The sequence below is a fragment of the Patella vulgata genome, chromosome 6, assembly GCF_932274485.2.
Source record: "Patella vulgata chromosome 6, xgPatVulg1.2, whole genome shotgun sequence".
Classification (NCBI taxonomy): Eukaryota; Metazoa; Mollusca; class Gastropoda; family Patellidae; genus Patella; species Patella vulgata.
Window position 1 is genome coordinate 64855929 of NC_065884.2, and position 72089 is coordinate 64928017.

The 72089-nt window shown below is 37.3% G+C and overlaps 2 protein-coding genes across 2 annotated transcripts in view; one reads left to right on the top strand and one right to left on the bottom strand.

Annotated features, from left to right (window-relative positions):
* Window positions 1-25988: 25988 nt before the first annotated feature.
* Window positions 25989-56302, top strand: LOC126823345 (lysophospholipase D GDPD1). The gene is made up of 9 exons (XM_050552137.2): window positions 25989-26199; window positions 37954-37996; window positions 46623-46758; window positions 47633-47678; window positions 49022-49143; window positions 49832-49921; window positions 51720-51853; window positions 52763-52877; window positions 55827-56302. The coding sequence occupies exons 1-9, from the start codon at window positions 26049-26051 to the stop codon at window positions 55959-55961; spliced, it is 972 nt and encodes a 323-aa protein (XP_050408094.1). The 5' UTR covers window positions 25989-26048; the 3' UTR covers window positions 55962-56302.
* A 9905-nt stretch (window positions 56303-66207) lies between these two features.
* Window positions 66208-72089, bottom strand: part of LOC126823333 (pre-mRNA-processing factor 19) — a 19179-nt gene continuing 13297 nt past the window's right edge. Inside the window, exons 13-16 of the mRNA XM_050552108.1 lie at window positions 71509-71670; window positions 70188-70288; window positions 69697-69758; window positions 66208-68910 (exon numbers count right to left, since the gene is read on the bottom strand). Coding sequence (XP_050408065.1) covers window positions 68766-68910; window positions 69697-69758; window positions 70188-70288; window positions 71509-71670 — 470 coding nt within the window. The 3' untranslated portion in view covers window positions 66208-68765. The remainder of the gene's footprint in view (window positions 68911-69696; window positions 69759-70187; window positions 70289-71508; window positions 71671-72089) is intronic.

The window sequence follows — 72089 nt, forward strand, 5'->3', positions numbered from 1 at the left end:
ATTTTTCACTGTAATTTTACATTTATTTTTAACAGTGATACGAAAACTCTAGCTGTAGACCAAGACTTTTGTTCTGTCAAAAATTCATAGTCATTCAGGTGGTATAAAAAAATCTAGGTGTGGAACCGAAAACTGCTGACTAAGTGGGTAAGACGCGGGCTCGCTAGCCTGCAGGTCGCGTGTTCGATCATTGGCCGAGAAATTTCATCGGGATTTTCGGGCGTGGTTTCCCCTTGTCAGTGGTACAGGATGGAGGGCTGACAATGACATATGTCTAGTCATTCGGATGGGACGAAAAACCAAGGACCCGTGTATACATTGGCGTGCATGTAAAAGATCCCTTGGCAGTTGAAATTCGATATAAGTGTAGACCATAGTGCCGCTGCCCGCGCAAAATTTCCCTCATAGCACACTGCTTGGCGCATGCCTGTCTTCATTAGCCCACTCGGAGCAAAACAGTAGGACGTTAAACCCCATTCATTTCATTTTATTTCATTTGTTTCCCTCGCAATCTAATGAGATGTACTGTATATTTTAACCATACCCTTTTTCATTTTTAATGAATAGTTTATTTCCACGTCACAGATCCTGTGTGATCCTTGCACGTGAAAAGGAATCTTGTGTGTTGTGTTCTTTATTTACATTTCCCAGTTATGAACAGCCGGACGTAAAAATTAAAAGAATTAAACAGATAGCTAATGTTGATCGAAATTGTCTCCCCTTTCTTTCACCACAGTCAACGAAGTCTTCCGATGTAGAAATACACCCAACTGTAATAACCGTGCGAACCGAATCACATCTAATTTCCACTTCGGATCCCGAGCACAGACACACCATTTACCAACACAGAGGTATGCTTTTTAACGATAGGGGTATGACATTCAATAATAACAATGATTATATTTACCAACAGAGGAAGGGGGGGATCACGTGGCTAAGTGGGTAAGACGCTAGCTCGCTAGCCTGCAGGTCGGGTGTTCGATCCCTGCATTGGCCGAGAAAGTTCATCAAGATTTTCCGGCGTGGTTTCCCCTTGTTACTGATGCAGGACGGAGGGCCTGGCAAGACAGCTGTCTAGTCCTTCGGATGAGACGAAAAACCGAGGTCCCGTGTATATATCGGAATGCACGTAAAGGATCCCTTGGCAGTTGGAATTCTATATAAGAGTAGGCGATAGTGCCGCTGCCCGGGCAAAGTTTCCCTCATAGCACACTGTATGGCGTATGCCCGTCTTCATTAGCCCAGCATAGGAGCAGAACAATAGGAGGTTAAACCCCATGTCATTACCAACAGAGGGGTATGACATTCAATAATAACAGTGATTATATATACCAACAGAGGGGTATGACATTCAATAATAACAATGATTTTATTTACCAAACGTATATTTACCAATAGAGAGGTATTCTGTTCAATAATAACAATACTTATATTAACCAACAAAGCGATATAATTTTCAATAGTAATACTACGCATATTTATCAAAAGAGAGGTGTGATTTTCAACAACAACAATCATAGATGGGTGAGATTTCCATTAAAAACAATTACTATGTTTACCAACAATCACAGATGAGCGTGGTCTACCATATTTACAATATTTCTGTTTACAATCATTGGGGGGGGGGGGGGGGTAAGATTTACAATATTAACAATACTTCTATTTACGATCATAGGGCTAGCCTGGAGACCGGGTGTTCGATCCTTGCATTGGCCGAGAAAGTTCATCCAGATTTTCCGGCGTGGTTTCCCCTTGTCAGTGATGCAGGATGGAGGGCCTGACAAGGACAGCTGTCTAGTCGTTCGGATGGGACGAAAAACTGAGGTCCCGTGTACATATTGGCGTGCACATAAAAGATCCCTTGGCAGTTGGAATTCGATATAAGAGTATGCCGTAGCTCCGCTGCCCGGGCAAAATTTCCCTCATAGCACACTGTATGGCATATGCCCGTCTTCATTAGCCCAGTTTAGGAGCAGAACAGTAGGACGTTAAACCCCATTTCATTTCATTTCATTACGATCATAGGGGGGTCGGGTAAGATTGACATTAATAACAAAACTGAAATCCATTAAATGCATTTGGTCAGGTTAACTCTAGATTTAATATCTTAGTAGACGGCAATGTTGTTCTTAGTACGTCAGCTTCCACCGAAGGTGATATCGCAGACAAGTCTTATTTTTTTATATTATCTTAGCGCACGCGCAGGGGTCTTTCCTGTGGGAGGAAGCTGTAGACGGCAAGTAGGTTGTTTTGGTATTATAGTAAATCAGCATGTATCAAGGGAGAGAACCCTTGTGAAACCCGACGTGTGGCCATTAAACATGCTTTATGCAAGAACTAAATCTTCCTATTGAAGGTTTTTCTTTGGTTCTGAAATGTTATCTAAATTTTTAATTAGACATTAATTAACTTATCCAGACTATTATCAACTCTCGATGCCATCGTTAGCCTGTGATGTTTTATGGATTTGAATATATTTTGTGATGGATAATTTAACGTAAGAATGGATAATCGAGACTTTGTTTATTATTGTTGGAACGGTATAAATGAAGATCGAGGCTAGGCTAAAATTGAATCCCTAATATCTCGGTTTAGAGTGAAGCAATTTGAAAATTTCAGCATATACTGTTTTCCTTATCTATGTTTTAACTATTATAGCGAGAACTGTCAGCTCTTTGTCTAATCTTGCATTATGCCCCTTTAAATTATACGTCTATTGATATGTTATCTATGCAGGCGACTGGATCATGGTGACTATCAACAAGATTTCCATATTTGGAAATTGGAATGGACTCCTGAACAAATGATGTAAGTATACCTGTTTTACTCCTGTATAAATAACTTTCACAGAAACAGGAAATCACTTCAGGGCAAAACATCAACAATATGTTCTTCAATCTCTAACATCCAGAAGCAGTTCCGGCGATTTCTGTAAGAGTAGGCCGTAGTGCCGCTGTCCGGGCAAAATTTCCCTCATAGCACACTGTATGGCGTATGCCCGTCTTCATTAGCCTAGTTCGGAGCAGAACAGTAAGACGTTAAACCCCATTTCATTTGATTCCCCGCTGGTAGGTGGCAAGGAGTAGGGTCACCTGTCAAACACCTTCAAATGAAACCAAATGGGGGATGTTTGCGAACAATAGTCGGATGGTGTAGATTGCCTTTATAGGGTTTCCACCAAAAGATATCATTTCTTGAAATGCAAGCTTTAAAAAGGGAGCACCTGGTAACCAAGATTATTTGGTTAACAGACAACATAAAGCAAAGCGTAAACAATAGCAGTCATAGTTTGTTATAAGTAGAATTGTCAGTCAAGTTGTTTATGTTCACACCATACAACAGGTATTGACGATTTTATAATATTTTTCAGCCAAACATCAAAACAGAGATCTTGAGGCGTTTTTCTATTGTTTGAGAATACTTATAAATTACGTATACTAATGATAAATAAACATCTACAATACAATATTTTAGAAATAAATCTAAGATTATTTTGATAATTAACATGAGTAGCAAGGGGTAGCAAGATGAAAAGCTAAAATCGAGAAACTAAAGTGTTTACCACTGTTTGTCGTGTATTTTGTACACGGTGAACAGTCCATATGCTGATAACACTATTTTGCCTTATTACACTATTTTGCCTATACCGCTTTTTGGATTGTTCGTACTTTGTTTTATTTTATGTCTTTAAAATTGACTTGACATATCAGATTTGTAAAATGTATTTTTGAATAAAGAGCTAGCTGTTTGGTCTTCCATAGATACTCGCAGACTATCACAATGAGTTCACCCCTCAGATGTTCTGGTGACCAATGACATCAACATATTATATTTTTGTATACGGGTACTTTGTTCGTTTGACCAAAGTGCCCTAGGCTGCTGATTTAGGTCAATGAACTGGAAATACAGAGTGCATACCAATAAAGTTCCATAGAATTGTTTACAAACAGCAATTGTATTCCATATAATTTTTCCCCGTGTCATCTTTTGACAAATTATCAATATTTTTGTTTTAAAACACTAAGAGGAAGAACTTCTGCATTTGTCCATGTTATGAAAGGGACAACAATGAAGGGTTTTTTAGGCATACTATTGAAGATTCCCATTCATTCCTCTGACCTGTTTGATTGCCTCCCCACAGATGCTACGCCCATAGTTTAGAGTTAGTAGTCAAGGGTGGTTTAAAAGAAGCTAATAATCAACTGAAATCAATATTAGCCAAAGATTCAGCAACTCAGCAATAGTGAAGTTCATGCTACAGATATCTTTGAAGGTGAAAATGGTTACATGCTGCTAATGCAACCAGGTGGAATTCGTATTTATGGTCCGTTCCTTACTTGAAATTCCCGAATCTAAACTGAATATACTAGAAACACCACAACTTCGAATGTATATTGTACCAAGAAATGCCAACGATCTTAAGCCATTTGGGCATGCCGCCAACCTGATTCGACAAATTAATAATGTTTCTGGAAGCCTTACCATCCTTGTAACACAAGATCTACGTCACCATCTTCACACCCTTTCCATGATGTATTCCAATAAGATGATGGGTCATTTAAAGAATCCTTAGAAAGAAGATTAGGCCACTATGAGAAGTTTTAGTCGCAGTTCTTGATCCAAGACTCCAACTGAGATGGTGTGTGACGGAAGCACCAATGTGGAAAAGACATTAATCAGTCATTTGAAACAAAATTACTATGGACGCCCAAAAGAATGCAACACACCATCTAAGAAGGCTGTAAAATTGGATTTCGTTCGTTTTATGGAAGTAACTACAGATCTGATTTACAAACCAACAACATCATGTGAATTACATGTGAAAGATTACTTGCTGCGGCCATGCATTTCACTGGATACAAACCTAATAACATTTTAGAAACAAAAAAAACATGCAGATACCTCCAGTTCTCCCGTGGAATGCTTGTGTAGTATGACTGGAAAACTGTTCAGACACGATAGATGCTCCTTGAGTGATATATTGAGAATTTAATGATGTTAAAATGCAACAGTGATTTGTAAACATGAAACTGAAGTGCTTATGATGATAAGGATTATTTTATTTCGACTTAAGGTAGTGATGTTGTTCTCTTGATGTTTTTGTGATAAAGACAATTTATTTTGACTAAGTCAGTGCTTGTGTTTTTTTCTAGATAAAAATATCAGGGGTTTTTTTTTGCAAAACGAACCCACCGAGAGGTTGTTTATTTGTAGTTCAGGTAATGATTAGTCCAGCCAGGAGCCAGCTTATTCATTTAAGCGTGCTGTCAGTGCATTAAATGGGTGGACGAATTCCTGGAGCGATGCAGGGAAGAATGGGTTTCGGTCAAACCGGTTGTACAGGATAGAAGCAATCCACCGAAAGAAATCCATAAAGAATAAAAGGAAACAGCCCGAAACGCGTCCTGTAGTAAAACTTTTAAATTTTATACAGCCTTCTTATGGTTGCTATAATATATAGTTCAAAAATGGATACTGAATATACTGAACATTTAACTGAAAGTTTGCAGTTTTGACAAGTTAGACTTGATATAAGGTGCAATTTTATGGATACATAATTACTGATTTTAATACTAAGCGACCTTATGTTAACATGTTCAATTATGCTATTCAAAGAAGTTAGACTTGATTGTCAAATCCCATTGGTACGATAACATCCACGTTGTCATTAAATTTTTAAATGGAGAGGCTATTCAATATCTAAGTCATCCGATGACCTAGAAAGTTGATTCATGTAACTTGTCTAAATAATGATTTATTTAACATTTCAACATCCAAATAGGCTGCAATTTTCCGATTCTGTAAAACCTGCTTTTTCCACCTCCGCTCTATCAGAAACATTCGTCATCTCATATCGAAGGAGGCAACTCATACTCTGGTTCGATCGCTCGTCTTATCAAGTTTAGACTATTGCAATAGCTTGTTATCTGGAATATCCCACGAATTGAGATCAATACTCCAAACCGTTCAAAATACTGCAGCTCGAATCACCAGTAGCTTACCCAAGAACTCGCATATTACACCAGCACTCGAAGCCCTTCATTGGCTCTCAATTAAATCAAGAATAGACCTTAAGCTCTTGTGCCTTGCGTTAAAGTGTTTACATGCAAACGGACCTTCCTATCTAGCAGATCTGTTATCAGCATATATTTCTAGACGTGTACTCCGTTTTCAACAAGACCACCTTATAATTCTAAAATATAAATAAAATGAAATGGGGTTTAACGTCCTACTGTTCTGCTCAGAACTGGGCTAATCAAGACGGGCATACGCCATACAGTGTTCTATGCGGGAAATTTTGCCCGTATAGCGGCACTACGGCCTACTCTTATATCGAATTCCAACTGTCAAGGGATTGTTTACGTGCACGCCAATGTGTACACGGGACCTCGGTTTTTTCCCATCCGAACGACTAGGCAGCTGTCCTTGTGAGGCCGTCCGTCCTGCATCACTGACAAGGGGGAACCACGCCGGAAAATCTGGATGAACTTTCTCGGCCAATGCAAAGATCGAACACCCGACCTCCAGGCTAGCGAGCCAGCGACTTAGCCACCGTGACCCCTCTAAAATATAAACCCAAATCATTTGGATACAGATCGTTTGTTCAAATGGTGTCTGATCTGTTGAAATTTACCCTTGAACATTAAAGATACATTATGGAAGATTAGATAAAGAGCTGACAGTTCTCGCTATAATAGTTAAAAACTAGATAATGTGCAGGGAATATTGCTCCACTCTGAACCGGGATATAAACGATTGAATTTTAGGCCTGGATGTGGGTCTGGATGTGACTTCTTGAGAAAAGGTAAAATTGGGAGAACTTCGAGTTATTTTCGAATTGCTGCTACTTGGAGGGCACATGGTACGTTCTGTGAATAACCACACGTACTTCCAAAACCACACGTACTACCAGCACTGCATTTGCCGTACGAATCGGTCAAGACAGTAACTAAACATAGTGTGTTAAATTTACCCCCTGTTCTGCCCCGCCTCAACACCGGAACGAAAAGAGTATTCCGAACACTTGGGACAAATATATTGCTGATCATCCCAATCGGAATCTAGAGCTTTATTAATAACACAACGTAGTTGGAACTAGTCACAGCAAATCGGCATTGGAACCTAAGTATGTGAATGCCCTCGTCTGTCTCAATTTTTGTTAAAACTTTGTGTTACCGAGATTTAGTCAGTCCGGGTAAGCTTACTCTTCCGGACACCTGTTACCACTGTTTGTCGTGTATTTCGTACACGGTGAACAGCCCATTTGCTGATTACACTATTTTGCATATGCCGTCTTTTTAGGACTTCGAATCTTGTCTAATGGTTTGGATTGGTTTTATTTTATTCCTTGATATGACAGTATGAAGACATAAGTAGACGTATCGTACTAAACAAGAATTTGCGTTCATATTTATTTATAAATTTATGTTTAACCCCAATTCTTTGTTTTCAAACAAAAAGTTTATTTATAACTGTAAGGTAACAGCCAACAGTACACATACAATAAATCTGAAAGATAATACTATAAGTAATATCAAATGTTTAAATTTAGTTACAAGTTACTTTCTATATGAAATTTTAAATATAAAATATTCTTATTGTAGACGATATTTACAATTTAAATCTTACTATTACTTTGTTTTCACGCACATTCAATATGTATCGTATCGTGAATCCTGTATCGAGATACGTGGCTTATCATATCTATTGATTGACAGCATTTACTTATTTTGATCGGAGTGCTACTAGCAACGGTTACGAGAGACACACGATGTGATCTGTAAAAGTTTAGTGCTGATTGCTTCAATGCTAGCGGACGGATGAATATTGGCAAGTTGTCAAAAATGAGTTGGGACAGATCCTGTTATTTGTGACACTTTAATGCTGATTGGATGACGGGTGAACATTGGCAGGTTGCCAAAAATGATTTATGAAGTTTTATATTTGATGACATTTTTAAAAAGTAAGTTTGTTTTAAATTTTACCAGGTAATATTATGTGGTCTTTTGCGTGGAATATTTCTCCACAAGAGTTCCAAAAGATATTAGACCTGTAAAAATAAATGACAGAAGTTTGATTAAATACAAATTCCGCTAGATTTTTGACAAGGCGTGCTGGGTCTGTGGTGTTTTTCATCGCACGAGTTCCACATCCTATTGGGCTTAACAATTTTTTTTTAAAAAAAAAACATTCTTCTAAGACCCACTTGTATACCTGTGCGGTACCACATTCCACAAAAGTGTTTCGACTTGAGTCGAAAATCTTGTGGAATTTGATCCAAGTCGAAAATCTTGTGGAATTTGTTCCAAGTTGAAAATCTTGTGGAATTTGTTCCAAGTCGAAAATTTTGTGGAATTTGGTCTGTGGTTTTTTTCACCATAAGACAAAACACTCTATCACAATTAATCTAATCGAAAATCTTCTGGAATGTGGTACCACACAGGGATATAAGTGGTCTGAGAGCCATGTCTAACCGGAATAAGATTAGAAATGATTCTACTACTGATGTCTTCCGTCTTGCTCCAGCCACAGTAGTGTAAAGTTCTAAGGCCTTCCATTGCCCAAGGGAGGTTGGATGGCCGAATGGTTAGCACGTGCCCGCTGTATCATAAGGCCTGTCATTGAGTCAACTGGCGTGGTTTCGAATCCCCGGTTGTACGTGACAAGGAGTAGGGTCGCCTGTCCAACCTCGTGGGTTTTCTCTAGGTCATCCGGTTTCCCCCCACTGCTAAAGACCCCTACGCGCAAGCAAATTATTGAAATAAAATTAAAAACCATATGTTAAACCGAAATGACTGTCGATGGAAATTTGGCCCGGACAGCGGCACTACGGCCTACTCTTATATCGAATTCCAACAGCCAAGGGATCTTTTACGTGCACGTCAATGTGCACACGGGACCTCGGTTTTTCCTGTCATCCGAATGACTAGACAACTGTCCTTGTCAGGACATCCGTCCTGCACCACTGACAAGGGGAAATCAAACGGAATAGAAACTAGTAACCTTTGACGTAAATTTCATATTTATTTAAATAATTATTTCTTTTACTTATTATTATATCCCTTTTATGGTGTACGAGTAATTTATTGTATATTAGAGGGGCTGCGTTCCCCCTTTTTTGTTTTTGATGGGAGGGGCGGAGGGGTTGTCGCTGAAAGACAAAGCATCGATCCAAATCCGTTAATGAGGCGCGGTACCAGTTCGCTTCCTTCTGCATGGAGTCTAATATAATACCATATACCTATCTATTTGGAATAAATGAAATCAGCTTTAACGTCCTATTTTTCCGCATCAACCGGGCTAATACAACTGGTTAACTAAGCAAATGTTACGTATTCGTCACTGAAATCCAATCGTCAACGGCCCTTTTATGTGTACTGGGTGACAATATGTGCGAACCCATCCCAAAGACTAGACTCTTTTCTTTGCTACAAAGACTCCATCCCCACCCACCGGTCCTGTACCTCTGACAAGGGGACACCGGACTGGAATATCTGGAGAAGCGTTCTGGGATTGAATCCAGCCCCAGAAGGTCAGTGACCCAACGGCATACTCACAAGCCCAGCGACTTCCTAATTTGAATATAAATGAAATGAAATGTGGCGGTTTAACGCCCTACTGTTCTGCTCCGACTGGGCTAATGAAGACGGGCATACGCCATACAGTGTGGTATGAGGGAAATTTTGCACGGACAGCGGAGCTATACGGCCTACTCTTATATCGAATTCCAACTGTCAATGGATCTTTTACGTGCACGCCAATGTGTACACGGGACCTCGGTTTTTCGTCCCATCCTAATTTGAATATATCCTCTAATCTATGGTGATGTTACCAGCATCTCTGAACAATGACTTGTGGACATTTAAAACAACCCAGACAACGTATAGCCGATCGGATGGGGCTAAAAACTGACGATCCGTGTACACACTCGCGTACACGTAAAAGTACCCTTTTTTGGCAGTTGAAATTCGATATAAGAGTGGGCCATATCGCTGCTGTCCTGAACAAAATTTCTCTCATAGCACTCTATGGTGTATGCCTGTCTTTATTATCCCAATCGGAGTAGAACGTTAAGCCCTATTTCATTATTTTGTACGACTCGATCTTTCATAACTCGTCAATGCCTCTGTTAATAATGTCATTCCTACAACCTTCTATAATGTATTTAATTTTATCTCTAGGTGTCACATGTGTTAGGGTAGAATTACCCTCCGTGCATGACTACCAGCTGTCATGGGACGTAGCAAACAGAACAGATTTTAAATTCAAAGTTCAAGCCGAGACGGATGTAATGTTGTCTCTCGATACAGACAGACCAAGTAACAATGATCCGAGAATAGTGATCGGCGGAGCGGGAAATACCTATACAGGAGTCTTCGATTGCCCTACATGTACTGCAGGTTTAAGACGTAAAAACAATAGTCCCCTATCTAGTGGTACCAAGAAGTCTTTTTGGGTAAACTTGTCGACCAATATTATTAGTTGTGGTTTCGGGATATTAACAACGGTTGATCAAATTTTCCATTACTCACCCTTTCCTAAAACAAATCGGATATGGATAAGTTCATATCCGACCTCTACAGCTTCATGGGAAATACGTGAGTATTAATTTGAATGTCAAAAATTTGCGTTTTCAATTTTATACGCCTACATTTCATGTGGACTTATTATGTTGCCCCCCCCCCCTTCATCTGTGTTTCCGTTCTCATTTGTTTATATCCCAAAGATCTCGATACCTTTCGATATTGGCACGTATCGGACCGTAACTTTATGGGTTATTACCCCAGGGTGTATATATGTTAATATTCAACAGATCACAGTGGCCACTCCCCTTTACGCAAATAGTGGAAAAACATGTAATACATATACCAAGGTAGTCGACCCACTGCAGGTCACAATATTTGTTCGATATAGATGGTTTTATTCCGTTCTGTTCCACTACCTGGGTTAATCTATGAGGGGGGCACGTTTTCAAGTTATCCGCCCTTGATGATTGTGCTATGTTTATCAACCAATCCCATAAATCGTTAATTGAAAAGGAAGTTGGCAAAGGGAAGTAACGCTCAACGGACAAGGTTAGGTGTTAGCCTAAATGCTATTTTAAATGCGTATATATTAACAACAAATTATATAATATACTCTTCAAAAAAAAGTAGGGGATATTCAGAAACAATACAAAACTGCGGAAATGCACTGCTGTTTTTATTAGAGGTTACCAGTGTATGTTAATAACAGGCCAATTGCCTACACATGAACATAAACAGTTTATATGGGTGGCTTATCTGACGGCCCCATTTCACTCGCAAAGAGATACACTGGCAAAAGTGAAAATGGACGTTTTTGATTATTGTCTTAATAATGAGTAATTGCTCCACCAATCCTCATACATTCAGCAATTCTTGCAGTATTGTCGGTTGACGTTGACGTCGACGAACACGTCTCCCGATCAAATTAAACGTAAAACACTAAAGCTAAACAGTAAATCGTATGCAAGAACCGATAGGAAAGCAAACATGGATAGGATAAACCAGCACGCGGCAGTTTTCATCAACCCTCCCTTGAAGTGTCAAATTTGACAATGAACCCCTCCTACGTGCATGGCGCTATTGCGTGTCGCATGTGCAGCTCAGTGGTTCTGTTGGGGCGATAAGTTCTTCATCTGTGAACATACTCGCAAAGCATGTCAAGTGTCGTGACTATTTATCATATCACAACCTGCATAGGTATTTGCATTTCAATATCGCCTACTTTTTTTGAAGAGTATATTATATTAATGTAGACCGGACTTTTGTGTAGGTTCAAGAGTTTTATTGAGAATCGTTTGTTCGTTCCGGGAGTTTTACGTCCACGTGATATTGTGAATCAAATTGCCAAGTATAATTTCAATAATAATAAATATAACAGAATGAAACATTTCAGACAAGGACCGAATAGTAATAATAGTAATATAAGTCAAACATATAGATGTTATACATATTTGAAATCAGCGAAACATACTACAGATTTTGATAATTAAATATAAATAAATCATTCAGTAAATGGACATGGATATGGTTATCTACCCTTATAAAAACGAAGGCGAAACGACAGGTTGGTTTACTGTTCTTTGATTGGTTCGTAGACTACAGCTACAATCAAGACCAGGGCAGATAATTTGAAATCGTGGAAACCCTATGGATTAACCCAGGGTATAGTGGAGTATAACGGAATGAGAGCACTGGGGATACCGAGGATGGGTTATGTTATGCCCGCTGCCTTTAACGCAAAATGTGAAATATGTACAAAGTTTGTGGACCCTCTAGAGGCCATGAAATTTATCCGATTCAAACGAAACGTGATCAAATGATGTCGGGTGAGTTTGATTTTGGTGTGCAATGGACCTTCCGAGCCAGATTTTTTTTTTTAAATTTGGTTGGAACAATTAGATTATGAGAGGCCGAACCTTATCGATAAGCACTGTTCTGTGAACTTTTGTTCCAGAGGTATGCCCCTTAACCGATCATTTGGCGTTCCATAACCTTCTGTTCAGGAGAAATCCCCTTGCTAAAAACCATCTTAACGCGACAGGTGCAACATTTTTCCTTGTTCTCTTTTTGAACCGATGGGCATACCTTGCGCGGCAACCACTTAATTTCTTTGTTAAAGTATTCAGTATGTTCAGGAAACGTCTACATTTATCCATTATTTATGAATTATTATAGCAAGTACAGCCAACTTTGTATCTTAATCTTACACAATGTATCTTTAAACGCTTCTTTCTTCTGGCTCAGTGCGTGAGACACTGGCTCAATAGCCAGGAAATCTGGATATCCCCGGAATTTTCAAGCGCGGGACCTGGCAAAGTACAACGTCTAGTTGTACAAGTTGCTGTGCACGCAAAAGAACCCTTGGCATTTGGAATATGATTAAAGATGGGCGGAACCGCTGCGACCGTGGCTAAATATCACTCACAACACACATTTGATTTCTTCTTAATTTCAGCTGATTACTTGACAATGACGATTCCCTCAACTCTTCTACCTAATACAACAGTTCACTGGGATGTAGCTGGTATTACATCAGCTTTATTGTCCATAGAAACTTGTGGAAGCGTTGATCTAATCTTCACCACAGATATAGCTGGTGATTATTATCAAGTTGGTTTAGGTGATTGTGCCAAGACGTGTACAACAATAACTAAATTCATGTCGTCCTCTACTCCAACCATCAAGACAGCCACTGAGAATCCTCTACAATGCTCCAGTTTTGCAGATATATGGATAAGTTGGGAGAGTGGTGCTAGAAAACTAGAAGTTGGAACAGGGCACGTTCTAAATCAGAATATCTTGGTTGCTATGGAGAACCTCGATGATCTGAACACTATTGAAAAGATGGAACCAAGGAGCACAGATACGACACAGTGGAAAATAGGTAGGAACTTTGTTGCGTTTCGTAGCTACAGTGGAGAATGCCGCATGTTCTCCTCGGATACCCAGTGTTAATATTGCTGACTCGACAATAGATCTATGTTATTTAAATGACATTTAGAAATTAATACGTACACGCCAACGATTACTCAGTGTTCCGCACTAGCAGAACAACGAGACATCCAGTCAGTTGTCTTCGGCCACTGGCAAGAAGAAACTAGACAGAACTTGAAGAGAAAGCAGGACCTCCGTGGTTGGTGAGCAGGCACAATACTTGGATTATGTACGCCCATTGTTCCATTTAAACCTGGCCATTTCGTGATAGGGCTGAAACGTGGATAATTTGTTTCAATAGCATTTGGTAATTGAACATGAATACACGTTTCGAGTAGTCTTCTCATCGGTGCTGGATAAAGACTACAACTGCCGAATCTAAACGTCGCTCAGTAAGAAACAGTTGTTCGTAGATTATGTCCTGCGTAGGCTAAAGAAAATTTGGGCGGGGTGGGATGTAAACTTGATTTCAAATGAATATAGTAATATTTTAAAGCCAGAATAAGAATTATCCTGACCCCGATTTTATTTGATGTCGATTAAATTATCCTTGAATTTATTTCGTTTTCAGATCTGTATGGGTGTGAGTTTTTGAGCTGGCAAGAATGGGGTGGTTGGTTAATTTGTGGCAGGGCTGGTCAGGTCAAGCATAGATATCGTGTCTGTCAGTGTGAACATCCTCCATCAGATCCAAACTTTGATCCTTACTTCTATTGTAATGGCGATTACAGAGAAGAAATTAGAAGTATGAGTATTCCTTTGTATTTTAGGGTGTGGGTGCGGGGATTATGTGTTCATGGAGCTATTTGCTGTGTCGGGATTGTTTTTGACACCTGGCAACCAAAAAGTGTTCCCTGGGATTTTGGCTGTGTCCACGCGCCGGATTCAATATTATTATGGCCTAAAAGGGGATATTTATAACGAAACAAATCGATCTATAAGGAAGTAAACGGTCACCGTCTTTACCGTTTGATACATCATAACCTCCACCATGGGGACATAAAGGCCAAAGGAGAGCTGTGGTGTCTGGGTGAGTAAAACGTTGGCTCCCTAACCTGGAGGTCCTGAGTTTGACCACGGTGTTGGCCGAGAAAGTTCATCGGCAAGGGACAACGCATAGTCGTACTGATGAGTTGAAAAACTATTGGTGGGCACGTAAAGATCCTTTGGACCTCAGGTTTTCGTCCCATCCGAAAATTTCTGAGGTACTTTCTTGTCAAATTCAGAAAAGAGTTTGAGACGAGATTTCAATGATTAACATATTTTAGTAATGTGCCTAGGCATGCATTGCACATCTTTTAAATTAGTCGAATTTTTATTTCAAATTGTAATTACGTTTTGATTACGTACACAACACACTGCCCTTGTCAATCCCTCCACTGGCAAGAGGAAACCAAGCCTGAAAATCCCAATGAACTTTCTCGTCAAACGCCGCTACTGATTAATCATTGTCCCTTCGCCTTTTTGGTAAAAACTGTATTTTTAACCTTTTGGTTATTTGTTCAAATTTTCTATTGATTTCGCCAAATTATTTTTCAGTTTTTAACATAGGTGTCACTATTCTTGCCGAAAGTAACTCGATTTTGACAAAACTATATTTTCTACCTTTCAAACAAATATTTTGTTTTTAAGCTAGTGTTAATAGTTGATTCTCTATATATATTAACTTCATTCAACAAATACCCCATGAAAAGATACGGTTTCGTTGGTTCCGGAAATGACGTCAGTTAAATGTTGGAGATTCCCCAGCGAAACCCACTATAACTGCATCACGACTCTAGCAATCATCATCATCATCATCGTCATCATCATCATCACCACCATCATCACCCATTATTATTATTATTATTATTATTCGATAAAAGTTACCATTCTGGTTTTTCAGGTTACGCTGTCATGTGCAGGACATGGAAATATAAGGGTAAACTTTATTCCACAACCATGGATAAATCAGTTACCACCGAAGTCTCACAGGCAGCCTGTATGTTAAATTGTAGAACATCATTACCCAATTGCTACTATATATCTTACAATAAGTTGGAGAAACTGTGTTGGATGTATATCGGGGGATTACCACATTTTCAGTACGTAGCGAATCAGTTCATCCCCAATGAAAATTTTAAAACACACGCTTTTATTCAGTAGACGATCATTTATTTATAACACGGCACCAAATGTACACTTAAAACACGGTACTAGATGATCAGTTATAACACGGCACCGGATGGTCAGTTTATAACACCAGATGGCCAGTTTAAACACTTCCTTAGATGATTATTTTAAACACGACTTTAGATGATCAGTTATTTGTAGCACGGCACCAGATGTACAGTTATAACACGGCACCAAATTCGTTATAACACGGCACCAGATGATCCGTTATAACACAACAACAGATAACACGGCACCAGATGATCCGGTATAACACGATACCAGATGATCAATTCAAACAAACCACCACATGATCAGTTATAACAGTTATTTGTAACACGGCAACAGATCTACAGTTATAACAAGGCACATAAAGTTAGTTATAACGCGACACCAGATGATCAGTTATAACACGGCACCAAATGATCAGTTATTTATATTACGACACCAGATGATAAGTTTAAACACGACACTAGATGATCAGTTATTTGTAGCACGGCGCCAGATGATCTGTTATAACACGGCATCAGTTGGTTGGTTAAAACAAGTACTTAATTTGATTATAACGCGGCATCAGATGATCGATTATAAAACGGCACCAGATGATCAGTTATAACACAGCACCAGATGACCAGTTATAACACGGCTCTAAGGGATCAGTTATAACACGACACCAGATGATCCGTTATAACACGGCACCAAAAGATTAGTTATAACACGATACCAGATGATCAATTATCACACGACATCAGATGATCTGTTATAACACGGAATCAGATGATCCATTATAACACAGCACCAGATGATTAGTTATAACACGGCACCAGATGAACAGTTATAACACGACACCAAATGATCAGATATGATCTGTTATAACACGGTGCCAAAAAAATATGTTTTAACACGGCATCAAATGTTTAGTTGTAATACGACACGTGATGATCTACATTATTTGGTAAATGATCTAAGAATAACGCTGCACATGGACGGGCATTAGATTCAAGATACATAAGATGAAAAATGTACGTATAGCCAATGGTTGCTATATCCACTTTACGGCAAGTTCACACCAATCTGATTAAAATTAATTCGGTTGTTAACGTTTAAGTATCCGACACGCCAAAACGCTTTTCACTTTTTCAATTACGACATTAATCTGGTTGATTGGTTGGTGACGTCACAGGCACTACACATAGTATATACATTATCTATACAATATATCACTGTCCGCACAATATATCACTGTCTATACACACCACCAGTTGACAAGTGTCTTTTGACGGTCCAAATACCACGTGACTGGCCTAATCATAATCACCGAATTATTGTCTTACATTGTTATAGGGCCTTGTTATAGATTAGACATTTGTGATTTGAATATTTTGAGTGAATTTAAAATGCCGTATCATGCCGTAGATCCATTTAAGCGTTCTTTGTTTAAATAGGCCACGTGGCAAATGAAGACGACCCAAGCAATTAGCGCATTTACCGGTAATTTGGATAACTCCGTAATACTTGATATCCCAAACTATTCTCTATAAGTAGAGAAAAACAAATGGTGCCAGTCATTTATCGATATATTCATTATTAGCTATATATAATAATAATAACAATTTCTATACATAAAGACCAACTTTTATCGTAACTTCATTTGAAATTCACAGCAAATATGGAATTTTCCGATGACTATGCATAACTCATGAAAGGTATCTTCAAGCCGAACGAGAACGTTATGCACGTCGAAAAGCAGCTGGAACACGCAAAATGATTGATGATATGACTCCCCGTGAAAAACGGAAGCAACGGAAAACATGGAATTTGCATCAGCGTAATCATCGCCAACAATTAAAGACATATGCTGGCCTTTTGACACCACCAGGCAGTCCGGATTCTGAACTTCAACCAGCACAGAACTCTAACACAAATAAAGTCCGTGGTCGCAAGCAAATTCGCCGTGATAGGGCAAAGGCCTACAGGAAAATTGAAAGCCTGACTGTTAAACTCCAACAAGCTCAGAAATCCACAAAAAGAGTCCAGAAACCCTATGAACGCGCTGTGAAAAAAATGAATGTAAAAAAAATGTAAATCAAAGAGAATTCTTGACTATGGTAATAGAAAAAAAATTCAAAAGTGTCTCACATTTTCTCTTAGCCTTGCTAAAAGTATAAGGGAGCGATACCGAACACTGCGGACCCAACGAGAGAAGAAACTAGTGCGAACTGTATTTTGTAACTCATATCTAAAGAAATACCGACTTATCAAGTACTCATCAACATTACTTGGCGTTCCTCTGAATACTCTCAAGTCAACACAATTTCAGAGAAAACGTCGTCGTGATCGACATTCTGATAATACGATAAAAGCTATCCAGGATTTTTTTCTGAGAGATGACAACAGTTCAATGCGTCCCGGGAAAAGAGACACAATAACTCAAGCGAAAAAAAAGATTCAGAAACGTCTTTTGTGTGATACAATGCTGAATCTACATCATAAGTTTGTCTACGAGAATCCCAAATTAAAAGTTTCATATGTTTTCTTTTGTCGACAGAAACCATTTTGGGTTGTAAGACCAACAATATCGGACAGAGAAACTTGCAAATGCCGTACGCATGAAAATATCCAACTTATGGCAGACAGACTGTATAGTCTGAAGATAATCACAGAAAGAGATCCAGAGAAACTCCTCTCTTCCATTTGCTGCTCTGTCAAGTGTTGTGAATGTATGTACAGGGAATGTGCAGAGTGCAAAGACTCACGACTGAAGTATGAAAAATATAATCCGACGGAGACAACTTGGTTGTATGAATGGAGAGTTGTTGACCATGACTACAAAAATCACACAACAGGCAAAATAGAAACAACAAAGAAAACTGTTAAGGTTAGAGCTGAATGACCTTTGGACCATCTTGCAGATATATTTCAGGAAAATTTAGGCAGAAAACTTGGATGTCATGTGTTCAATTTGGAGCATCTAATGCTCAGGTAACCCTCCTTACTGGTATGTTGTAAACAAAAAATAATTCAATGGCGTTTGCATCAGTTTCTGATTGTAGACGACATGACGCTTCTGCAATTTGGGCACATATGAAACCTGTGTTTGACCATATTTCCAAAAAAACATCCAGAAATTGACACTGTTTATTTTATATCAGATGGACCAACGACACAATATAGGTGTAAAAAGAATTTCTACTTGTTATCAACTTTACCGTTTGAATGGAATATGAAGCATGTTAATTTGTCGTTTCTGGAAGCGTGTCATGGCAAAGGGGCCGCTGATGGCGTTGGCGGTGTCCTGAAAAGAACGGCAGACCGTCTTGTTGCAGAAGGTAATGATCTTGTAGACGCCAAATCAGTTTTCAACATGTTGTCGGAAACCACAAATGTAACCCTGTTCTATGTCACGGAGGAAGATGTTAAACAAATTGATGAATTTGTATTGCCTGTTATGTTAAGACCTATCCGAGGTACTATGGCATTTCACCAACTTATTAGCAGTGAGAGAGCGAAAGTGCATTGTAGACGTCTAAGCTGTTTTTGCAATGATGGACACATCTGCCATTGCTTTAAACCACTCTTCCATGAGTTCCCAGGGAGTAGGAAAGAATTGATGAAAAATGATACAAACAGACCAAGAGGTAGTGACACTTCTACCCCTGAAACACTAAGTAATGCTGTAGACAAATCAACTCCAATGTCTACAGAAAACAAATCTCTCGACAGTTCTAATGCTGAAGCCAAATTGTGCCCAGTATATGTTTTTAATGAGAATCTAATCGGTAAATTTTGTATAGTTCTCTATGACAAAAAGGGGTTTCCTTCTCTCATCGAAGACGCTGATGAGGAATCAATTAGAGTAAGTTCCATGTGTCGAGCAGGACCGAATCGTTTTTTCTGGCCATCAAGAGCAGATAATGACATTTAGTATGAATACACTGATGTTGTGACACTTATTCCTGTACCAAAACATGTTACTGGCAGACATTTCCAGGTTGAACCAGAAATTTGGGAGGCGGTTCAGTTAAATTTAGACGATTGGATAAGATAATATTTAATAGCTAGTGATAATCTCTAACAGGGGGCCTGGTCGAGTGGTCTTAAATGTGCTTTAAATCATAAGGACTGTCGTTTAGTCAAGTGGCAAGGTTTCGATCCCACACTAGTATGTGCAAAGGAGTGTGTTGCCTATCCTCTGGGTCCTCCGGTTTCCTACCACTGTTAAAGACTATTGAAATATTGAAATAAAATTGTATATGTTAGTCCTGAAATGACCTAGTTTGTGTCAAGGGGGACATTAAGTCATATCTCTCTCTAAAAGGGGAATTGTTGATTTTTAAAAATGTTCTTTTCATGAAAGTGAAAGGTTATTTGAATTAACTTTAGTCTTGAAAGTTTTCTTCAGTTCATACATGTATTTTACAGATGGTTGTAGAGTTTATAACAATATAATATAATTGATAAAAAAACCCAACTTTATTCAGTATTCAAGGCCTCCGGCCCATACATAGTACAGTGTGCTCAAAAAATATATTTACAATTGCAATTTTCAATTAATATTATGAAAACAAAAATAATAATCATTATGATTTACATAATATTTAAATAATATTTTACATTATGACAATAATACACATATAATATGTATATATTATTGTCATAATGTGAAATATTATTTAAATTTGTTCTTACTGACCTTATAATACTTTATAATTAACCAAATGCAGTTTGAAATTATTTGAAATATGCAAACTTTAAAGTCAGTTAATGTTTTATGGTATTTAAATCTTAATCTCAGTCCATAATATATAGACATAGCCAGTTTATATATACAATCATTGTCATTCATTAAAGTTTATTTAATTTAGTTTTATTTAAGTTCAGTCTTTCATCGAATGTTCTTTAATTCGACCTTATTTATCTCATGTCTATCCTTGACGATTGTTTTATGTTTGTTGAGTTTATTTAATATGATAAATAATTTCTAGCCTCTAGAATTCCATCAAAGGTCCATCCTGATTGATTTGTTATGTTTCTAGACTTTTTCACTGTGGTGATCTTTCGTTATAAATGGTTGAATTTTAATGTCAGTACCGTTACAGCTCGTCATTACCGCAACTTATTTGTCATTACCATAACAGAAAAGAAATGCATGTTTTAAAAAGAAGTCTAATTTATTTTCTTAATTCATGTGGCATGTGTACTTTGGCAGTGTGTCATTTCTTCATATCAGTGATCTGAATTAAACTATCTTTAAACTAGGCGAAGTGATTGTCAAAATTTGGCACTGTTTAATGAATAAAAAATATATATATATGGATTGATGAATATAATTCTTACTTTAATTTAATATTGATTTCCCTACACAACTTCTAATGAGATATATTACTTTGACTAGCCATTATCAACAGTTAGATTGTTGCAATTTAATTGACTTTTCCTAAAATCGTCTAACAAAACTTTGTTATGGTACTGACTAATTAGTGGGTGGGTATGATAATATAGTGGCCACAATTCAGACTTGTTTGAATAAAAGTGCACTGATCGTATCATTTTCTAATGTAGAAACTATCCATATTCTCATATGTTCATGAAGAAAACCTGAAATAGTTCATTTATTTGAAAAGTTGCAAACTTGACAAGTGTTGTTGTTTTCTGATAACGACCCAGATCCCCCTCATTTCTCAGCCAATCAACGCTGGGAATCTTATTACCATGTACGGTTTCATGCATACTACGGGCGTAGTAACTGAGGTTACAACCCGGCATCACGATATTTTTAACCCGACAATATTAAAAATGTCGCGTAAAAATGTCGAGTTGTCGGGTTCAAATGTCGTGATGTCGGGTTGTGGTGGTGTCGGGTTGTCGTGGTGTCGGGTTATCGGCCATATTGCCCTCAATACTGATCCTGGTGTTGGTCAAGAAAGTTCCCCGGGATTTTTCAGTGTGGTTTCTCCATGTCGGTAGTGCAGGACAAAGGGTCTGGCAAAGTATCTAGTTGTGTAGATGGGACAAAAAACAAGCCCTTGTGTACACATTGGCGTGCACATATAAGAATCCTTCACAGTTGAATTTCGATGAAGAAGTGCCACGGTCCATTGAAAATTTCTGTCATAGCACTCTGCGTAGCGTATGCCTATCTTCAATAACCCGATTGGTGCAGAAATGTAGGAAAATTGAATGAAATGAAAATGTCTTTAACGTTCTACTGTTCTGCTCTGACTTTGCTAATGAAGACGGGCATACGCTATACAGTGTACTGTGAGGGGAACTTTGCCCGGATAGCGGCGCAACGGTCTACTCGTATACTGTATGTAGACAAACAAGACTTTCACCGTTTTTAATACCTTAAATCACTGTCCAAAGTTTTCGGGAAGACCCCAGATTAAACGAAGGGCTGTCATGTTGCTGTACTTGGCATAGATTTGATTGAACGGAAAGAATAGACACACTCCCTCAAAAGCTCAAGTATCATTAGCCAATCCAGCAATGGGCAGAGAGGGATTTCTCGGGCCATTGCTTCAGGAATATGCCCACTTCCTGTGTGGTCCATCATTGATTTCTCCTGTTCCTCTCACGCCCATAGCTCGTTGATATCTCGACGGGGTTGTGTCAATCACAGAAAGCTGCTCTTTCGACTCCACTATCAAGAACAAATAGTCTATACCCAAACATAATTAATATTAGCATTACCGCTCCGTCTCTAAGCTCCGGTTTGTTTCTAACTACCATCATTGAAAAGGTTGTAGCTTCCAGATTCATGGATTATACTGCACGGAAATGCGCGCAGGGTAACCTAGATGAGCTGTTCCAGACTACCTACAAACAGTTTCACAGATCTGAGACTGCCCTTGTACGAAACTAGAATAATGTTTTACATCAAACAGACGATAGGGGCTATGTTTCCCTGGTCATGCTTGATCTTAGCTCCCCTTACAACACCATAAATCGGGTGGCCCAGCGAAAATGAGTAATCCATTAAATTTTGAATAATTCAAAATGTATTGGACCTATATCACTAGTACCATTTTACATGTCGTACACTATACAGGTCCGTTTAACAAAAGAAATGAATTGAAATGGTCTTACTGTTTTGCTCCGAACTGGACTAATGAAGACGGGCATATGCCATACAGTGTGCTATGAGAGAAATTTTGCCCGGACAGCGGCACTACGGTTGGAGAAGAAATGAAATGGGGTTTAACGTTCTACTGTTCTGTTCCACACTGCGCTAATGAAGACGGGCATACGCCATACAGTGTGCTATAAGGGAAATTGTGCCAGGACAGCGGCTCTACGGCCTACTGTCAAGGGATCTTTTACGTGCACGCCAATGTGTACACGGGACCTCGATTTTTCGTCCCATCCGAACGACTAGACAGCTGTCCTTGTCAGGCCATCCGTCCTGCATCACTGACAAGGGGGGACCACGCCGGAGGGATGAACTTTCTCGGCCAATGCAGGGATCGAACACCCCCAGCCCTGTTTCTCGAAATTTTAACTATAGCAGTAGCTATAGATCTTACAAGTGTTTGCCTCAAAATCACCGAAATATTGTGTTGACGAGGGCTATATCTAATTGCTATGGCCATAAGATGTAAATGTAAGGTGAGATTGTAAGTGTGGGGTAGCTTCAGAGAGAGAGAGAGAGAGAGAGAGAGATGGGCTTTAACGTCCACTCGACACAAACTAGGTCATTTCGGGGCTAACATATGGTTTTATTTTATTCCAATAATTCGCTTGCGCGTAGGGGTCTTTATCAGTGGGAGGAAACTGGAGGACCCGGAGAAAACCCACGAGGTTGGACAGGCGACCCTACTCCTTGTCACGTACAACCGGGGATTCGAAACCACGCCAGTTGACTCAATGACAGGCCGTATGATACAGCACGCACGTGCTAACCCTTCGGCCATCCAACCCCCCGGCTAGCTTCAGGGTTAGGTTTTAACCGTTCACGAGACATTAAACCACGCTCTATTCCATTCTGGTGGTTGACGTTGGACTTGGCGGGGAAAGCATTGTGTTAATTGGAAATGAAATGAAATGAAAGAGGAGGGAAATGAGGTTTCGTGTCCACTCGACAAAGACTAGGTCATTTCGGCAGGGGCGTAAATGTGGGGTAGGGGGTGTGGGAAAGAACTAGTCGGTCTCAAAATAAGTGTAGTCACTTCAGTCGGGTCTTAAAATTATGCATCGGCGACTAAATGAATTAATGAGGTAAACAAACAATCTGATTAAAATATAGATCTATATTTCGTTTCGTTTTTTTTATACTTTCGATGGCCTACACTACATGAAGATCTGACAAGTTATAGCGATAGGTCACGTCAGGGGTCAAAGACCGACTTATGACCCTATGATGTCAGACATTTGATTAACCAATCAGCATTGATGTCACTAGTGGATTACCCACAGTTCCGTGCCTAAAGCTCGCCGTGACAGACCGTTTCATTGGCTTATCCCTGACACCATTCAGAACACGCGTTAAATAACAACTCTTCCAGATCCAAGTGTAGTAAAGACAAGTAAAACGAAATTTTGAACTATAAAAATGAAATGAAATAGGATCTGTGTTTTAACCAGGTTGGTAAACAAACAATGGCAAAATAGAAGAGAAAAATCTAATATATATGAATATAGCTGTGTATATGTATGATTGCTTTGATTGGATACCACAAAGCTCAAATTAGTAAAAACTGACACGCGTTCAGTAATGACAAAGGAACGACTCCTTGAACTAACGACTCTAGCGTGTGAAGGTGATCTGATGGGCGCGATACAACTTGACAAAACCGCTTGATGAAAATATGAGGACATGGTCATGTCTTTGCTAATTTATATATATTCACCACAACAATATATCGAAAACAAGCCCATGTAAATTGTACGTTCTTGCAAAATTCGTAATAGAGAGAGAGAGAATTAATGGGGTTTAACGTCCACTAGACACAACTAGGTCATTTCGGGACTAACATATGGTTCAATTTTATTTTAATAATTCGCTTGCGTAGGGGTCTGGAGGACCCGGGAAAAACCAACGAGGTTGGTCAGGCGACCCTAGCTACGAGAACGTAGCTAAAAACGTTGAGATATACTGACGTACTTGAGAGATGAGGTTTGTTATCTAAGGCGACCCTACTCCTTGTCGCTTACAGCCGGGGAATCGAAACCACATCACATAAGACTCAATTACAGACCTTACGATTTCACGCGCACGCGTTAAACCACTATATAGATCACCCTACCCCCCACCCCTCCAATGAAAAGAAATGAATAATGGGATTTAACGTCCTACATTTCTACATCAGCGGTTCGTTTTATAATTAAATTCCTACGAATCATTATTATACTGACATTAATTAATAAATTTAATAACCATATGATACTAGTTCAACCATAGCAATAGCATAGCTAAGTTATGTGCAGTAGCCGTGAAATATATATTGGGGGGGGGGGGGTCCGCAAATGAAATTATATAAAATGTTGACAATCTGTGACGCCGGAGGCACGAGACTGCGCAGCAGCCGAAAGGTTACCCTCCCACTTGGGGGGGGGGGGGTGCGTTTTGGGGGACACCCCCATAAAATTTTTTTAAAATTTCAGTCTTCTGTAAACACTGTTTTGGCATATTTTACGGCGCTAAACTAAAACATCACACCAATACAACGTTTATTATGTTTAAGTCAGGGGGTGCCGTATTCATATTTTTTTCATGACTTTTACATATCGAATGTTACGCTTGAGTTATGAACAACACGACAAAGAGAGTTTAGTAGGGGAATTTTTATGAGGAGGATCCAAATGAAACAAAACTTGATCACATAACTTTAGTTTATGAGGATGCATATTTGACAATCACCTTGTTAACTACAATATACACATTGACATTTACAAGAAAGTTGTATAGATATTTAAAGTATTTTGTACATTTTGTGTATTATAAATGGATTTCAGAAAGTAAACATAAGTGTACATTGTTTATACAGATAGAATCTTAACTAATCCTAATAATTGTTGTAAATAAATATGTAATATTCAGCCCCCCCCCCCCCGAAAAACAATTTGGGGGGGGGGGGGCGTACCCCCGGACCCCCCCCCCCCCTCCATGTGTGACGCCAATGGTTAAATGTGAATAAATTACGACCGTTAAATCTATCTAACACAGCAGGTTGGCGAGAAAACTATGGTTTTTTTTCTTCAAAACTAAAAAAAAAAACGCGTTGTAACGAGTCTTTCAGTGTGTATAGAGTGGTCACGAGAGGGTTAATATAGAAACGCCGATTGCATTGAAGACTTTAAACTGCATTTCTAAAATATATTGTTTGGACAATCGAGACTACATTAGAGCTCTTCTACCAAAGAAGTCAAGAATCGCCTGGTTGCTAAATGTTTACAAAACATTATTAATCAGCAGTTGACGTTATTGTTTTAGCTTGTATGGAGACAGCCGACTTAATTTGGATAATGGTTTTCGTTGCGGTGATAGGGGGGTACATAATAACATCGTTATTGTTGTTTAGATTCCCCGGACTTATCCACAAGAAGAAAAACCTTAAATTTCGAGCTCATCACATTAGTCATCGCGGAGGTAAAGCTCATTACATTTTTTTTAAAGGGTCAATTGTCTGAATTGATTCATTGAATGAAAACACACGAGTTAGAAATTGAATTATGTTATAACTCAGAGAAACACAAATCAGTGTATGGACTGTGATGTACATAAGTTAATTTATATGGATCTGGGTCATTTTCTCATAAGTGAACGTCTGTTTCATCATGATATGATGTACCCTATAGACCACTATAGTGCCTATCCTATTGGTGATTCTGTCAACCAAGATTGCTTAGTCATGCCATTCAACCCTTAAAACATATCCCCCTTCTCCCCCCCCCCCCACACACACCAATTCACTCCAGTAAACCCAATCCCACAGCTGTTCAATACCATTTGTATATCCATTCCTTATCACTGCTTTATTAGTAGTAAAGACAGGAGAACCACACAACACACAAAACAAAAAACCCTGACAAGACAAATTACTAAGACATTGCAAGACAAAAAAGCAGCAAATATCAAATCAAGTTAATGTGTCCAATGGCCAGCCGTAAGTGTCGACCGCGCTGTAATGTGATACCGGTACTAACAATGAAAAAATAATTAATGATTTACAAGAAAGACGTACGGTAATAAATATGATGGCAGGCCTGGAAATAAACGTTTTAGATGTACCTGACAAAATATCAGGCACTAATGAAATAGTACCTGACATTTTCAACTTAGTGCCGGATATTTATTAATAATTAAATAATATCAATAAAAAAGACAAATTAGTGCCAGACAAAATGACAGGCACCAGAGGTTTTGTGCCTGACAAAGCCTGAATCTGTGTCTGACAATGTCTGTGACAGGTGACTTATTTCCAGACTTGAGATGGGTAACGCTACATGTATTGATACATGGATAGCGCAATTTACCCAATTCCACCCAAATCTACCCAAATCCAGCATTGTTTCAACTCATATCACCATAATTCATATATTTGATAATACAGCCTTCTGTTTAGTTCTTTATGCCAAATTGTCAATTTTAATTCAAAATTGTACGTAGTAATTTTTGTCAAAATGCCCCTCAGTGTGTGGTTTCCAAGTTGGTTTGGAAGTCATAACTAAGGACATAACTTGTAAGATACACAAATGTACCCAAAACCACCATTATTTCAACATATATCATTGTTTTTTGATATACCACAATTCCTTTAGTTAAATATATATACATGTACTTTAAAATCACAGTCCTGTTTGTTTGGTCATTGTACAAAGGGACATAACTCATGTAAATACCCAAATATTCCATTTTAAAAACTGTCACTGACGACTTTTAAACACAATAACTACTTCTGATTGAACATGATGAACTGTGGGTAAACCACTAGATATGTCAACGCTAATTATTAATTAATCAATGTCTGACGTCAAAAGGATAAAAGCCGCTCGTATGATACCTGACGCAACCTTCCACTATAACCGGTCAGATCTTCATGTAGTGTAGGCCATTGTGGGTTTTCCCCCGGGTCCTCCGGTTTCCTCCCACTGCTAAAGAACCCTACGCGCAAGCGAATTATGGAAATGAAATTGAACCATATGTTAGTCCCGAAATGACCTAGTTTGTGTCGAGTGGACGTTAAACCCCATTTCTCTCTCTCTCTCTCTCTCTCTCTCTCTCTCTAGAACACAGGATGGTCACAAATTTTATATTTCTATATAATAATTTAAATTAGAATGTAGGCCAGAAGGTAGCTGAGTAACTCAGCTGGAGCCTGGGAAGCATTATTGTAGGCTACTTAACCTCAGCCATATCTGGGGAGCCATATGAAATGGGGTTTAACACCCTACTTTTCTGTACCACCAGACTTATGAAGAAGGATATAGCATATTGCATGACCCATGCGCTTCTTAATAAGTCAGATTGAAGTAGAACAGTTGTTAAACCCCAATTCATTGTCTTTTGCATATATCATCAGTAAAGTTTTGTACAAACATGTTTTTAATTATAGGCAGGTAGATGTAATTAAAAGCTTGAGATAATGCTTGATAACCACATAGTGTTTCTCTTTCAAAAATTTGACTATGGAATATCTTTAGTTGGGGTCAACAGAGGCCAAAAATAGGGTCAATAAGTTGCCATCTTAGACTTCATCTACAGATATTTCATAATATTAAATTTGGTTTCCTCCCACTGCTAAAAACCCCTATGCACAAACAAATTATTGAAATAAAATAGGACCATATGTTAGTCCTGAAATTACCTAGTTTGTGTCAAGTGGATGCTAAACCCGCTCTTTCTCTGTATCATTAGGTCTGTCATTGAGTCAACTGGCGTGGTTTTGATTCCCCGGTTGTACTTCACAAGGAGAAGGATCTTCTGTCTAACCTCGTGGGTTTTCTCCAGGTCCTCCGGTTTCTTCCCACTGCTAAAGACCCCTACGTGCAAGCAAATTATTAAAATAAAATTGAACCATATGTTAGTTCCGAAATGGCCTAGTTTGTGACGAGTGGATGTTAAAACCCTCTCTCTCTCTCTCTCTCTCTCTCTCTCTCTCCATGATAAGAATAGTTCATGATGTCTAAACATTGTTTATCTTCTTTATAAAACAGTATTTTAAAATTACATCAATAGTATAATCACTAACCGTATAGCTTCATAATACATGATTAATAAAATCAGATTTGGTTCACAAAACATTCTCAGACTTAACTTAAGAATTTACACAATTTACACTGTTTATGAGAAATATCTTTGATTCAGAAATACAAAACTTTGCACACAGTTTCTTATTGATGTATTTGATACATTAAAACAACAAAAGTTTTATTAAGGGCTATAGTTTAGTTAAAATAAGGTGAACAGTTTTGAGTAAATTCTTAACTTCAGTCTGAGATTGTTTTGTGAACTCGTTCTGTTCTTATTGCCTGGGGATTCTAATAATAACCAGAATTCAATATTCTAAAATGTAATTTACTGATGTCTACAAATAACACTGTATTGATTTTCATATTCAGTTCCCTGGGGCACCCTACTGCCCGATCCTTGCTTTAATCTGGTTTATGAAAGAAGTACACTGAAAAGATCTGAAGGTCCAAGGATATTATGAAAGTCCTTCACACATCTTATCACTATCAGCTCAAATTTCAAACACTGACTTCAATACTTGTTTGGTAGAAGTAAACTTATTGGTACTTGTTGATTTTTTTAATGTAAGGAAACATGACTTATTTTAATCATCTTAAGATTTAAGATGAGACATTTCTCCTCTTAAGATTTTTGGAGTCAACGGCCTGTGTCTGGTGTTTGTGTTTTTTTGTAATTTTTATACGCCCACATTGAAATGTGGTCGTATATTGTGGTCACCCCCGACCGGCGGTCCGGCGTCCACAATTGCTTGTGGACGCTCTAGAGGCTAAAGTTAATATCTGATTGACTTTAAATTTATACACAGTGTTTAAGGTCTTGAGCCGAAGAAGCCTATTGATTTTCAGCGATTTCCGATAATTACTGCCAGAGTTATGGCCCTTGATCACTTCAAAAAATGTTGTGGATGCTCTAAAGGCCAAAGTTAATATCCAATTGACTTTAAATTTATACACAATGTTTAAGGTCATGAGACGAAGAAACCTATGGATTTTCAACGATTTCTGAAAATTACTGCCAGAGTTATGTCCCTTGATCACTTCAAAAAATCTTGTGGATGCTCTAGAGGCTAAAGTTAACATCCGATTGACATTAAATTTATACACAGTGTTTAAGGTTTTCAGCGATTTCTAATAATTACTGCCAGAGTTATGGCCCTTGATCACTTCAAAAAATCTTTGTGAATGCTCTAGAAGTGAAAGTTAATATTCGATTGACTTTAAATTTATACACAGTGTTTAAGGCCATGAGACGAAGAAGCCTATTGATTTTCAGCAATTTCCAACATTTGCTGCCAGATTTATGGCCCCTGATCACTTTGAAAAATCTTGTGGACGCTCTAGAGGCCAAAGTTAATATCTGATTGACTTTTAATTTATACACAGTGTTTAGGGTCATGAGACGAAGAAGCCTATTGATTTTCAGCGATTTCCGATAATTACTGCCAGAGTTATGGCCCTTGATCACTTCAAAAAATCTTGTGGATACTCTAAAGGTTAAAGTTATCATCCGATTGACTTCAGATTGATACACAGAGTTTAAGATCTTGAGACGAACAAGTATATTGATTTAATTCAATGAATTTTTATGACTTGAACAGTTAAATCCATGATATTAAAAGCTTTGCATACAAAACGTTAGCATGGGGCAGAACTTTATAAAAACCAAACAAATTCTAATAGTTTTCTGATAATTACTTCGTGAGTTGTTGCTCTTAATCAGATTTTAGTGTATTATAAATGTTTCATTACCGAAAAAAGTAAAAATATGCGACAACCCTTGTTGACTGCCCGGACGATTTAGTTGCTGTGGGTGTATGTTTCGTTGCCTGGCAACCTATCTTTAATGTTGCTGGCCATCATTTGTATATTTTCTGACAATATCTAATTCTTCACCGCCTAATTAAAGATACTCATGGAATGAAATAAGGTTTAACGTCCTACTGTTCTGCTCCGAATTGGGCTAATGAAGACAGGCATATATGCCATGGATCAACTTTCCCGGCCAATATAGGGATCAAACACCCAACCTCCGGGCTAGCGAGACAGCGTTTTACTCACTTAGCCACCGTGACCCCCAGATACTCATGGAAGTTACATAAAGAGCTGGCAATAAAAACTAGATAATGTAAAGGGAATATGCTGAAAATTTCAGTCAAATTGCTTCACTCTAAGCCGAGAAAACCTAATTTTAAAATCACTGTAGCTTTGATTGTCATTGTTAGTACCGCTGTCACGATAATTAAAAAAGTTTTGCAGTTAGGTATCAAAGGGCGTTGAATAGCAGATCGGATTCAAATCCATTGAAAATCAGAAGTTGGCATCAAGAGATGATTATGGTCTGGATAAGTTAATTAATGTCTAATTAATAATTTAGATAACATTTCCGCCCTAAAGAAAGACCTGCAATAGGCAGATTTAGCTCTTGCATAATGCCTGTACTCAAATTGATTATTTAACCTTGTAGATAAGAAAACAAAACCAAAAATCAACAGTTGATAATCAAAGCCCAACTTACAGTACGGCCGTCACGATGGTTTGACGGGACACGATATTACCGTGTTTTTTATCGTGGAATTCCGTGATTTACCGAGTGAACACCGAGCGAATATCGAGTGACACGATAGCACTGCCTCGGTGTTGGAAACACGGTGTGACTCGGTGTTTTAATTAAACCATGCCTCTGATCGTTTATTTTAGGATGAAGTACATGTAGAGCTATACATTGTTATTATAGATCACTTAATGTGTTGGTAGCTACGTGTGAAGATTGGCGTACGCGTTTCTTTGATCTGTTATATCATGGACCGTATATAGGGTTATATCACAAGGTAATTCTGTTATTTAAACCCGGGTATTGTCATCTTTTAAACAGAAATATGCTTATACCGATACATTATTATTTCATTAATATGTTCGACATTTGTAAGACTTGCATCGATGGACCATTACAAATTCAATCAAATTACTGAAAAATTATAACATGACACCAATATATGCTAGTCTTACCGGGGGCGTAGATTTATCCATCTAAATAGTAATTCACATACTGATAAATAATTCTGGTTTAAATCACAAATAAATTAAAAGCCTTTGTCTCCTGATATGTAATCACACAAAGTCAGAATTCACCGTCAACAAGTTTATGGAACTTTGCTGAATACATGTACATTGACACGTATCAGTCCGATAATACCTTGCTGACGTTTTCATTTCGGCACCATAGAGTCTGGTAGATGCATACTGTCAATCAAGGTTCCACAATGAGAACTGACACGTGACATGAAAGGAAATCGACTGACAGAACATAGACGCCCCTTTAACAACAAACTATTACCTTGTTGTAGTCTTGTGCTCGTGGACAATATGACTTTTATTGTTAATTATCAGTAGTAATAATTACATATTTTCAAAAGAGATGTCGATTTCTTTTTGATTATACATGTAGCTTCAGTCCATTCAATTACCTGTATTTATTACTCAAATGGTTTCTTAATTAGCAGAATGTGAAAATAAAGAAAACAAAGTTACACTTAAAATATGACTACGGTAACCAAGAAGTTATTCGTCGCGATTTCACGGGGTTGTTAGGATTCGACCGGACCCCCACCCAATCCGCTACATGTAATACCAATTTGTAACGAGTAATTGTGATTACTCTGTTACGGTAAAACTCGTATTTTTTTTTTTTTTAAATCGGTACAGGCTTATGCAGAGCGGCTTATGAACAAAATGATGTTTAGTCATTTGCAGTTGACATATTCTGCCTTACACCGGTGGAAATCATTTCATTATATTGTGCACAAACGTCATTCCTTAAATAGCCCCACGCCCCTTTAACAACTGAATTTTCTGTTAGACCATTTATTCTACACTCTTTGATGTGCTTTCTAGATTAATTAATTTCATAACTATTGAAGAGGACCAGTTGGTTGTTTATATTGTTTTATTTACCTAACGATCAACGATAAGTTCACCAATGTTTTTGTAATAAAGTAGACCCGTATTGTTTGCTGATTGACTTTATCCCATGATTTAAAAAATTGGCGATGGTTAATATTGGGTCAACAATAATTCCTTAAATTGCGCCGTCGCCCCTTTTACATAAACGGAATTCGCATTTTATAAGATGGCGATTTTTCGTACATGTATGTCGGGCCAAAAGGTCATTTCTTAAATAGTACGAACCTCCCTTTAACACTCCCTTTAACAAGAGAAATTGGAATGATATGTTTCGGCATGATAAATAATGTTAAAACTAATCGTTAATCTATTTTCCGTACACGAAACTAAACAACTCCAAATATAAGGAAACATTGTCGTGAATTTATCAGTTAGATTTTCGGCTGATATGTTTACCGCTTACATAATGTACATTATTAAACATTTACGCAATATGTAAAAAGTATTTACCTTACCTTTTATACTCATATTGTAGATGTTAAATATCCTTAATAATTATCACAGGCAAATATAAAAATAATACCAATCCAAATTAATATCCTTTTGCATATAAGCTTGCATATATAATCAACTTGGAATACCAAAATTTAAATCGTAACGCATTGTGGTCTAAACGGTATCATAAATTATAAAATAAACCATAAATCAATGGACCTGTTGTAAGGCGAACACTGCATGGTTTCTGGCAATTTTGGGTCTTTGCGGCATAATGTAGTCTTAACCAATAAAAATAACAAAGTGGCTACGTGCGATTTTATTCTTTGATCTTGGATCCAAGGGACATTTCTGTTATTCAAACCAATCTGCACGAGAATGACAACATACAAGTTGACAGTTATCATTGATTTGGGGTTCATGTGCAATAGATTCTTACATCGAAATACAGTTATTCTTTTCTAAAATAAAACGAGTGCCTTGGATTTTTGCGTGGATTTGATAGCGGTTATAATTAACTAATATTCTCTTACACCGGAGACTTGTGTCGCGTTCATTTCATTTTTACGGTAAGTACGAACTTATGTCTGATTTGAAAGCGCTTTCGAACCCCGTTGCAAGTTCTATTTGTCTTATTTCTATTTGTAAGACCGGTAACCCAAATACCGTTATAGTTTGCAATTTAAAAGTCTATCTTTGCCGTGATTCGAGAGTAGTTCTTAACTATAAACTCATAATATAGTAAATATGCAAAACAATTTGAACACGGCATAAATATCTAAACTGTGTAATACATGTATAGTCTTATGCATACGTGTCCTTCAAAGTGTACTAGACATGCAGCTTTACATGACTGGTTGGAAATGTAACCGCATATATCGTGCAGAATATGTGAACACGCATGTTCTACTTCTAACTATACAACGTGACCTAATGCGTCCGTATTATTAACGAAAATATTCAACATTCATAACAGCGTGGCTGTATATCGTTTTGACATCGATTGTTTATGACAAATAAATACCGTTAATTTTGCATGTAAAATTACACCGAGGCCTATCGTGTCGCACGACTATCGTGGCACACGATAGCGACTGCTACACCGAGTTATTTATCGTGGCAATTTTCAACAAAAAACGACACGATAATCGTGTTTCATCAAAGCGTCGCGGCGGGCGTACTGTAACCGGAGCAGGACCCTGGGCCTGACTAGAATCGCGGGGCCCCTAACGCGGCGATAAGATTATTTCATATCCTTGTGAAGGCTGAAGGATAGCTCAGTCCCCGCCCTCGCGCCGCTAGATTGATTACCCAAAAACTGTCATCTGGAATTTGAATTTTCTCTCTTTTTGCCATGAACGGCGGGGTCTGGGCCCTTCAGGTCCATGGGCTTTGTTGATAATCTCCCAGCTTGGATTCAATCGGATTAAAAACAAGCCCATCGCAAAAATCATAAATGCTGTTGGCTTGTATTGACCTTATCCATTATATCCTCTGCAATATCTGCTGCGAATTGGATATCAACCCAGAGGAATAAACAAGCTAAATGTTGAGAAATGTTTAATTCATACAATGAATCTTTGTAATTACTGAACAAAGTTGATCGGTTTTTGGATTGATATTGTTTTTAGAGATTCAGCTTTCACAATATTGTAGTTTGCAAATGACAAGGGGGGTTGGATGGCCGAATGATTAGCATGTGCGTGCAGTATCAAGGTCTGTCATTGAATCAACTGGCGGGGTTTTGATTTCCCGCTTGTATGTGAGAAGGAGTAGGGTCGGCTGTCCAACCCCATGGGTTTTCTCAGGGTTCTCCGGTTTCCTCCCACTGTTAACGACCCCTACACGCAAGCGAATTATTGAAATAAAAATGAACCATATGTTAGTCCCAAAATAACCTAGTTTGTGTTGAGTGGTCGTTAAACCCCATTTCTCTCTTTCTCTCTCTCTGCAAATGACAATCGGACAATTTAAGGGTACTTATGAATCAGCCCATAGGTAAATCCAATTACATTTTGTGCACTTCAATAATCTTATTTGTTTATCTAACAAATCAACATTTCCTGCAGCATATATCTCAAACTGGTATGGCTAAATGGGTAAGACTCTGGCTCGCTAACCTGGAGGTCGGGTTTTTCGATCCCTGCATTGGCCGAGAAAGTTCATCCAGATTTTCCGGCGTGGTTCCCCCTTGTCAGTGATGCAGGACGGAGGGCCTGACAAGGACAGCTGCCTAGTCGATCGGATGGGACGAAAAACCAAAGTCCCGTGTACACATTGGCGTGCACGTAAAAGATCCCTTGGCAGTTGGAATTCGATATAAGAGTAGGCCGTAGTGCCGCTGTCCAGGCAAAATTTCCCTCATAGCACACTGTATGGCGTATGCCCGTCTCCATTAGCCCAGTTCGGAGCAAAACAGTAGGACGTTAAACCCCATTTCATTTCATTTCAAACTGGTATGATAATAAATATTATTGATTGTTTTTCTCAAATATGAGATTTTACTTGAATCTTATTTTTAATCTTTTAGATTAGACGCATTCAGTAACTGGATACATCAATAACACAAACTTATGGAAAAACAGCTACTTATTTATTTGAGCGAAGTTTCCAAGAGTATTTTTGTTTATTGGTTGTTTTGAGTATAGGGTGGGTTGAGTGGCCGAATGGTTAACTTGTGCGGGTTACATCACAAGGTCTGTGATTGAGTCAAGTGGCATGGTTTTGATTCCCCACTTGTACGTGACAAGGAGTGGGGTCACCGGTTTCCTCCCACTGCTAAAGACCCCTACGTGCAAGCGAATTAATGAAATAAAATTGAACCATGCGTTAGTCCCGAAAAATGATATAGTTTGTGTCGTGCGGACTTCAAAACTTATCTCTCTCTCTCTCTCTCTCTCTCTCTCTCTCTCCCTCTCTCTCTCTCCTTTATGTCCAGGCTTGCAATGAAATTCTCCAGCCGGTATAGACTGGCAATTACGACTGACTCAAGAGCCCTGGATTACCAACATGATCGAGCAATCTTTTTTTATCGCGTTTTGATATATTTCTGTTTATGTAAAATTTTAAACCAATATTTGTTATTACGTTAAATTGTACTACATACACGGTTTCATTACAATAGTTTTTGTATTTTGTACTGATGTTGGGGGTGAACTTATCATGCATGTTATGACAGCAGGCCAAATAATAAAACAGAATATTTCAAATACAAATAAAATGGTGATCCCTAGTAATACAGAGTTCATGAACTAGTACTAGCAATTCTCTTTAAACTTTTAGTACATGTACTTGGCTTATATGTAAATAGTGATTCCCTTTAATCCTTTAGAACTTTATACATGTAAATAGGAATTTTCTAAGTTTCCTGGAAAAATTTTGAGAAATGTGATCTTTTTGACATTGTATTTTGTCATTCCCTTGACCGCAGATTAAAACCACTTAAATCACAGAAGCAGTGCTGTCCAAAACTGTTAAAACCACAATATTAGTGTTAATTATAACCATTTTATTCCTTCTGACACTACATCAAAACCCTGTCATGAGCGGCCATTCACTCCCGCCAACCGGTCACCCACTTCCCGTCTACCGCACATGCTCACCCGAATAACTCACATTACATCATAGACATAATTGACATGAATGATTCACATTACATAAACACAGATAAATATTAACAAAAATGTTCAAAGCTCTTCATATTCATGAAATCTTGACGATGTGATGCAAGAGTTCTCAGTGGAAGTTTTAAAACTTTGTGAGCTGTTCATCAAGTATCCTATTGAATTTTAAAATATTTTGAAATCTTTGACCATTTTTTGCATAGTTGCTTGTATTATTTCATTCAGCCGAATGGTTCGACCGAATCAATCGCCGTCACAGTTCGCCTAGTGTGTCCATTGTCATTCGGCCAAATTTCTGTTCGGCCGAATGATTCGCCCGAATCAAACATGTTTGATATATTCGACTGAATTATATCGCCTACTATGTCCCCTTCGCCGAAGCATTCAACCGATAGAATTCAATAGCCAATCACCACTCATCGTCCGCTCATATCGAAAATTCACATGATTGAAGACATGGACACATGTTTAATCATGTGACGTGAAAGGTGATGTAATCGACTGGTGAATCGGGCCAAGCATTCGCCTAGTGTGTCCACCCATTCGGCCAATTGATTCAGCTAATGTGTCCACTGCTTATTATTTTTATAGCTTAGTACATAATATTTAGTCAGTCTGATTAAAATACAGATCTATATTTCGTTTTTTTATACTTTCGATGGCCTACGCTACATGAAAATCTGACCAGTTGTAGTGAGGGGTCGCATCAGGGGTGACACAGAGTGGCTTTTGACCCTATGACATCAGACATTTGATTAACTAATCAGCGTTGATGTTTCTAGTGTGTTACCCCCAGTTCCGTGCACCACACACCAAAAACTCTCTGTAACATACCATTTCATTGGCTAACCCCTCACATCATCCAGAACGCGAATTATTACCAAGTCTTCCAGATCCTAGTGTAGTAAAGACAAGTAAAACAAAATTTTGAACTATAAAAAACGAAACGAAATAGGATCTGTGTTCTAATCAGATTGATTTTCAGTGTGGAATTTACAATGTACATGTATGGCTTAGCTGCTGGTGGGCATAATTATGGAACTCGACTACCCTCCCCCCCCCCCAAATCATCCCCTTCCACACCACCACCTCACCACTACCACACCCCTATCTATGTTCATTTTCTGTTATAGGTGCTGGAGAAAACTTAGAAAATACCATGACAGCATTCCGACAGTAAATATGATTTTTAATTTTTAATAAATGTTAGCATTAGGAATAACTAGACACAAATCAAATTTTAATTATTTCAGATAATTAATTGTCTGATTGTTATTCTTGAAATTGTGCACGTGAAATAACGTGGTTTCGATTCCTCGCTTGAAATAAAATTGAACCATATGTTAGTCCTGAAATTACCTATTTTTTTTCGAGTGGACGCTAAACTCCATTTATCCCTGTCTCTTTCTACTCTTGATAAGTTTTTAGTGCCTTGTATGTAAATGCTTCTATCACCAACAAAAGAATAAATATGTGACAACCCTTGTTGACTTACATGTAGCTGCTATGGTATGGAGTCCATACCGGTACGGATGGGCACTAGTCGGCACTCTTTCATTCTATGGTATTACGATGTCATGCAATTTTTTAGGAATATTATCGACATAAATTTGAATACCGTACAGGAATTAAATATAAAAAATTACGAGGTGCATCTAATTTTTTTATATTACGTATGAATTTGAATATCTTGTTGACACGTGATACTTAATTGTGGTTTGAAAACGCCTGCTTAAATAACGATAAGAGTTATGTCCCTTTATTTTCGGGAAGAAAATGTCCGACAACTAAAATTTTGAAATCCCATCACTGGTATGGACGTACATGTATGTTGCGTAGCCTGACAAGGCAACCAATTATTATTATTATTATATTATCAATATATTTGCCATTCAGTTATTAAATATGAGGTACAAGATTTCACTGGTCGTTATCAAGCATACAAATTACTAATGAGGAAAAAATTGTGACAGTGTTATGTATAGGTATATTGAACAATTATACTGTTGCATTACTGCACATACTTCAACTTAAATTTGTGATTTATATGCTTGATAACATCCAGTGAAATCCTGTCGAAACGTGGTGTTTATATAATATAGTGATTGTTATCCATAGAACATGTGTTGTGTTAAATTTACTTAGTATTGTATATTTTTGTCCCCCGCCTTTCGAAGAAAGCAGGGGACTATTAAAATGGGTTCTTCCGTCTGTCTGTCTGTCTGTCTGTCTGTCCGTATGTCTGTCCGTCTGTCTGTCCGTCCGTCTGTCTGTCCGTCACACTTTTTGGGACACAATAACTCTCTTCCTAATTGAGCTAGAATGTTCAAACTTGGTGTATGTGTTTATTAGGTCAATGCCTTGATGGAGTTCGAAGATGAGCATTTTCCGCTTAGGGTAAGCAGAGATAAGCAATTTGATTGGTTGATGCTTTGGGACACGATAACTCTCTTCCTAATTGGGCTAGAATGTTCAAACTTGGTGTATGTGTTGATTAGGTCAATGCCTTGATGGAGTTCGAAGATGAGCATTTTCCGCTTAGGGTAAGCAGAGATAAGCAATTTGATTGGTTGATGCTTTGGGACACGATAACTTTTAATTGAGCTAGAATGTTCAAACTTGGTGTATGTGTTTATTAGGTCAATGCCTTGATGGAGTTCGAAGATGAGCATTTTCCGCTTAGGGTAAGCAGAGATAAGCAATTTGATTGGTTGATACTTTGGGGCATGATAACTCTCTTCCTAATTGAGCTAGAATGTTCAAACTTGGTGTATGTGTTGATTAGGTCAATGCCTTGATGGAGTTCGAAGATGAGCATTTTCCGCTTAGGGTAAGCAGAGATAAGCAATTTGATTGGTTGATGCTTTGGGACACGATAACTTTAGTTCTAATTAAGTGAGATTGATGAAACTTGGTGTATAGTTTCATTACAGTAATACCTTGACTAAGTTTGATAATGAGCATTTTCTGCTCAGGGTAAGCAGAGCGATACGCAATTTGATTGGTCGAGACTTTGGAAAACAATAACTCTCCTACTTTGATTGTCGAGACTTTGGAAAACAATAACTCTCCTACTTTGATTGTCCCCCGCCTTTCGAAGAAAGCAGGGAACTATTAAAATGGGTTCGTCCGTCTGTCTGTTTGTCTGTCTGTCCGTTCCGCTTATGGTAAGCAGAGATAAACAATTTGATTGGTTGATCTTCGAATTGAGTAAATGTTCATGCTTATTGTCCCCCGCCTTTCGAAGAAAGCAGGGAACTATTAAAATTTAATGACAGAAAGAAAACAGTGAACTTTGCACAACTTGCAGCAAGATGGAAAATAGACCCGTTGATACAACCAAACTCTAGATCTGTAGGCATAGAGCATGTTTTCCCCTTAATATGCTATAATTATTCCATCAAAAACATTGTATGCTTAGACTATAAGTAAAGATATACTGTTTGATTGTTCAATACTTTGTAAAAGATAATTTGTGATAAATTTATATGTGTCCTCTAATTATTTTCCTATTTCGGCGGGGGACATCAGCCTCACTGTTGGCTTGTTAGTTGTTCGGATAGGATAAAAACAAAGATTCTGTGTACACATAAGTGAACCCTTGGTGATTGGAATTTGATATAAAAGTAGGCTGCAGCTTCGCTATTCGTGCAAAATTTCCTTCATAGCACACTGCGTATGTCTGTCTTCATTAGCCTAGTCGGAACAAAACAGTTTAGTTTACGGAGCAATCTGGTTAAAACACAGATCCTATTTCGTTTTGTTTTTATAGTCTTTACTTCACTTGGATCTGGAAGAATTGTTATTGTTGTCATTGATGTGTTCTGAATCCTCCCACTGCAAAAGATCCCTACGCGCAAGCGAATTATTGAAATAAAATTAAACCATGTTAGTCCAGAAATGACCTAGTTTGTGTCGAGTGGCTGTTAAACCCCATTTCTCTCTCTCTCTCTCTGTAAGCTATTAGCCAATGAATAGATATCTGTTACGGCGAGCTTTAGGCGTGTTTTGCACGGAACTGTGGGTAATCCACAAGTAACATCAATGCTGATTGGTTAATCAAATGTCTAACGTCATAGGATCAAAAGCCGCTCGTATAACCTCTGATGTGACCTATCGCTACAACCGGTCAGATCTTCATGTAATGTAGGCCATCGAAAGTATAAAAAAACGAAATGAAATATAGATCTGTATTTTAATCAGATTGTTTTACGGAGCAAGGTTGATTTATTGATTGGTTTGTTGATTACTCAACACCTCTTGAGAAACCCAACACTCATTATCTGAACTAAACAGTTATAAACCCAACACTCATTATCTAATTTAGACAAAACAATTAAATACACAACAGTAGAAACCCAATGATTCTTAAAGTAGCTAAGTCTCTAACTCAATATCATCCAAAATCTTCAACATTGAAAACACAAATTATTTGTCAATTTATATCAACATTGATGCTGTGATCTTACCGGAAAAAGATGGGCTTCTGATATCCAATATTTAAGACAAAATAAACATTTTGCCATTGGTACACGAATCGTGTACCATAATGCGTTTCAGCCCCAGTTCTAGCAAGAGACTCGAGGAACGAGGCTAGACATATTGCACCAAACAAAACGGCATATGTAGACTGGAATAACCAGGCGCTAGAAATTTGCATTCGATTGAGACTGCAGGCTTATTTCGCGGAACATAACTGATTTGAAATTAGAGTAAAAACGGAAAGCATTGAATGTATATCAGTTTATATACATTCATATTACAGTATTATATGAGTTGCGACCCGCTTGTGTCAATTTCTAGGTCCCAAATCTTAGCGATTTAGCTCCTTTAATGGATTTGAACAGTTTTCCGTCAATGGTTTGAAACTAAACATTAAATGCCGAAACTGCTGCTAAAACAACACAACTAAATAATACATGTACCTGTTTCTCGAAATCTTAACTAAAGATAAAATCCAAATTTTAGTAGATACTTCAATTTTGATTGGTTAAGCACTAAAATCAATCTAATATTATCCAATCAAATTACTAAGATTTGGATTTTATCTTAGTAAAAATTTCGTGAAACAAGTCCCTAGGTTGTAGTGAGAGAGAGAGACAGAGAGACAGAGAGAGAGAGAGAGAGAGAAATGGGGTTTAACTCCACTCGACACAAACTAGGTCATTTGGGGACTAACATATAGTTTAATTTTATTTCAATAATTTGCTTGCGCGTCGGGGTCTTTAGCAGTGGGAGGAAACAGGAGGACCCAGAGAAAACCCACGAGGTTGGACAGGCGACCCTACTCCTTGACACGTACAACCAGGCCAGTTGACTCAATGACAGGCTTTATGATACAGTGCGCACGTGCTAACCATTCGGCCATCCAACCCCCCTGGGTTGTAGTGAGACTAGTGAGAGGTGATAACTTTTACTGAATGAACAACAATCCACCATGTACCACACTATTTTAAATGTTCTTTAAAAACAGGGGCCTAAGTGGGTAAGACGTTGGCTCGCTAGCCTGGTAGTCGGGTTTTGGATCCCCCACATTGGCCGAGAAAGTTCATCCAGATTTTCTGGCGTGGTTCCCCCTTGTCAGTGATGCAGGTCGGAGGGCCTGAGTGAGTGATGCAGGACAGAGTTCCTGACAAGGACAGCTGTCTAGTCATGAATCTAAAAGATCCCTTGACATTTGGAATTCAATATAAGAGTAAGCCTTAGTGCCGCTGTCCGGACAAAATTTCTCTCATAACACTGTATGGCGTATGTCCATCTTCATTAGCTCAGTTCAGAGCAGAACAGTAGGACTTTAAACCCCATTTTATTTCATTTCTTTAACAACATAATTTTTGAGAAAATGTTATTCAACATAATGCGCTTATCTCTAGTGAACAATTAATGTTTTTACATGTTTATAAACGTTATGTACTGCGGTTTGAGATTTTTTAATGTAAATTGCTATATGAAAAATTAATTATTATTATTAATCCGTCCGTTTCTAAAAATTTTAATTATACTTCAGGTTGCCTTTTACTTTAATATTTCAAACTTTTTCACATTTTCCATTCATTACAAATGAATCTGCACTAACGATCGATCGCCACTCAGTTAACTAAAATTGTGAATGAGAAGTTTTTGTTGTGACTTTCTTTGTGTTTGTGGAACTAAATAGAGACTCGTATAAAAGCCACTGCACAGTTATTAATTTTAAACCATTAGTTCTTTATATTGGTAAGTGTAAGTATTGATTTCAATGCTTAAAGATTTATTTTGTAATACAGGATGAAAAAAAAAATACAATACATGCTTTTATTTATCAAGGGAAAAATCAAAACCATAGATGAATAACAATACTGACATCTAATTTTAAAACCATTAAAGTGGCATTAGGGAGCTGATAAAATATAGACAATGAAAAGAGAGAGAGAGAAAAATGGGGTTTAACGTCCACTCGACACAAACTAGGTCATTTCGGGACTAACATATGGTTTAATTTTTTTATTTCAATAATTCGCTTGCGCATAGGGGTCTTTAGCAGTGGGAGGAAACAGGAGGACCCGGCAAAAACCCAAGAGATTGGACAGGCGACCCTACTCCTTGTCACGTACAACCAGGGATTCGAAACCACGCCAGTTGACGACAATGAAAAGAGACTATGCCTCGATTGTCATTACTACCATTATTACACTGTAACCCAGGTATCATTTAATCTTGTGAACCTAGCACTAATTTCTTTCACATTTGTTTAATATCAAAAATTTGTTTAAAAATTGGTAAACATCGTTTAAAATCATCTAATTTGTACTTGTGTCCAGTTTAAAGCTGACTGATTAATTTTGATACAAGTATTTAATTTCCTGACCACTGTTCAAAAATTAATTATTATACATCATTAATCAATTGGGTTGTTTATTTTTTAACAGTGATTTAGAAATTAAACACTCATTATCAAAATTGAATGGTCAGCCTTAAACTGGACAGAAGTACAAATTAAACGATTTATGGTGATTTTAAACAGTTTTTACAAATTTTTAAACAAATAAAGATTGGATATTAAACGAATATGAAAGTGCTAGATACACAAGATTAAATGATACCTGGGTTACAGTGTTACCATGATAAAGTCTTGATTATCCATTTTTACGGTAAACATATCGACATTATCAAAGATTAAATAAAGAGCTGACACTTCTCACTATAATAGTTAAAAAATAGACAATGAAAAGAGAATATGCTGATAATTTCAATCAAATTGCTCCACTCTGAGCCTAGATAACGGTGATAGAATTATAGTCTAGCCTTGATTGTGATTACTAATCAACTCTCGATGCCATCGGATGGTTGTTTTATTAGTAGGTTTAAATATGTTTTTTGTTCGATGCACTTACATGTACTGTAAAAATGGATAATCAAGACTTTGTTTATTATTGTAACAACAGTAGTAATGACGATCGAGGCTAGTCTAAAATTGAATCACTAATATCTAGGTTCACAGTAAAGCAATTTGACTGAAATTTAAGCATATTCTCTTTTCATTATCTATTTTTGAACTATTAACGCGAGAAGTGTCAGCTCTTTATCTAATCTTACCTAATGTCCCTTTAACACTATTATTTATTAGTTAGAAGCAAATTCAATTAAAATATAAAACGAACTTGAACCTATTGTAGGATGATTTTAAAATAACACAAGGTACAATTTTATGGATACACAATTACTGAGTTTAATAACTAAGCGACATTTCGACAATTACTAAATGCCAATCTAAGAAGATTTTAAAATAGAAGCTGAATATTATAGTATTGTCAATCTCTGACATCAGTACTTTATTATAAACTAGTGTTTTATTAAAACCTATATATATAGTATAGTAATTGTATTTGGTAAAAAACCAATTATAACTATTAAAGGAGCTAAATCTCTAACTGGATATTGTAGAGTATTTGTATTTAGTAATAAAACAATTATAACTATTAAAGGGGCTAAATCTCTTAACTGGATATTGTCGGAATGTTCAGAATTAAAAACACGAAATAGAATTCAATATTGGTCCATTTCAATTAATATTGATGCTGTTATCATGCCGTGAAAATATGAGATCCTAATATCCAATATTTAAGACACAATGAACATTTTAAAATCAGTACAATTGTCGTGTACCTTATGGTTACGAGTACCATTTATAATGAACAAAGACAAACATTAATAATGACTGATTCACAAACAACAAAATTATAGTTTAAAAAATGGGTAGAATGGACTAAGCAGACGTAAACAACTGTCGTTGTATGGGGGGTTGGATGGCTGAATGGTTAGCACGTGCGCACTGTACCATAAAGTCCGTCATTGAGTCAACTGGCGTGGTTTCGAATCCCCGGTTGTATGTGGCAAGGAGTAGGGTTGCCTGTCCAACCTCGTGGGTTTTCTCCGGGTCCTCCGGTTTCCTCCCACTGCTAAAGACCCCTACACGCAAGTGAATTATTGAAATAAAATTAAACAATGTGTTAGTCCCGAAGTGACGTACATGTAGTTTGTGTTGAGTGGACGTAAAGCCCCATTTCTCTCTCTCTCTCTGTCGTTTTATTTGGACTGTTCGCGTATTTCACCGAACATAATTGATTAGAAATTACAATATTCTTTTTTAAAAATGAATATGAATATGAATCACTTTATATACATTACTATTAAATTAATATATGCTTTTAGAGTCTAAAATTTAGACCCAATTTCATCTATTTTAAGGTTTAAAAGTTTAGAGCCATTCACCCTTTAAAGGAGCTAAATCGCTAATATTTTGGACCTAGAAATTGGCACAAATGAGTCGCAACACATATAATAATGTAATATGGATTTATATAAACTGTTTTACATTCAATCGTGTCCGTTTTACTGTGAATTGTCATCAGTTATGTTCGGCGAAATACGCCAGAAGTCTCAACCGCAAGTCAGTTTCTAGCGTCTGGTTATTCCAGTCAACACCGATATTATTTATTGCGCATGCTCTCCAAATAAGAATATGATATCACCGTTTGACATGACTTGTGGAATATGTCTAGCCTCATTCTTTGAGCACCTTGTTACAAATTGCGCTGAAACGCATTATGGTACACGATGGTACACGATTCGTGTACCAATGGTAAAATGTTTATTTTGTCTTAAATATTGGATATCAGAAGCCCATCTTTTCCAGGTAAGATCACAACACCAATGCTGATTTAAATTGCAAAAAAAATGGTGTTTTCAATGTCGAAGATTTTGGATGATATTGAGTTACGGACTTAGCTGCTTTAAAGCCACATATCATCAGGGGGTTGGGTGGTCTAATGTCTGTCATTGAGATGCGATTCCCTAGCTCGTACCTGAAATGAATAGGGTCGCGTGTCTAAAATTATGGGTTTTCTCCAGGTCCACTGGTTTCCATCCCACTGCTAAAGACCCCTATGCACAAGCGAATTATTGAAATCAAATTGAACCAGATGTTAGGCTCGAAATTAACTAGTTTGTGTCCAGTTTACTTTAAACCCTCCCTCTCTCTCTCTCTCTCTCTCTCTCTCTCTCACACATATCTCACTTGGGGGATTACAATTAAATCCCTTACAATATTGTTAGTGGCTTGTGAACTCATCCAAACGACTATCCTCTGATTCTTTCCACACCACTAACAAGGAAATCACGCCTGAAAATCACAATATGGGTACACAACTGATTCAAACTCATGACCATCCTTTCCAGAATTCTACAATTAAACTGTTAATTTCCTGGGAGATTGACTGAGGTGTTGAATGTTTTTATTCATGTGGTTTGTTTGCTTTTACAGTGCTGCTCGGCTTGGTACACAGATGTTAGAAATCGACTGTCATATTACTAGAGATGGTCAGGTAGTGGTTGCCCATGACAACAACCTCGAGAGATCATGTGGACAGACGATTAAAATAACAGAAACAGATTCTTGTGTAAGTATAGAAATATATATTATACCAATCTCATTAAAATACAGATATATATTTCGTTTTGTTTTTTATACTTTCGATGGCCTCTACTATGAAGATCTGACCGGTTGTAGTGGGAGGTTGTGTCAGAGGTCATACACGCGGCTTTTGACCCTATGATAACAGATATTCATTTAACCAATCGGCATTGATGTTTTTAGTGGGTTACCCACAGTTCTGTGCACCTTATGCCAAAAACTGGCTGTAACAGACCATTTCATTGGCTAATCTCTTGCATCATCCAGAACGTGGGTTATATAACAACTCTTCCAGATCCTGGTGTAGTAAAACGAAATTTTTAACTATAAAAAAAACGAAAAGAAATAGGATCAGTGTTTTAATCAGATTGATATTATACAGGCCTAATGAACTAGTACCGGTACGTCATATTTTGTGCTGAACATGTGGTCAACTGATTAAAAAAAACAAATCTGTGCTTGACCAAATGACAAACAGAACATGTTGGTGTTGGCCGAGAAAGTTCATCGAAGATTTTCTGACGTAGTTTCACCCTTGTCAGTGGTGCAGGACAAAGGGCCTGACAAGGATAGTTGTCTAGTCGTTTGGATGGTATAAATAAATGAGGTCCTGTGTGCATTGGATTGCACGTAAAAGATCCCCTGGCAGTTGGAATTTGATATAAGAGTAGGCTGTAGCACCACTGTCTGGGCAAACTTTCCCTCATAGCACACTGTATGGCGTAAGCCTGTCTTCATTAGCGTATGCCCTTCTTCATTAGCCCAATCGGAGCAGAACAGTAGGACATTAAAACCCATTTTATTTCATTTTTTTAAATTTTATTTCATGTTATAATGTTTGTTTTATGATTTATCAACAGGATTTACCCAAGATGAAAGGTAGAATGAAAGTTGATTTTGAACCAAGTAAGTACCCTTAACTCTTAACAAGAAACTTGGCGAGGTTGGATGGCCGAATGGTTAGCATGTGCGCGTTGTATCATAACGTCTGTCATTGAGTCAACTGGCGTGGTTTCGATTCCCCAGTTGCACGTGACAAGGAGTAGGGTCCTCTGTCCAACCTCGTCTGTACAGGTCCTCCAGTTTCCTCCCATTGCTAAAGACCCCTACTTGCAGCAAATTATTGAAATAAGACGAGAATAGACCTACCATGTTGAAACGTTAGATGTTAATAAATCAGTAATTGTTATTCCATAAGTTTTAGTGTGTACAGGAATCAGGACCAATCTCAATTATATTTTGGAGGATAAAACTACTTGATTGCGTTAAAAGCCCTTTAGGCCAAGCAACTAACTCAATATATGTGATACGTTTTCAAACAACTTAAACCCGTTGGAAATGGAGACAGGTGTCCCAAGCTGTATTATTGGGTGTCTGGATAAAACCAGACTTTTATTTTATAAAACGTGTGGGTGAAATTTACCTTTCATTATCAAGAACAGCATGTGGGTCATGCACATTATAGATCTCTAAAGGAACGGCATTAGATAAGCGGTTTTGACGTTCACATCCAAACGACTCAATATTTTGAGCTGAAATTTTGAGACATGGTAAATACACCCTTCCTCTATATTTTGGCGCTTGATTATCAAACGTACACAGACTTTTATTTCTGAGACTCTGTTAAAATCGGGATGGTCCCTTTAAAACATAACAATCATTATCTTTGTTCTGATTTAAAATTCCAATATGTCAAAATAACATCTATTCAATGACCTTCTTTTAATTAGTCATTAATTAAGATCCGTCAGAAACGTGGATGTCTTTCCTTCACCTATTTCTCATGGTCCTCCAACACATGTAGGCTAATTAATTGTTTTATTTTATATTTTAAATTAGAGGCTGTCAATGAATGGAGATAATGACCTTCTTTTAATTCATCATTAATTAAAATCTGTAAGAAAAGCAGATGTCTGTTCATCACATATTTCTCATGGTCTTGACACATGTAGGCTAATTATGTAATATAATTCATAAATACTCTCCATCTAGATCACTCCATTCTGGTTCCCAGTGTTTATTAACTGTTCCATAGTATAATCTGAAAACCTTTGGCTGCAGATCCATGGAACTGTCTTCCACTACATTTATGGACTGCTCCATCTCTAAATATCTTCAAACAAAAACTCAAAACTTTCTTGTTTCAGTGTTCATATTTATAACTGTTTCCTGTAAACTTACTGTTTGGAGTCTAGGCTTGATATAGTACCCTTATTTATTATTATTATTATTGTTTGTCATATTTTCAGATTTTGTATTAGAGGCGGGTGAGGATCGATCTCTACCATTATTAAAACATGTATTCGATGAATTCCCAGATTTACCTATAAATATAGATATAAAAATAGATAATAACGAACTTATAGCTAAGGTAAGTTTACAGAGATTTTCGATGTCAGACATCTGCTTCAATTAATTATATGAAGTTCTGTAGCCTGAAACACGTCCTGGAGTAAAAACACTATACCATCACATAAGGGGGACGATTTTCTTCGATAATGGCAAAAACACAGAAATCGCATAATCTGACCTTTGGAACAGTACTCACAATCTAAAACTAAATATTGCAGAAAAAAACATTTTTTTCAAAAACCGATGAATGTGATCATAAAATACAGTTATTTTTTGGTAAATCCCCCCAAAACGTTGAATTTGGTTTCTTGTTAAGTAAATTATTTCATTTTTCACCGTCCAATACAGGAATTATGTTAACTGTAAGAGGAAATTCCCTTATGACGACTTCCTTTAAATCAATCTATAGTTGTACGCGGAACACTGCACCACAAACCATGGCGTATTCTACTAAAAATCTTGAAATGTACATATTTTATTAATTAAGAGAGAGAGGGGGAGGGGGGAGAGAGAGAGAGAGAGTAAACGACCCTACTCTTGTCACTACAACCGGGGAATCGAAACCACGCTAGTTGACTCAATGACATACCTAATGATACAACATGCATGCGCTAACCAATCAGCCACCCAAACCCCCTAGTTGTATTATTGGTGTCTGATCTAGTCAAATTGTATAATAAAGAAGATATTTTGTTGTTGTGTTTTAGGTGTCTGATCTAGTCAAACTATATAATAGAGAAGATATTACAGCATGGGGTAATAGAAGTGATACAATCTGTAAAAAAATCTATAAAGAGGTAAGTGATTAAAATTACCACAACATCATGTTATTATACTCCCTGCAGTGTTTCATTTAATTAGACCTAATCCAACTCGACACTGCCGTAATGAAAGCAAATTTCTGTTCCAAATTATGACTGGTCAATAGTCCGATTAACAACCATTACTTCAGGAATATGTCATGCTATATTCGTAGACATTTTTTTTTATTTCATTTATATTTCATGGTCATTTGATAATGGGTTGTGGAATCTGAGACTTTGTGATTAAACAACCATGCATTCTCCATCTGCTGTTCATAGAGTTTTACTATACCACTGTTGTCTATCAGTTATAGAATCCTAATACAGTAGAATCTGCATTAAGCAGCCACCCAAGGGAATTTTCACAACTGACCGCTTAACGGGAGTGGCCTCTTAATAAAATCTCGTTGCTTTTTGTGCTGACATAAATTAAATATTACGCTTGGATGCATTGGAAGCGGTAAATTTGTCTGTCGCTGAATCTTGCGCCGAACGAAAATTCTGTACTCAAATCTCGGACATAACTTAACGGGAGTGGCCTCTTAATAAAATCTTGGTGCTTTTTGTGCCGACATAAATTAAATATTACGCTTGAATGCATTGGAAGCGGTAAATTTGACCGTCGCTGAATCTTGCGCCAAACGAAAATTCTTTACTCAAATCTCGGACATAACTTCTGTAAACTTGTCATTTTGTACCAACCTTCGATACTACTGTGATGCATTCGATAATATTTATCCATTTTTGTGAAGAAAATCGATGAATTCATTTTATTTTATCAAAAAAGCACATGAACAAACAAACATCGCTAATTTTATCACCTATTTACAGGGGGTGTAACTCTGTATCTAATATTATAGGAGGCGCTAAGAGAGATACTAGATGATCGTGACAAAACTCGGTACTTTTATTTTATTCAATCAGCATCAAATAATGTGTCGTTACGCGTGAAAACAATGATCAGGTTAGTCGTTTAATAAAACAAAAGATTAATTAACAGATAATCCCGGGTTGATTGTTATTTTTACAAATCTTTTTACCTGATCAGTGGGGGTCCAGTTAATTAACTACTACTCACGGGATTAGCGAGGGTGTTACAAAGAACGACAAAATGGTATCATTCAACAATGGCCGTTGAATTGGCGATGTTTTGTTGAATTTATTAGTAAAATAGTGACCGCTGGCCGCGTTAGAGGAGTGACCGTTGAATAAAGAGATGAAACAACAGAATTTCTACGGGGGGAATTTATCGTGACCGCTTACAAGGAGATGTCGCTGAATAGGAGTGGCTGCTCATACAGATTCTACTGTATATCACTGTTGTTTATCTGTTATAGAATCCTAATATACCACTGTTGTTTATCTGTTATAGAATCCTAATATACCACTGTTGTTTATCAGTTATAGAATCCTAATATACCACTGTTGTTTATCAATTATAGAATCCTAATATATCACTGTTGTTTATCTATTATAGAATCCTAATATATCACTGTTGTTTATCTATTATAGAATCCTAATATACCACTGTTGTTTATCTGTTATAGAATCCTAATATACCACTGTTGTTTATCTGTTATAGAATCCTAATATACCACTGTTGTATATCAGTTATAGAATCCTAATATACCACTGTTGTTTATCAATTATAGAATCCTAATATATCACTGTTGTTTATCTATTATAGAATCCTAATATACCACTGTTGTTTATCTGTTATAGAATTCTAATATACCACTGTTATTTATCTATTATAGAATCCTAATATACCACTGTTGTTTATCTGTTATAGAATCCTAATATACCACTGTTGTTCTCCATGAAAAGAGTGATTGTGCTGATACTTCTGTTCTATTCTGGACTTTTACCATTTGTACCATTAAAAGAATCTTTACTGGAAATCATTATGCCAAGTATAATATTAGAGTAAGTATAATGTCTATATATCTGGTCCAAGTATAATGTTTATATATATATAATAAATCTAGTCCAACTATAATATTAGAGTATGTATGATGACTGTATACTATATATATATAATAAACCTAGTCCAACTATAATATTAGAGTATGTATGATGTCTATATATCTAGTCCAACTATGATATTAGAGTATGTATGATGACTGTACACGATATAATAACATTCAATCTGATTAATACACAGATGGTTTCTCCTTGTCAGTGGTGCAGAACGGAGGGCCTGACAAGGACAGCTGTCTAGTTCTTCGGATGAGACGAAAAACCAAGGTCCTGTGTGCATATTAGAATGCATGTAAAAGATCCCCTGGCAGTTGGAATTCGATATAAGAGTAGGCGATGGTGCTGCTGCCCGGGCAAAATTTCCCTCATAGCACACTGTATGGCGTATGCCCGTCTTCATTAGCCCAGTATAAGAGCAGAACAGTAGGACGTTAAACCCCATTTCATTTCATTTCATTTAAAACACAGATCTGATTTCGTTTTGTTTTTTATAGTTCAAAATTTTGTTTTATTTGTCTTTACTACACTAGGATCTGGAAGAGTTGTTATATTACCCGCGTTCTGGATGGTCTGAGGGATTAGCCAATGAAACGGTCTGTTACAGCGAGTTTTTGGCGTGAGGTGCGCAGAACTTAGGGTAAACTACTAGAAAAGTCAACACTGATTGATTAATCAATGTCTGATGTCATAGGGTCAAAAGCCGCTTGTATGACCTCTGACACGACCTTCCACTATAACTGGTCAGATCTTCATGTAGTGTAGGCCATCGAAAGTATAAAAAACGAAATGAAATATAGATCTGTATTTAAATCGGATTGAATAACATCGAAACATTGATGATGTTATTTCTTACAGTGAGAATAAGTTTCCAATGAGTTTGAGTAGAAAACAGAGATTTTTGGTGAAATTCGTAGATATGTTGTTAATGAGACCAGCTCTGTTTAATCATCTGAACAGAAGAGGAATACAGGTAACATACTCCATCTATATTCACAGGGGCGCCGTTACAGCGCGAGGGACAGGGTACCAAAAGATAGAAAATTTTGAAATTTGTCAATTCCGAGACCACTGTTTAGGGCGCCTCTAGCATTCCAAATTCCAACATAAAACCCTTTAAAATGCATGATAATATTGAAAGAGACAAAAGCTGATAATGAGAGTCGGTCGAATCCCCGGTTGTACGTGACAAGGTGTAGGGTCGCCTGTCCAACCTCGTGGGTTTTCTCCGGGTCATCCAGTTTCCTCCCACTGCTAAAGACCCCTACGCGCAAGCGAATTATTGAAATAAAATTAAACCATATGTTAGTCCCGAAATGACCTAGTTTGTGTCGAGTGGACGTTAAACCCCATTTCTCTCTCTCTCTTTCGCGAGAGTCGGTTCGCGACCGACCAGAGAGCAATTACATATCTATCATTTAAAAAGGAATAGACTAGTATAAAGGTAGAAAACTTTCATCATTAGGGCATGGGTATACATGTATACCCCAGAAAAGGGCAGGGTACCATTTGTATACCCTGGTACCCTGGTTCAGGCACCTCTGTATATACAGTGGACTCTGTCAGTTCTGACATCATACAGGATCGATACAATATGTCAGATTAGACAGCATGTCGGAATACTCAATTGCCTCAATTATACTGGAAGTATTATTGTACCTTTGAATACCGAAGGGGGGGTGGATGGCTGAATGGTTAGCAAGTGCCCGCTGCGCTGTATCATACGGTCTGTCATTGAGTCAACTGGCGGGGTTTCGAATCCCCGGTTGTACGTGACAAGGAGTAGTGTCCCCTGTCCTACCTTGTGGGTTTTCTCTGGGTCCTCCGGTTTCCTCCCACTGCTAAAGACCCCTACGCGCAAGCGAATTATTGAAATAAAATTGAACCATGTGTTGGTCCCGAAATGACCTAGTTTGTGTCGAGTGGACGTTAAACCCCATTTCTCTCTCTCTCTCTCGAATACCGAAAGTTTTATTATAATGTACCCTCGAATACCAAGAACTTAAAATATGATAACGCTTTCTGTACATTACCCAGCGTCTTAACCACCTTGGCTCTGACATGCTAATGAAGTGTGCTATAGGGGACCTCTGATTTTTTGTACACCCGAATGACTTAACACAGTTTACTCCTCGGCCCTAGCACCGACACCACTGACAAGAGGAAACCAACACCGGCAAATCCCAAGAAACTTTCTTGGCCAGCTCCGGGCATGAAGCCGACAACTCCTAGTAAGTGACCAAGCGCCTTACTCACTGAGCCACTGCACCTCGTCAAATTTTAGAAGTACAGCAAAAAACATATTGACTGTGAATTCCTCAAATGAGAAGTGGTATTAGGTGTTCTAGGAGTGATTTCGTTGGTCAAGAAGTTCATCAGGATTTAGGGGGGTTGGATGGCCGAATGGTTAGCGTGCGCGCGCTGTATCATAAAGTCTGTCATTGAATTGACTGGCGTGGTTTCGAATCCCCGGTTGTACGTGACAAGGAGTAGGGTCGCCTGTCCAACCTCGTGGGTTTTCTCTGGGTCCTCCGGCTTCCTCCCACTGCTAAAGACCCCTACGCGCAAGCGAATTATTGAAATAAAATTAAACCATATGTTAGTCCCGAAATGACCTAGTTTGTGTCGAGTGGACGTTAAACCCCATTTCTCTCTTTCTCTCATCAGGATTTTCCGGCGGATTCCTCCTTGTCAGTGGTGCAGGACTGAGGGTCTGGCAACCAGGGCTGTCGGTAATTTTTCACAGATGATTAGCAGCACTGCTAATCAAAATGTTCAATTTTGCCAAATTTGATTAGCAAATTTAAAAATTGATTAGCAGTTTTTCAGTTTCAACATAATAAAACACCAAAATAACAAGACTATTTTAATTTTAATTTATAACAAATGATTAGATTTCATTCTTAAGATTTTTTTAGAATTTTAGCACTGCTACATGTAGCTGTGAACATTTCTGAGTTAGGCCTTATGTCTGAAGCCAATTCTTGGCAGTGGCTTCCGAAGTCCCACTCATTTTAATTCTTCGTTAGAAAACAATTTCGTCTGCTTTTTATCGTGTGTTACTATTTTTGTTCTATCGGACGCACACAGTATTTTACGAATAATCTTGATTAACTACACGCACAATATATAAACAATAATTTTTTACGGGAATTCTTACATTGATTTCTCATTTTACAATACGTTTACACGTATTTATTTTTTATATTTTATTTACAATACGTGGGGGATACACTGAATTTATTTTTTTTCAAATTGAATACTGATATAATTACTCGAAATTGACATGTCTCGCAACATGAGTGGTACTACTTGATTCCCGATTTCCGGTTTAACAGTCACAATAAATAGAATTATGTCCCTGTATTATATAGTACAATGATATATTATAATGAATTGAGTCTGGGTAGTTCGAGAAGAAAATGTCACACGGAGAATTCAGTTTTGTTTATAAAATTTATTTGATATTTTATACACGTTGAAAGTGTTGAGAAATGTGGATAAATCTTCGTGTCAGTATCCAAAATGACAGGCATATTAATGATACTGCGAATCAAAAACGTTAGATTTTAATTTTTGATTAGCAACGGACAAAATATGTATCGCAAATTGCGCTGCGATACTGGTTGTCGGCAACCCTGCTGGCAACGGACAGCATATAGTCGTACAGAAGAGATGAAAAACTGAGGTCCTGTGTACGCATTGGTGTACACGTTAAAGATCCCTTTGCAGTTTGAATTCAATATAAGAGTAGGCCATAGCGCAGCTCTCCTGGGAAAATTTCCCTCATAGCACACTGCAGTGTATAGCGTATGCCCATCTTCATTAGCCCAGTCAGAGCAGAACAGTAGGTTGTTTAACCCCATTTCATTTCTCGGATTGATAATATTGATTGATTGATATTGTTTTCTTATTTTAACAGACGTACATCTGGGTGCTGAATTCAGAAGAAGATTTTGAGAAGGCGTTTAAATGTAATTCTACGGGGGTCATGACAGATTTTCCTACAAAACTAAAAGCATATTTAGATAAACATCCAGAGTTCATGAATGTATGATAATCGTATTTTATTTTAATTATTTTAATTTAATGATGTGGATGTGTAACTCATATGTAACTCATATCAGAGGTCGTTTTTCTTTTCTTTTTTTTAAAAACCTTTTGACTCCACTAATTTTCCCCCTAAAGATACATTATGTAAGATTTAGATAAAGAACTGTCCGTTCTTGCTATAATAGTTCAAAAATAGATAGTAGATAATGAATAAATTGAAAATTTCATTTAAATTACTTTATTCTGGTCGAAGTTATGAGTATTTAGATAAAGAGCTGTCAGTTCTCACTCTAATAGTTCTAATAAGTCATTAAATAGCAATCGTATTTAAATCCGTTTAAATCTCTGTCTTGTCATGTGAATTAATGTCTAAATAATTTTTATAACATTAGAATCCAAAATAAAAACCTGTAATTTATCTCTTACATAATGTATCTTTAAGTAACGTGTAATTCCACATCATTGTGTCATGTGTTGATCTCAATTTGTTCCATGACCAGACAAGTATAGTACTTCGCCGACGCAAAAATATATTAATAAATAAAAAATATCTCTAATATTCAATAAATAAAAGAGATGTCATATTTAATATAATAACCACCCATCTGTCAGTGTTTATTTTAAAAATACAATTAAAGCTTATTCTCCCATACTTATATAAACATTATTTGCTTGTGTAACCCCTTTAGTATTGATGCATTTACATGTAAAAGAGTGATATTTTTAATGGAGAGGGATGAAACTTGGTGTATAGTTTCACTACCAGCTACTTCAAAACCTTGAGTTTGATCAGGAGCATTTTCTGTTTAGGCTAAGTTTAGAAGATCAGTTTGGATTGCTCGATACTTTTCAAAAAGATAAATGTGCAATTAATTGATATGTGTCATGTATTTTTTTTTGTGATTGCGGTTGTGGCCATCAGCCTCATTGTTGGCATGTTTAGATTTAGTTTCGTACTTAATTTTGGAACTGCCCGAAACTACTGCTTCCTGTAGTCATCGAACCAGTAAATATGGTTTAATACGAATCTGGTCGGTTTGAAGTAGGAAGCAGTAGTTTCAACTGTTCCAGGCACGAAGATGAAAATATATTAAGTCACATATATTTTATTATAAAACTAAACCATCAAGGTACTCTGAAATAAAATTGAATTTGTCATAAATGGTTTGAACACTGATGGATGATTAATATGTTGAATATGACAGCGGAACTAAAATTTTGTACTGAGCTGGATGATTATCTGGTCTATCTCCCACAGACGTGCGTTAATCTTGAATAGGTAATGTGTAGGGTGACTCAGTCGTGACGCCACGGTGATGCAGTTTAAGACATACGCAATATGTACGTCAGATGACGCAGTAATAGGTAGTGTGAAGGGTGACTCAGTCATGATGCCATGGTGATGCAGTGTAACACATACGCAACATGTACGTCAAATGACGCAATAATAGGTAGTGTGTAGGGTGACTCGGTCGTGATGCCACGGTGACACATACGCAGCATGTACGTTAGGTGATGCAACAATAGCATCACCCCTTCAGTTGCACCAAAAAACTTTGCATATCTGACTGCAGTTTTGCATGCATCACTTCTCGTAACACTGGATTACTCATAAAAATATTTATATATTTCTATAGTGTTTGTATTTTTGTCACCTTTGCGGTAACACAACTTTTAAAAAAAATGGCTAAGGTTTTGTGACACCCCTGCGGTATAGTTATGTCTCCCAACTACCAACACACGCCTTGGGCACATTGACCTACACAAGGTGGTGGAAGGTGTTACACAGAATGATGACGCACTTGTGGGAGTCAGACTTTAGGATTAATAATAGGTTTCTACGTTTGTGTGAATTAATGATATTCATTTATTATTTAATATTTCAAAATGTGTGTTTGTCTTGTCAACTTGAAATTGTATATAACCCTATAACTTCAGTTGTTCGATTAAAGATACATGTGCTTTCCCCCTTGTCAGTGATGCAGGACGGAGGGCCTGACAAGGACAGCTGTCTAGTCATTTGGATGGGACGAAAAACCGAGGTCCCGTGTACATATTGGCGTGCACGTTGGAATTCGATATAAGAGTAGGCCGTAGCGCCGCTGCCCGGGCAAAATTTCTCTCATGGCACACTGTATGGCGTATGCCCGTCTTCATTAGCCCAGTTTAGGAGCAGAACAGTAAGACCTTAAACCCCATTTCATTTAATTTCATTTAAAGATACATTATGTAAGATTTAGATATTTCATTCAAATTACTCTGTTGTGAGCAAAGTTATTAGCTGTTGAAGGTTTGACAAGACGTGCAATAATTTCAACCACCGTACTGTTTGTTCGAAGCTAAGTCTCGCTCCTCCATTTTTAGCTTAAATCAAAATATGACTGAACTGTTAAAAATTTCTACCCACAATAATAATTTGACGCAAAAGACCATTCGATTGGCTAATCCCTCATATCATTCAGAATACGGGTTGTTTAGCATTTATTCCAAATCCTTATGTAGTAAAGACACGTAAAACAAAATTTTGAACTATAAAAAATGAAACGCAATAGGATTTGTGTTATATAACAACTCTTCCAGATCCTAGTGTAGTGAAGACAAGTAAAACAAAATTTTGAACTATTTAAAACAAAACGAAATAGGATCAGTGTTTTAATCAGATTGAATATATATATATATGAGCAGTCTCCTGTATGGATATTGCGCAATATGAATTGACTATTATTATTATGATTGTATTTTTATTTTTAACTTATTATTAGACATTTATTTATATTTAATAGAACAAGTCTCAAAATATTGCTTTATGTTGTAAGTAATTTATTCAAATTGTTTTAGCTGAGCTGTTGCATTATTTTAAATAGAGTTGTTATTTTGGGTATTACCCAACCAGGTGTATTGATGTGTTGATTGTCTCAGGTGCATCTCTCCTGCAGCCTCAGGTGTCAGATTACCTGAGGCTGCACAAGAGTTCACTAGAGACAATAAACTTGACATATGAGCAAAGTTTTAGCAATGATTCTCTAGTCGTTAGTAAACACAATATGGACATATATACACAATATGGACATACTTAAACAATATGGATGTATATACACAATATGGACATATATACACAATATGGACATATGTACACAATATGGACGTATATACATGACATATATACACAATATGGACGTATATACACAATATGGACATACTTAAACAATATGGATGTATATACACAATATGGACATATATACACAATATGGACATACTTAAACAATATGGATGTATATACACAATATGGATGTATATTCACAATATGGACGTATATACACTATATGGATGTATATACACAATATGGATGTATATACACAATATGGACGTATATACACAATATGGATGTATATACACAATATGGACGTATATACATGACATATATACACAATATGGACGTATGTACACTATATGGATGTATATACACAATATGGACGTATATACACTATATGGATGTATATACACGACATATGTACACAATATGGAGGTATGTACTCTATATGGATGTATATACACAATATGGACGTATGTACATATGTATAAGTTTGTGTTGTGTTTAATGTGAGCAGTTATTAAAATTCTGCTTAAATAATTGTTTGATACAAGTTGGTGTAATATTGATACTTCTTGATATTTGTTCTTAACTGGTACTTACACTGGAACTTTTCTTGATACTCCACATTTACCATTACTTTTTTTGATACTTCACGTATACTGATACTCCCTCTTCACATATCTTGATACTCTTCTTGAGACTCCGTCTTCTCATATACTCTTCTTGAGACTCCATCTTCACATATACCGATACTCTTCTTGAGACTCCGTCTTCTCATATACTCTTCTTGAGACTCCATCTTCACATATACCGATACTCTTCTTGAGACTCCGTCTTCACTTATACTCTTCTTGAGACTCTGTCTTCACATACTCTTCTTGATACTCCCTCTTACCTATACTCTTCTTGATACTCCCTCTTACCTATACTCTTCTTGATACTCCCTCTTCACATATGCCGATACTCTTGCAAAGTAACGTGACGGGAATGTGCATATATATATATATATATATGTATATATATAGAACAACAATTTATTAAGAAGTATCACCCAAAACTAAATGCTGCATAATGATTTGATGTTCTAAAATAGTTATATTTGATATTATTATTGTCATGCACATGTATGTATTTAGGATATAATTAAATGCCTGATCATCCCTGTAGTGTGTAAAAGAGCTAGCTAAGATAGAATTAGTTTTTTCTTTCTAAAACTTCATATTTCTATATACATGTATATATGTTATAACATCTGGAATTTTGGGTTAGATCCTGTCATAATAATCACGCTTTCCTTGAATAATTTGGGCATTTATTGTATTGAATATGGTAATTTTAAAGCCATTGTTAATTCATTATGGTGCCATTTTTTGTACAAATATGCTGTGGTGTATTTTTATTTCCGTAAGTGATAAAGCATTTATAATTATGTATGTACATATATGCTATGGTGTATATTTATTTATATAAGTCATAAACCATGGGTGTTGTTTCATCCTTATATACCATGGATGTTGTTTCACCCTATAGGGGGTCACGGTGGCTAAGTGGGTGAGACGCTGGCTCACTAGCGTGGAGGTCGGGTGTTCAATTCCTGCATTGGCCGAGAAAGTTCATCCAGATTTTCCGGCGTGGTTCTCCCTTTTCAGCGATGCAGGACAGAGGGCATGACAAGGACAGTTGCTTAGTCGTTTGGATGGGACGAAAAAACGAGGTCCTGTGAACACATTGGCGTGCACATAAAAGATCCCTTGACAGTTGGAATTCGATATAAGAGTATTGCTGCTGACTGGGCAAAATTTCCCTAATAGCACACTGTATGGCGTATGCCCGTCTTCATTAACCCAGTTCGGAGCAGAACAGTAGGACGTTAAATCCCATTTCATTTCATTTCACCCTTATATACCTGTCATGTCCTTCGAAAGGTGGCAAACATCCTAACAGGAATATGCTCAATCGGACATCAAGATATGGTGAATCATATTCAAAATTCCCAAATATTTTTACTGTACTGTGGGAATTGGGTATGAAAAATAGGGAGAAACAACAATTGTTTTTTGTATTAACGACAAGACACATGGAATATTCGTAGATGAAGTCGATTAAAGGGAATTGAAGCATATTAAGCTATTTTCTTAAAGCTGATAAACGACTTCGGGAGACCTAATCCTGTCCTCAATTAACCCCATCTAAAAAATGTCTGATGAGCAAAATACTGAAACAACATCCCTGATCATAAAGCATTTATAATGTATTTTGTTCATATATGTTGTAGTATATATCTATATCATTAGGTTGGTATATATACTTATTACTATAAACCTGTAAAAAACAATTATAATTCTACTTGTGTGAGAAGGGTTGGATGGCCGAATGGTTAGCATGCACGCGCTGTATCATAAGGTCTATCATTGAGTCAACTGGCATGGTTTCGATTCCCTGGTTGTATGTGACAAGGAGTAGGGTCGCCTGTACAACCTCGTGGGTCCTCTGGTTTCCTGCCACTGCTAAAGACCCCTACGCGCAAGCGAATTATGGAAAAAATTGAACCATATGTTAGTCCCGAAATGACCTGGTTTGTGTCCAGTGGACCCTAAACCCATCTCTCTCTCTCTCTCTCTCTCTCCCTCTCTCTCTCTCTCTCTCTCTCATTTATTGTTTGTGAGCATTCCATATCTATTTCTAGTTGATGTAGTTTTGTGATACAAACCTTTAGAATACAATGGTGTATCTTCAAGACATGTTAAAATGTCTTGTCTTGGTTAAGCGGGGGGTTGGGTGGTCGAATGGTCAAAGGCATGCATATTAGATCATAAGGTCTGTCATTGAGTCAAGTGGCATGGCTTTGATTCCCCGGTTGTACGTCACAAGGAGTAGGGTCGCCTGTCCAACTTTGTGGGTTTTCTGCGGGTCCCCCAGTTTCCTCCCACTGTCACATACAACCGGGGAATCAAACCCACGCCAGTTGACCCCATGACAGACCTTATGATACAACGCGTACATGCTAACCATTCAGCCATCCAACCCCGCTAAATTTATACAATGGTAAAATTAATATGATAAGAAACCTTTTTAAATAATTAAAATGGCATGTATATAATGTATCTATTTTCTGGCTACTGGACCCATGTGATATATTTATGATATTTTTTATAGTTTTAATTAGATAACGCAGGGTAATGTTTTCAAACAAGCTGCAAAAACTTCATTCTGATTAAAATACAGATCTATATTTTGTTTCATTTTTTTTATACTTTCGATGGCCTACACTACATGAAGATTTAACATGGTCGCGTCAGGGGTCATAGAGCGACTTTTGACCCTGTGATGTCAGACATTGATTAATCAATCAGCGTTGACGTTTCTAGTGGTTTACCCACAGTTCCGTGCATCGCACGCCATGAAGACGCCATAACAGATGGTTTCATTGGCTAATCTCACACGCTATCCAGAACGCCTGTTATATAAAAACTCTTCCAGATCATAGTGTAGTACAGACAAATAAAACAAAATTTTGAACTATAAAAAAAAACGAAACGAAATAGGATCTACGTTTTAATCAGATTGCAAATACTTCATATAATCAAAAGAAGTGACAGGAAGAAAAACTTGAGCTTTCGTTTCCAACAATAGTTCCATTTTCATTTCCTGTCATTTAGTGAGCGTTTTCAGTGTCAACACTTAGGTTGTCATATTTTTCTAGTTGTTGCCTGGCAACCCACTTTTTAAAGATTCTAATATATGAACATTATTAGATGTCTACTAAGACCAAACCAATTTTAGTTTTTGGTTCTTTGGGATCATGATTGGGTAGTGTGGCCGGCTGTGAGTGATGGGTTTTTAAGAAGAAAAACAAGAAATGGGAAGAGAAACTTTCATAATTGATCCCCAATCAGATTACAATACAGATCTATATTTCGTTTTGTTTTTTTATACTTTCAATGGCCTCCACTACATGAAGATCTGACCGGTTGTAGTGGAAGGTTGCGTCCGGGGTCATGCGAGTGGCTTTTGACCCATTTGGTTAACCAGTCAGCATTGATGTTTCTAGTGGGATATCCACAGTTCCATACGCCACATGCCAAGAACTTGCCACAACAGACCGTTTCATTGGCTAATCCCTCACATCAACCAGAATGTTGGCTATATAACAACTTCTCCAGATCATCCTAGTGGGATACCCACACTATCCTGCATGGTATGTAAAAAAACTCCCCAATAACAGACCGTCTCATTGGCTAATCCCTCACATCAATCAGAACAGGGTGTTTTAAAGACTAGTAAAACAAAATTTTGAACTATAAAAAAAACGAAATGAAATATGATCTGTGTTTTAATCAGATTGAATTGATCCCTGAAGAACTGAAGGTGAACTTGATGTGGCCTTTATTGTGAATGTCTCTGTTTAAGAACTTTCTATGCTTTGTTGATATTAGACAGTTATTTATTTTTATATATTATGAATATTGTTTGCTAAAAATGATTATTAAATGCTTAATTATCTTTCTATTGTTGTTGGGTTTTTTTTGGGGGGAAATAATTTTTACCTACAAATACGTCAAACGCCTTTATTTATTTTTCCAATACATAAAAAAAATGTTTTAGAATTTAATTTGTCGCAGGAAAAAAGTTAATATTTCTGGCTCATTAAGCCGCATCGATGTCATCCTTATCAGTGATTGTAGCGGCCTAGCAAATATTCACTGCGGATCAGTGTGCTACACTACATGAAGATTTGACAAGTTATAGCGATAGGTCACGTCAGGGGTCAAAAGACCGACTTACATGTATGACCCTATGATGTCAGACATTTGATTAACCAATCAGCATTTATGTTACTAGTGGATTACCCATACAGTTCAGTGCAAAACAGTTGGCTTATCCCTGACACCATTCAGAACACGAGTTAAATAACAACTCTTTCAGATCCAAGTGTAGTAAAGACAAGTAAAACGAAATTTTGAACTATAAAAACGAAACGAAATAGGATCTGTGTTTTAACCAGATTGTAAAAACGTATGCAATAGTTGGGATCTATAGTCAATATGGCATGAAAATAAATAATAAACACCCGCCCACGATTTTGAGGTAATAACTCAAACTCAGCAGTCGAGTATCGACCCCCTAAAACTTGATTATTATAATATATGTTTATATCATTTATATATCTTGCTTTAGGGAAGCCGATTTATATAAGCCTTTGGCTTGTTTTTGTATCCTGTGAATAAAATAATGTTTAAATAAACTAGACAGTGACCCAAACCCTGGTGGTCAGACCAGATTCAAAGACACTTGAACTGACCACATCGAAGCCAAGCTTTCTGAAGAAAGCGTAATCAGGCAGGCAAAGGAAGAGAACTGACAAACCTCTGTATGTAACAAATGAAATGGGATTTAATGTCATACTGTGCTGCTCCGACTGGCTAATGAAGACGGGCATACGCCATGCCGAGTGCTATGAGGGAAATTTTGTTCGGGCAGGGGCACTGTGGCCTACTCTTATAACTCCACAGCGCAAAAATCAATGGTCGGATGTATAAGTGGATAGAAGACTTTCTAAACAAAATGGAATTCAAAATGGAAAACGGAACTCCACAAGGGTCCGTCACCAGCCCAATCCTATTCAACATTATGATAAATGACCCTCCAAGCTGTGGAGGGAAGGATACTGAGTCATCGCTATTCGCAGACCATAGCTCCTTTTGGAAAGCATCAAAGGACAGATAAAATCAGACATTCGTTGCAATATACACTGGAACGCGTTTCAAAATGGACAAATGATTGGGGTTTCAAAATATCAGAGGGGAGGACAGTAGCAATGAGGTTCCATCGAACAGATAGCAATAGGAAAATTGTCTTAAATCTGAACGACACAAAACTAGAATTCAAGTTAGAGGCTAAGTTCCTTGGCATGACGTTCGACTCATGATTAACACGGAAGCCACATATCGATAGCATCGTTAGTCGCACACCAAAACCCCTCAACATGATGAAATACATCAGAGGGACACAATGGGGAGCCGATCGATGTACACCTACGCTATAGAGTACTCATCCGCTAGGTAATCGACTACGGGTGTTTGGCTTATGCTAACGAAGGTGACCGTCACTTGAGCAGGGTAGATAAAATGCAGAGCAAAGCCATAAGGCTAGCATACTCCTCGCATGATTAGACTTAATACTACTCAACACTGACGTAATGAAAGCAAATTTCTGTTCCGAATTATGACTGGTCAATAGTCCGATTAACAACCATTACTTCAGGAATATGTCATGCTATATTCGTAGACATTTTTTTTATTTCATTTATATTTCATGGTCATTTGATAATGGGTTGTGGAATCTAACTGCGTAACAATATCATTCGGGTTTAAAAAGAGCTCCAGTTATGTTTAAATAACGTTATGTCATGACTCGCGAAATTTATTATGCCCAATTAACCAGTGCATAGCAGAATATTGCAGAAAAACTAATTGCGTGGCAAACGAGGCTATCACAAATGGATACAATGTTAACAATTCTGTTTGGAGACAAACAATACTTTCACGTTTTAATACCTTAAATCACTGTCCAAAGATTTAGGGAAGACCCCCTATTAAACGAATGGCTGTCATGGTGCTGTACTTACGGGGGATTTGATTGAACGGCTCATTTTAAACAATTCCAGCATATTTAATGAAAATCAATGAACTCTGTAGAGTGAGTATGGTAATATAATCTGGATCAACAATTATATAAGTCTGAAGCCATAACGTTTACAAAGAACAATAAAAATCAATTAGAGACCAGTCTTACCTTAATATGAACTATTCTAGAATATTTAATAAAAATCAATGTAAAAGAGAGGGAGAGAGAGGGTTTAACGTCCACTCAACACAAACAACGTCATTTCGGGAATAACACATGGTTCAAAATATTTTTTATTTCAATAATTCGCTTAAAACCCACGAGGTTGGACAGGCAACCCAACTCCTTGTCAGTACAATCAGGGAATCGAAACAAGGCCAGTTGACTCAATGAAAGACCTTATGATGCAGCGTGCACAAGCTAACCATCCGCCATCCAACCCGCCCCCGATGCGAGTATGAGTGTGGATGGACAGAAGTGACGCTTATACTCTACATTATCATCTGGGCGAATAATAAAAAAGGCAATAAACTAATAAAATGATTTTATTTTGATATCATGATTACATGAAGTGATTGATAGTTTTTCAAACTTTAATGACAAAAACAGCAATATTATTAATTAAACAGCCGAGTACAAAACAGTTTTGCAATATTATTTAAACAGCCAAGTACAAAACAGTTTTGTAATTTTTTATCATACAGTTTTTAAATTCAGGGCATATCTTATTAACACTTTCACTGATGAGTGTAAAGATCTGTTTTTACATCTGGAAGTACTGACATCTTGGGTATGTCACATCATCACAACAAATAGATGGTTGTTTTTATAAATAAAGGAATTAACATAGGGAATACCCTTGTTACTATAAATAGAGAGACAGTTGTTTATGCATACCAAATAACAGTTTTGTATTTTCTAAATTTAGCATCTAGGGCAATGCAGAATGCTAAATATATCATTGTTATTGTTTACATTTATACCAAAATGGCAGCCTGTGTGAAGGGAAATAATTATATTTTTGTGATAAATATGATGACTGGGAATGGGGAGAGAGAGATGGGGTTTAACATCCACTTGACACAAAATGGGTCCTTCCCGGACTAACATATGGTTGAATTTTATTTCAATAATTCTCTTGCACGTAGGGATCTTTAGCAGTGGGAGGAAACAGAGAACCCAGAGAAAACCCAGGAGATTGGACAGGCAACCCTGTTCCTTGTAACATGCCAACAATCCAGACATAAACCAGATTGTCTAAGCTCAACAGTGTAAGTGTTAATAATTCCTAAAGATTTTAACGTACTATCAAGAAGTTATAAGTATCGTTGACCCAAGTCAATCAAAGATTTAAAATAATATTGAACAGTTTTAACATGTGATATAATATATTATAAAATAAATGGAGAAAGTTTAAAAATTTTCATGTCGAAAGCTCAAAACAGAAGATTAGCATGAAACAATGAGAGTACATTTAGCATGGAATAAGGGGTGGAAAATTTGGTTATTTTCCGCAAGAATGACAAGTAATGCACAGTGAAGTAATCAAATAACAAGCGTGAGAAACAGATTCTGATTTCTAGTCCTTTGTTGTTCCCCAAGCAAAAATATGATGAATTTGATCAATTACCAGAGGCGAAAAATACACGTTTCTTTTGGCAATTCTTACCACAGATTGAGTCAGTCAAAGACATTCAAACAGGGTTTTCACTTCACAATTTTCCCAGCCCAGTCAATTTCTGATATTTTGTGTACCTTGGATTAGCAAGATATATTTTTCCAAAGAGCGAAAAAGAGAGAGGGAGAGATCAATAATTCACTTGCGCCTAGGGGTCTTTAGCACTTGGAGGAAACCGGAGAAAACCCACGAGGTTGGATTTTTTCCAAAGAATATGACTATTATAACACCCAAATTTATCTTTATATATTTAAACAGACATTATGTAAGAGCTAATTCAGCCTACTGCAGATCTTTCTTTAGGCCTAAAATGTTATCTATCAATTAACCTGAAAAGACCATGATCAAGTCACGTAGATTTGAACAGTTCAGTCATTTAATGATTTAAAACAAGGCTAAGACTTGAATGACCAGTACGGTGGTTACAATCAATGCACACATCTTGTCAAAACTACAACTATTGATAACTTCGTTCAAGATAAAGTAATTTGAATGAAGTTTTCAATATATTCATTTTGCATTATCTATTTTTGAAATATTATAACGAGAACGGCCAGCTCTTTATCTAAAATTTACATAAATCCACTTAAAGTGTTTTTACACATAACTTGATTTTATTTGCTTAAAAAAAGTTAAATTCTTTGAAAACAAATTATAACCTGTTAATTGACTGACAGGTTGGTTCTCCACTTGGTCACTTTCACTGCTAGTCAATCAAGACCGGCAAATATTACTGAAACAAGAACCCTGGCTTAGCCCATCTATAGTTTCATATGTACATGTCATCGACTAAAATAAATCAAGTGTTCAAACCTTCCGGATATTACATCCTTTTAAATCAAATGTTCAAACCTGCCGCATATTACATCCTTTTAAATCAAGTGTTCAAACCTGCCGGACATTACATTCTTTTTAATCTGGGTCTTAATTCAATTCACCAAGAAATAGACTAAACGTGTGAAACCTCTTTAAAGATGCATTATATAAGAGCTAAATCTGCCTACTGCTGGTATTTATTTGGCTTCAAAATAAAAATGAATTATTACTTTAGCATTTATTCACATGACGAGTCCACAATCAACTCTCTAAACCATACTGAATGGATTAGAACATTCACACAATTTAACGTTAAAATCTTTTTTATTATCGTGGCAGTGGTACTTGACAATCAAGACTATCTTGTCGAAACTTTAAACACTCATAACTTCGTTCAGAACAAAGTTTCTTGACTAAATTTTCAACACATCCATTTTTCATCATCTATTTTTCTGCACAACAGCCAGCTCTTTATCTAAATCTTAAATAATGCATCTTTTTTTATCATTTAATAAAATCTGGACCCAGAAATGATTTAAACAGTTTTGGACATACTGAATTACATCTGTTCATCTTTTGTAAATATTTTATATCTATGGTAGTCCGAAGAATTTAAGTGATCTGTCCATACTAGCTGAAGAAACATAGGTAGCGTTAGTTCCGAACTGTACACCAGTTGCTGTCGCTGTATGATCATTAAATATAGCCAACTCATTCCATTGTTTACATAAATACACCCTGAAATAAAACATCAAATATTTAAACAAAAATATTAAATGAAATTTAAAGTCCTACTGTTCTGCTCCGACTGGGCTAAAAAAAGACGGACATATGTCATACAGTGTGCTATGAGGGAAATTTTGCCCGTGCAGTGGTACTATCGTCTACTCTTATACTGAATTCCAACTGCCAAGGGATCTTTTACATGTGTGCCAATGTACACATGAGACCCTGCTTTTTCGTTCAATCCGAAAGACAAGACAGCTGTCCTTGTCAGGCCCTCCGTCCCGCACCAGTGACAAGGGGAAACCACGTCAGAAAATCGAGATGAACTTTCTCAGCCAATGCAGGGATCGAACACCCACCTCTAAACTAGCGAGCCAGCATCTAACCCACTTAGCCACCGTGGCTCCCCAAGGTATAGAGAGATAACTCTATACAAATTATTTAACTATGAAAGAAACGTGGGAAAGAGAGAAATGGGTTTAAATAACATCCACTTGACCCAAACTAGGTCATTTCGGGACTAACATTCAATTTTTTTTATTTCAATAATTTGCTTACGCGTAGGGGTCTTTAGCAGTGGCCGGAAAATCCCACAAGGTTGGGTAGGCAACCTTACACCTAGTCACATACAAGCTTAGGATCAAAATCCGGTCACTTGACACATGTAAATGCATGCATTAGACTACTCGAACGATAATACACAATTTCTTAATCAGCTCATTGGACATTATTCTTCTAAGCTCTTATAGATCAAATGGAGAAATGGGTTCGAAACGAGAATGATATGTGTGAACTTACCGAACATCAGACCCAGCTACAGCCAAGTATGTACCACTCTGGTCAAAACACAAGGATCGTACCTAGAGGAAAATAGACATAATTATAAATACATGTATATAATTGATAAATTGATGGAAATATTAAATCATTATTGGTAAATAAACAAACATCTAGTGTCCTACTGTTCTGCTCCGACTGGGAAAATGAAGATGAGCATACACCATACAGAGTGCTATGAGGGAAATTTTGCCATGACAGACTTTTATATCGAATTCCCACTGTCAACGGATCTTTTACGTGAGCGCCAATGTGTACACGGGACCTCGGTTTTTCGTCCTTGTCAGGCCCTCTGTCCTGCATCACTGACAAGGGGGGAATCACGCCGGAAAATCTGGATCAACTATCTCGGCTAGTGCAGGGATCGAATACCCGACCTCCAGGCTAGCAAGCCAGCGTCTTACCCACTTAGCCACTATGACCCCCACTCATCAATCCAACGCTACACTTACTTCATATTTATCCGTTAGTTGTATCGTCTTAAAATTCTTCAATTTTCTCAAATCCCAGAGTTTAACAACAGAATCTTCGGCAGATGTAGCTAAATAATAACCTGAAGAAAAAAACCCCAGTTATTTCTCTTAATTTTCAAATTTTTATTAAAACTTTTCACTTTTCTGTCATTTTGCCCAGGGAAAGATAAAAATCATCATGAGTTAAAACCCCTCACTTGCTGCCCATAAACGAAATGAAATGAAATGGGGTTTAACGTCCTACTGTTTTGCTCCGAACTGGGCAAATGAAGAAGGGCATACGCCATACAGTGTGCTATGAGGGAAATTTTGCCCGGACAGCGGCACTACGGCCTACTCTTATATCGAATTCCAACTGTCAAGGGATCTTTTACGTGCACGCCAATGTGTACACGGGACCTCGGTTTTTCGTCCCATCCGAACGACTAGACAGCTGTCCTTGTCAGCCCCTCCGTCCTGCATCACTGACAAGGGAGAACCATGCCGGAAAATCTGGATGAATGCCCATAAACAGATGTATTCAATATAAAATAATCTTCCTAACAAGTACATCCATGGTTTAGCTCTTGACTACTTGAGTGAACTTATACAGATCAAAAGTGGAAAAAGAAGAACTCGGTCAACTTCAAAACACAACCTCGTCGTTCCTAAAACATTTAAAGTGTCTTGTGGTGGTAGGGCTTTTTCAGTTGCAACACCTATCCAATGGAACAAACTTCCAGCAACATCATTCCTTTAAATCATGCTTAAAGATTCAATTATTTACCTGTGAAGACCAAACGCGACAGTGGGCTCAGTGCCATTGAGTAGAATAGTTCTAGATCAGAGATGCTATATTATTATTAATTAGAAATCGAGAGAAATGAGGTATAAAGTCCACTTGACACAAAGTACGTAATTTCGGGACTAACATATGATTCAATTATATTTCATTAATTCGCTTGAGTGTAGGGTTCTTTAGCAGTGAGAGGAAACCAGAGGACCCAGAGAAAACCCATGCGGTTTGACAGGCGACCTTACTCTTTGTCACGTACAACCAAGGAATTGAAACCACGCCAGTTCACTTAATGACAGACCTTATGATATAAAACACACACGCTAACTATTCGGCCATCCAAACCCCACATAGTAGTGTTTAGAAGTGCGGCCACCAAAGGACCCAGAGAAAACCTACAAAGTTAGACAGACGACCCTACTCCTTGTCACATAAGTTCGAGTAAAGATTTCGAAAACAACGCTTCTTTCCTCGATGGCAGACCTTATGATCTAAAAGTTAGTAATAATTTAAGATAACACTAACCATTTTCTGAGAAAGCAATACTAGTAACAGGTCCCTGATGTCCAGGGAAATTAGCAACGTTTGTTCTTTCTTTTAAATCCCAGATCTTGATGACAGAATCTTCGGTTCCAGTTCCAAAAATCAAACCATCAGGATGAAACTGGGCACACGTTAAGGCAGGTGCTGTAAAAAAAAAAGAAAAAAAAGTCAAACCTTTATTTATTTTACTAATAATTTAAAAAATTTGTTTTAGAATTTAATTTGCAGAAGAAAAAAAGTTAATATTGCGTCCATTTCAGTGACAGTAGCGGTCAAGCGAATATTTAACAGTGATCATTTTTTGTATCACACCGGCGAGTCCTAGGACCTGGATGATAGTTCAACCTAAATTTACCTACATACCTAACATCGTAGCATTTATGGCAAAGCGGGCCAGACTGAGCAAGCTCGTCATTCTTTCATTTCTTATACTCAGAGCTTCTCCTTTGGATAAACTTCACCTTGGGCGCTTCGCTACAAAGACATTGTGTCTTACCCAACAGCTGTATCAAGCCTATTTTGTGGCTTCCTCTGGCAAGTTTCTTAGGAAACACTTGTCTACG

Coding starts and splice junctions, on each gene's coding strand:
- LOC126823345 (XM_050552137.2), top strand. CDS start 26,049: ATGGAGACAGCCGACTTAATTTGGATAATGGTTTTCGTTGCGGTGATA. Junction 37,997..46,622: donor ACCATGACAGCATTCCGACA/GTAAATATGATT, acceptor TTGCTTTTACAG/TGCTGCTCGGCTTGGTACAC. Junction 49,144..49,831: donor ATAACGAACTTATAGCTAAG/GTAAGTTTACAG, acceptor GTTGTGTTTTAG/GTGTCTGATCTAGTCAAACT.